The sequence below is a fragment of the Anopheles stephensi genome, unplaced genomic scaffold, assembly GCF_013141755.1.
Source record: "Anopheles stephensi strain Indian unplaced genomic scaffold, UCI_ANSTEP_V1.0 ucontig366, whole genome shotgun sequence".
In the NCBI taxonomy this organism is placed as follows: Eukaryota; Metazoa; Arthropoda; class Insecta; order Diptera; family Culicidae; genus Anopheles; species Anopheles stephensi.
In genome coordinates this window covers 87,510-158,574 of record NW_023405309.1, presented here as the reverse complement: position 1 = coordinate 158,574, position 71,065 = coordinate 87,510, and the positions used below count along the sequence as shown (strand labels likewise).

Here is a 71,065-nt window from a genome sequence, read left to right as displayed (position 1 = left end):
TTCTCGTGGCTGGAGCGGCCTTAGGGCGACCTGGTTTACGCCTTAAATTGGGCTCAATTTCCATTTCCGAGTCAGAATTATCTGACCCCATGCCAGGACCGAAGACAACGGGAGAGGTGGGACATGACAAAACTTACCGTCACACACGATAGACAGCACGCGCGCAAAGGTACACACACAAACTCACACACACTGGACTGATCACGATCGATGCGACGATGCAGCGTCGATACGCTTGCTTATCGCAACGATCAACAGATACACACACTCACAACACTGAGAACACACGTTGATCGGGGCTAGGCGCCACTCGATAGATAAACACAAACTCCGAGCGAAAGCCGGAGAAAGGCGGAGACACCGATTAGTGCGATACGGGTAATCACGTTAATTACGCAATCGCACACGAGGACAATGACCACTATCTGCCGTACGCAAATGATCCGTTTGACGCTCCACAGCGAAACACGTCTTATCGCCACGGAAGCTGGAGGCAGAATGGCAGGGGATTTTATTTTATTTATTTTTTTTTTTTAAGTACAATAATGGTTTATATTTGCTTACAAATACTATAGTTTTACATGCTTGGTTTATCGTATTAAACCTTTCTTGATTTCCTGCCTGGATAGGTGTTTAAGCAAGGTTTGTTATTTGCTAACGTTTTGGTAGAGGGAGTCGCTTGGTTCGACTACGTAAATATAGTTATTTTACTCTGTTAGGTTGAAGCGCTTTACTTCTGTAGGAGGATTTCCTGGCTTAACTTACATACTAGATAACGGCTTAAACTAACTTAAAACTACATAACAGACGTAAAACCCAAAAAACATACTCACTTGGACAAACAGACACGAACACTGAACACTTAGAAACATAAGACTGAAAAACACAGGATAAACATCACGAACAAATAATATAGCATCACAAACACAGAAGACACAGCACAAGGGATAGGAAACATAATTTGCATGGAACGTGAAGACAAGCTCAACACATTGGACGCACAATACACTGGACAAACATTGTACATGCAAAACTGGTATGGCGCTCATACGAATAGATTTCGTATGATCGTGTGGCTGGATGTTAGACACATTTCCTTAAGTCTGAGAGCAGTCAGCCTAACCCTTTCACCCATCATAGGGATACCTGTGGTATCGTGGATGCTCCTCGTAGGCGTACGCATGGGCACGTCCAGGATCATCTTAAGGAACCTATTTTGGATCCTCTGTACCGTCAGCATGTCACCCGCGGAGCAGCGTCCCCAAGCAACACAGCCGTACACCAGCGCAGGCAACACTACCATCCCGTACACAATCAGTTTATTCGCTAGGGATAAACTTGACCTCCTCTTTAACAGAGGGTATAGCTTGGACAAGTAACCACATACTTTAGTCTTCAGGTGTTGAATATGGGGTCTGAAGGTCAGCTTGCTATCAAACTCAACCCCCAAATACCTCACGTGGTCTGACCAAGGGATGGTGGTGTTGATCATCCTAACACCTCCGACCTTGCGCTCGATTGTGGTCGAACGCATGCCAGATTTGTTGGGAAAGACGATCGCCTTGGTCTTGGTGTTGTTCACCACAATCTTCCTCTCGGTGAGGTATTGCGAGTAAGCATCCAGCCCCCGCTGAAGACCCCCGCTGAGACTGGCCAAGGTGCGATTTGAGTACAGGATAGCAGTATCATCAGCGTATAGTGCTAGCTGTGTGTTGCAGGCCAGAGAAGGGACGTCTGCCGTGAAGCAGTTGTACAGGAGGGGTCCAAGTACACTCCCTTGTGGCACGTCGGCACTGTTCGAAAAAGGCTCAGATCGAACCGAACCCATCTAAACGACCGACGTGCGCTGATCAAGATAGCTCTGAATTATCTTAACCAGATAAACAGGGAGGCCTTGGACTCGGAGCTTATGCAGCAGCCCATCATGCCAGACATTGTCAAATGCCTTCTCGATGTCGAGGAGAGCCATGACGGTGGTTTTACCCAGCCGTTTGGCGGCATCAACAATGCCCAGGACACGTTGAAGTTGATGGGCTGCAGAATACTCCCTCCTGAAACCGAACTGCACCTCCGCAAGGCTGTTACTGACAGCACAGTGGGCCTCCACTCGTGTATGGATGATCCGCTCAAAGAGCTTGCTCAGCACGCTCAACAGAGAGATTGGACGGTAGCTCGTAGCCAAGCATGGATCCTTCCCTGGCTTCCTAATCGGCACAATATTCGCACACTTCCACTTTTGGGGAAAGTATCCCAACTCCAAGCATCTGTTGAATACGGCCGTCAACAGGGCAACCGTACGACGACCGACGTGTTTCAACATTACGTTGAACACATTGTCCAGACCAGGACTCTTGTACGAAACGCTGTACTTAATGAGCCTGCGGACTTCGTCTGCTGAAACCCGTGACACTTCAATCGGATCAACTGCTATTGAAGCCAGTTCCCTGATACTGTCCCCAACAGTGGACTCCCATGGACTAGCGATTGATTCACTAATCCTGTGAGAGTGGGCAAAATGTTGTGCCAATTTTTCGGCCTTCTCATCTGGAGCAAAAGCAATGTGATCACCACACTGGAGCGGAGGGATCGGCCTAGGCTTCTCCTTAAGCACCCTAGTCATGCGCCAAAACGGTCTGGAGCATTTGGGGAAAGTGCTGACATACTTTTCAAAACGTCGGTTGCGAAGTGCCATCAGTTTTGCATGTACCAGCTTGGCTACCTGCCTGAACAAGGAGCAAAATGCCCTATCTCCTGTACGTTGGAACTGGCGTCGTAAAGCGTTCTTTTGCCCTATTAAGCGCTTCGTTTCCGGGTCTAGTTGGACCACTGTATCCCTGATTTGGACCGTAGGAACCGAGCGCGTCTCGGCTTTCTTCATGGTACTTACCAATCTGGTGAGGGCTGAATCGATGTCGCCAGTGGTATCAAGAGGGATATTCTCATCGATAGCCTCTTCCAGATGATACCTGAAGCTAAGCCAATCGGCTTCACGGTAGTTCCTCCGCTGTCTCCTGACATGCGTCCCAGTCTCGCTGATGCTCATGACCACCGGGAGATGGTCAGATGACAGCTTGACGGTCGTGACCGGAACGTCCATACGGTCCGGAATGTTGGTCAGGAACAGGTCCAACGTTGAGCAGGAGCGACTCGTTTGGTACGTGGGGATGAATGGGTACAACACTGAGTAGGAACCCGCAAGCGAATCCCTCCACAGTGTGTCACCATTCCTGTTGGCACGATCATTTCCCCACTGCTGATGCCGTGCGTTCAGATCGCCAGCTACCACGAAGCGACTGGATGTTCGGGTGAGAGTTCGCAAGTCTCGTTTTAGCAGGTCGATTGAGCCATCGGTTTCCCGTGTTTGGATTGGGCAGTAGGCGGCATAGAAGTGGAAGTTACCCTGTACCGTGGGCACTTCGATTCCAACCGCTTCGATCAGCCGCAACTCAGGAAGGGGAAGAACTCGATGAGACAGCGTCCTTCGGATGGCAATGGCAACTCCACCTTTGGGCATCCCCTGTCGGTCCAGCCGGATGATGTTGTGTTCCGGAAGGCTGAACGATTTTTCAGGCTTGAGATGCGTCTCCGTCAGAGCAATGATGTCGATTTGCTCTGTGTGGAGAAAATCGATCAGCTCCAGCTTCTTCGGAAGAACGGAGCATGCGTTCCAGTTGGCGCACTTAGGCATCGCAGCTGATGATGAAATCGACCATTTTCGTGAGAATTTGGTCTTTTGGGCAATGCTTAACGATGCGCTTATACTCCAACCAAAGACGAACTATGGTGGAGAACAGTTCCTTTTCTTCCAGAACATCTTCCTGTGAGAGCCGGGAACGCAGTTCGTTCAGTTTGTCCTGCGCAGGCTGACGATGGACTCTCTTTGGCGATGCACCAGGGGAAGGAACATCCGAAGCAGCTTGTCCGGGTGCTCTTTTGTCCTGAAGGAGATTTTCCTGTTGCCCATCGATTGGTGTGCATGGTTCATGCTGCTGCTGGCGGTGTTGCTGCTGCTGTTGATGATGCTGCTGCTGCTGCTGCTGCTGCTGCTGGTACTGCTGATGTTGATGTTGCTGCTGCTTCTGCGGTTTTTGCAGCTGATGTTGTTGCAGCACGGTCGAAAGTTTCGGCAACTGCTTTTGGCTACTAGGGCAGCCATGGCACGTACAAACATGCGTCTGAGAAGGCGTTCTGGATTGGCCGACCCAGGGTAGTTCTTTTTCCCACGCTGAGGTCGACGGTAGCGGAGCGGGCACAAGAACCGGTTTTGGTGAAGTGATAGGCTTCGTTGTATTGCGCCGCTTCAGGAAGGCAATACGAGCGGGGCAGTGTTTGTTTTGAGGACTGTGGTTTTGCGAACAGTTCGCACAAATACGCTGGTCCTCTAGTTCGACAGCACACTGTCGTGTATGGTGTTTGCCGACATTGTTATTGTTTTACCGTTGCTGGATCCGGGGATCATGCAACCGGTTTTGAAGCGTCGCTATCACTTTCACCTCTAGTAATGTAACGGTCACACGCACAGGCACACGTGATACTGCTATATTGCTCTAAGAGAGATTTTCAGCACTGCTCAGATTTAGGCGTCTAGTCACTTTGAAGGATAGCTAGGCAATGATAAAATGGCAGGGGATTTTACTGGAGGATTTATTTAAAAATGGAAACTGCCTTAATGCAAATGCAACAGCAAATATACTAGGATAGGATATGATTACCTTTGTTATAATGACCCAGCGTATACATTGCAAAATATGCTATTTAGTCGTGCAATAAATGCGTTATAAATAAATGAATACATAAATCAACAAATTATTAAATAAATCAATCAAAATATAAAACAATGAATAAATAGATCAACAAATAAGTAAATAAATAAATAAATAAATGAATAAATAAATAAATAAATAAATAAAGTAATAAATAGGTAAATAAATAATTGAATAAATGAATAAATAACTAAAAAAAAATTATTCATGCTATAGAACAAAACAAATGTCAATACGGCTCCAAGCCGTCTAACTAGAAATAAAAAAAAAAGAACAAAACAAATTAAAATAGTTCAAATGTTAAAGCTGAAACTCAATAAAATCTAAAGGAATTGTTTAAACAGAATAAAACATACGTTTGAATACAAAAATCTTATAAAATGCCAAAAATTGCCGTATCAAGTTGTATTTTTTTCATTTTTTGTGTCCTTTTCGCATGAGGATCTGCATATTTCCGTTTTGGTTTCAATAAATTTTCGGTCACTCTCTTTAAATTAAGATAACGCATTCTAACTATCACACGTTGTTTGGCAAAAGAACGAATGATTTCTAACGGTAGATCCGGCATCTGTTTTTGAATATTCTTCGTAAGTTTCGCTACAATTCCTTTAGTTTTACAAAGTTTGCCATCCTGATTAATTTTAAATAAAAATTTTCCATTTTATTTCCTAGAGTTAAAAACTCATTGGATGGTTCAAATAACCCTCTTCTAACAAATGCCTAATAAAGGTCGAGGGTTGGCAGTAACTATAATCAGTAGTAACCTTAAATGTTTGCCCTCTTAAATGTAAATCTGGATATTTCCCGTCAAACTTATTGGCAATAAAACCCATCACGTATTGCAGTCCATCACTTTCTTGTTCAGGGTGACTTATGTAATTGCTACTGACTGTACTGACGATTTCAGAATCATCACTCTTCTCATCGATTCCTTGAAAAATTTTGTTCAAATTTTCCATTATTTTGGTTTCTGGAAGAGTTTGATTTAAATCAGCTTCAGCAAAAACCGCTGCTGATAAAAACTCTTCATTAGGCTCCTGGCTATTATTGCTTTTATCGCCATTTTGATCGGTATGATTTTGCAGAATGGTAGGTGACTTACCAATAATCATCATACGAATCCTATACAGACAGGGTAAGGCAGATGGATGGTCATATACGCCCCCAATTTGGCGTAGTTGCGAGAAAAAATTCTCTAAGACATCCTGATTGAGCTGTAATAACAAAAATAAAACACAACGTTGTAGAAAAATGTAAACTTATCTATTTATATATTGTACTTACCTTGTACGTTGAAATAAATTTGATGTTGTGCTTCGCTTTCATGTCATCGAATAATAGCTGAAGCGAAGTAATATGCATTAATAAAGATTTTTGAAAAACCTGCAAACCCAATTTTCTTATTGCCCTCATATTTGAAATCAACTCAAACATTTTATGCAATGCCTGTTTTTGATTTTCATTCCCATTGTACGTTTTTTTAAAATCAAGCTTAGCATTAGGAGACAGAGAATTCGCTACGCTATACCAAACATCTATTTTTTCTATAAAGGATGCCAAATCATTTGCCTCATTGTTATCAAGGAAATATCTCTTTAAACTTATAGCAGTGGTACTGGAAAGAAGTTCGGATGCTCTCCGAACGTTTTGGCGTTCTTGAGGGGTCATAACTAAGTGATTTTTTGTTAATTTGTATGAAGGTGTAAATTCGGCATCGTTTCTGTTTGCTACCAAGTTGAAGAGTAAATCTGATTTGATTTTTTGTTTGTTATATTCAAATCCAGTATCCAGCAACCAATTTCTGACCAACTTTAACAGATGAGGAATATCCGGGAAGGCATAAATATTGCATTTTGTAATGGGATGCTTAAAATAAGGATGGGAATAGTCATGTGCGCCTAAGTCCTTCCAACACCCAATATTGGATTGGCAATTGTCGCTTACGATTGTAACCATGTTAATATTAATATCAATTGGCGCTTTATTATTTCCAGTAAAATGTATTTTGTAATTTGCTGATCAAATCCTATGAATACAGGCTGTTTCCAATTTTTAAACAATTCTCGTGCCATAACCACTTGCATGTAATTGTACGGTCCAATTACTTCATCAGCAGCCGGATCGTATTCTAGGGTTCTGTTGATTTTCATTTCGTCCAAGGATATGACGCACTCACGATCACGAATTTGCAACTCACTGGTTATATTTTTCAACAAAGTTAAAACATCATCAAGTATACCCTGTTTAAGGTTAAGTTTTTGGGCATATCTTTGTAACGTTGATAATGAAGGTAATGGGTAATTTAAGTCAGATGCCATGTACTTATAAGATCTTTTGCCAAAGTAACGAAGTAAAAAAAAATACTTATCTCTTGTTTCGTCCACCTAACTCTACTCCTTTCTTTGGTGATTATATCAATTTGATTCGACGTTAGTGTGTTTTTTAATGTCGTTTTCATCTTTTCAGTGAATTGATGAGGAAGTTTTAAACTTTCTTTAAGATTGTCTAAACTTAATTTCAAAGTACGTATTTCCTCTTTGCAATTATTTTATTCTGCTGAAGTAGATGAAAGCTGTTGAGATAAAAAAGAATTTACTTCAAGCAACTGATTGCATTTATCATTCACCTTTTTTAATGCGATGGGTAACTGATCATGATCAATGTCTTTTTTGTACATGATATGCATGCAGTTTGTTGGACGCTTTCTTCGGCATTGAAGAAATTGTCTTTATTTTGTATGCATATAGGGTGGATGGTCGAATTTGAAATTTCTGTGGTCATCTCTATTTCATCTTTTACCGACGCCAAAGGAATTATATTTACAGTGTTACCTTGTTCTGGTTGTTCTATTATTTCTCCTTTTACCGACGCGAAAGGTATCATATTTACCGTGTTCCCTTGCTCTCGTTGTTCTATTGTTTCATCTTTTGAAACAACACAGATAGTGTTATCAAATTTCCACGTTCCTTAATTGTAGGATTATTTGCTTCACACACAATACGTGGCATATTAAATTGCTCCATCTCTGATAGGTTGATGGCCTGTTCTAAGTTTTTCCATCCGTTTCGGAGCAAGCGCTTCAAAAATTGAAGATGATTTTCAAAGGGATAAGTGGAAATCGTTGCAAGCGGACCAAATCGCATTACTTCTTCATACACATGGTGAAGAATATGCACGTTACTGCTGATATATCGTGCACCATAAATTCTATCAAAGTCCTTTACAAATGTATCAAGTAAATTCCTGGCTAAATCCCACTTCTCTCTGTACACACTTGACGAAAGAATTGTAACAGCACAAAACAAAATAATGAAATGTTGATACATCTCATCGCTCAAATGTTGCTTTAATACAACAATGCCAGCGTAACTCAAAAAGTAATGAAATTCAACGCCTTTCCAAAAGTGCAGATATTTGATTTGACGCAACTTTCGATGCATTTCTGAGTGAAGTTGTATCTTTGCTAAAGCCGTTGAGATTTTGTCTGATTGTGATTGAGACCATCCTTTTGTCCCAAGCTTGTCGACTCGCCAGCCTAAAAGAAGGCGCTTCTTTATGCCAAGATGGAACAAATGTAGAAGATCTGACACAATAACGTCCTCGATCATATCAAATTTCATCAAATCCAGCAGTGGTGTTGGTGTTTTGTGGTGTTTTGGATATGCATTATTTCGGAAACCCTGATCTGTTCGTTGGGGAGCATTTATGGTTGGTAATACTACAGTATGGCCAGCACTGTTGTATTCACCAACAACAGTGCATTTCGAACATCCTTCGTATCCTGTGTGTCCAGCTACGCCTAAAATGTAATGTAAATATATTTTTAGTGCAGTACATTTTTACATTCTACAATAATGGTTTGTATTATAAGTAGAGTTGTGTAATATTTAATACAGTTTTTTTTAGTTTTTTAATTATGTTTTATAAACGATCTTGCCGGAGTGTCAGCAACGATGGCACGCAGCTTAACATTTACTTGTTGCCCTTGTATCGCTATACCATGAGTGATGAGGATATTCAACTCATTTACCATTGGCCGAAGAAACTGCTCAATGCTGTCTGGCTTTTTCAGCCCGCAAAATATGGCTGCAGTCATAATTGGTGCTAAAGGTATTTCTTCTATTTTAAATAAAATCGGCCAAAACTGCATACTGCTACTGTTATGCAGAGGCAATCCGTCGATCGATAGTGTAAGCGACAATTCTTTCGTAGTATTCTTTATGGTACTGTAACACAAATAAAATAGAATATCTGTTGTCTCATCGACTATCAAGTTATCCTATTGACTCATCTGAAGTAATTCAAAATGCAGTGTTTGATTCCTCGATACCAGAATTGACCGCCGCCGATCTCTGATATCTCGGAGGAAGCATTCTTTTTCGTCCCAAGCAATGTTTTAGCGGTGGCAGGTACTTAAATATTTGCCTTTTTAAAAAGTTGGAAAATCAAATTAATTGATTGGTGCGTAGCGTTAGCAGAAAGCGCCCAAAACTTTATGCCATCTACGATCGACATATTTTCCAAGATGTTATTTGCTGTTGTATTGCTTTCCTCGCGGTCACTATCATCACTACAGTCATCTCCCGGGTTGAGATAGTCTGTCTCCAAATAATCGTTTTGCTGTTCTTCAGCAAGGAAAACTTCTTCTTCTTCTGCTGAAGTATAAAAGTGACATCAATTTTATAAACGTTTTTTGTCTAATACACAATACATACCATTTCGATTCGAACTTGCCACCTTTTGAACACTGATTGTTTCCAATTTTGCATATTTTTTTGCGCGACGATACAAATTTCCGGATTTCATTCCATGTTTGATATTCGACATGATAACCTTTTAGGTACACTCTTTTTGATTAAATAGTATCACTTTTTATAAAATATTTCGCAAAACAGAACAACCTTTTTGTCGCATCAACACAGAACATTCATTGGCAAACCGCACGCATGAAAAACTAAAATAAAGTAATCTTCCAGACTTAAAAGAGAGAGAGCAGGTAATTAAAACCCTTGTAAAAAGCGCGCGCTCGCGTCCCCCACACTAGAATATAGAACAAAATCGCGAGAGGGGGAAAGAGCGCGCACTCGTACCACCGTCGCTATGCATACGGTTGTAAGCGTACAACCATCTATACGCCAACAGAGAAATCTTAAGAGTGTGTTAGTTATCCGCCGAAAATTTCTGGTTGGGTCTTTACTCGCACGCTCTCGCACTGACCGATCGTTTCGGCCTTAACCGCTCCCACTCAGCGCGTTGACGTGTTCGTGGTCGCGATGACGGCTTCAACGTCGGCCGACATTAAACCGCGATGGCGATCTTGTCTCTCGTTGCGACGATTGCGTTCGCGTTCACGCCTGTTGGCCTGTCGTCGGGCTAACTTCTCCTCCGTCGGCGGTGCTCTACTTCGGCGAGTGCGGCCCAAACGCAATGGCGGCGCGTAATTGGGCGCGGTATTCCCGCTGCCGTTGGTTCCGCCTTAGCCGACGACGAAGTAACACTTCGGCCGATGGCGGAACTCGTTCGGGCCGAATCGGGCGTTGCTTTCCTGCTGCTGATTGGACGGGTGCTGTTGTGTCTCGGTGTCCATTTCCCCGATGGCGGATGTCTGCTGTTGCCGGCGTCTTCGCCGTTGGCCAGCGTTTCTGGCTTCACGGCGGACCTGTTGCCGAACGCGTTCCACCTGCTCATTGGTGGAAACAATCCCGCCAGCGATGGCCGCGTTTTCAGCAACCTGCTGTTCTAGCCACCTTTGCTGCAGGAAGCAGCAGATCCGCCGTGCTGCCGTGGCCGTTCGCTGCCAAGCCCTTCGGGCTCGACAGCAGAAAATGCTCCAGCTCATCCGGGGAAATAACGACGCCGTCCGCGTCCGTCAGGTATTGCACTCGTGTATCGGCGAACCTCGGGCAGTGGAACACCACGTGCTCTGCCGACTCTACGATGTTGTCGGCGCAGAAGGGGCAGGTCGGGAAGAGGTGAAACCCATAGCGTGTAGGTACTCCCGGAAGAAGCCATGTCCGGAGAGTACTTGGCTAAGGAAAAAATCCACCTCATGCTTCCTACCTACCCAGCCGGCAATATCCGGCAGCACGCGGTGAGCCCATCGTAGGAACCTGCTCGCGGTCGGATGGGCGGCATCCTGGTTCCACGATGTCTGCCACTGCCTTATGGTGGCCGAGTGCTCCAGCCGCTTGATGACGTCCTTATCGATCAGCAACCGCCTCTGCAACGCCCGTTGGTATCGGCTGTAGCACCGCGCGATTTCTTCCACCTGCAGGTGTAGCGGGACCAATCCTGCCAGTACCACCGCCGTGTCGTAACCGACGGTGCGGAAGGTTCTGGCGACACCTTTTGGCAGAGGTCGCTGCAGCTGCTCCAGTTTCCGCCTGCACCACTGGAGCTTCACCGCTTCCGCCCAGATGGGTGCCGCGTATCTCACCACCGAGTCCGCTACTGCTGCTAGCAGCCGACGTTTAACCATCCTCGGTCCGGCGTGGTTAGACATCACGCCGGTGGCTAGTTTCCTCCTCCGTGAAGTTGTCCACGTTTTTAAGGACCACCTCCGCCATCTCGGTCAGGACCTTGGCGGATCCCAGCTCTCCCAGCGTGGACTGGATGCGGCTAAACAACGCTGCGGAGTCCATGTCGCGCGCCAGCTCCATCCGAAGGTTCCCCTTCGGTGTTCGCTTCCCTATGCGGATGCATTGCTGAACATCCTGAAGGGCCGGGCTCGTCCGGATGGGTCTGTACATTTTCGCGAAGGAGACACCCGGTGCTGGGACGACCAAGATGGCGTCTGGTCGTCGTCGCCTGGCCCGCCGGTTCGCCTGTGCGGGTTGTTGACTTTTCGCTGCAGGTAGCGGCCGCTGCCGCTGCTGAGGTGTGGCTGGAGGCTGGGCCTTTTGCCGCTTACCAGCAACCTGCCATCCACCTACCAGGGCATCACGGTAGGTTTGTTGCTGCTGCCGCCTGGTTTCCGGTGCCGGAAAGTCGTACGGCTGCAGGGGCTGGGACCGCTGCCCATGCCCGCTCTTCGCCATCGCCTGCCCCTCTTCTTCCTCTATCTCCTTCTGCAGATGCTCCTGCAGTTCCAGCAGACGATGCTGGGCAGGACCCTGCGACTGGCGTGCCTCGGCTCTCTCGTATTGTTTGGGGCGCCTGAGTGTCCTGTTGCTGGGCCCGTACTTGGTAATGGCTTGGCTTCCCAAGCGCACGCCAGTCGCTGAATCCTCCAGCTGTACTACAGTTCGCACACCCGTTCAATAGATATCGAGCTCCGCTCGGAGCCTCGCGTTCTTCGTCTCGCTCTTCTCCAGCATTGAGGTTATCGCCTCCAGCTTCTTCAGCACCAGCTAGTACAGACGCGTCTGATGGTCTGGTGCTTCTGCTTGCGGGAAACTGGGAGTTCCGCTGGTACCCTCCGTCGGCTACGATGCGGCTGGTGCCAGCATCTCGGGAGACACGGATCTCCTTGGCGACGACGTCGGGGCGGGGGCGGTTCTCTTCCGCGCTGTCGTGTCCGGCTCTCCCGGTGTCTCCGACGATTTCCTCGGGGCTGGCTTGGGTGCCCCCGGCGAGCTCCGTAATGACGACAGCGTCCCTGGCGACAACTCCAGGGGTGTCATCACGACGCGCGGAGACAATCTCCGCTTTTTTGGTTTGATGATCTCGGGGACCACCTCCACCGACCCATCACTCTCCTCCTCCGACATGGCAATGCTGCCCGGTTCGTCGCTTTGCCCAGCGTTGAGCTCGCTAGACTCTTGCGTCTGGCCGATCTGCAGCCCGCATGATTTTTTATGGCACGCTATAAGCTCAGTGCGGCGCTTTTGGTTGGTGTCTGTGGAGAAACTTCCGCTAGTGCCCCGTAGGTGGCGCTGTTGGCACTAGGGGGGAATTCTCCCTAGACAATAACCGGGATGACCGGTGGTGTGACTACCCGGCTAGCACGATTGAGGGCCAGGGGTATGTAGAAATCGAGCGAAATGGGGGAAAAACCCCGAAGCAAAAATCCGTCATAAAAGCCATCACTTAGACGCATTTTATGACGATTTTCAAATTTCGACAGCTTTTCGCCCATTTCTTCCATTTCGCCCCGTGGCTGTTTCGCCGCGATTTCTTTCAGTGTGTGCGTGTCATCTAGCATGAATGTGACATTGTGCGTGTGATTGTTACCCTTTATTCAAAGTCACAGCTGAAAACATAAACATTCAGATTTCAAGGCGCAAAGCAGCATTCAAATTCAACTCAGCAGTTTCACCTGGAAAATAAATAAATAAAAGTAAGTAAGATTAAGTGCATGACAATGAATCAAATTATTATCATACTTACATAAAAAATAATAAAACGATTGATTATTTCAGCCAAAATATAATGTCGGAACCACCAAAGAAAGGGCGCCTTTTTGCACTGCAACAACTGCCTTCGGCTGTGTTATGCTCCACAGGAGCGATCGTCCGTGTTTTTGGACCGCGAACGTCATCAAGACCGACGCCGGAACCGTCTCTTGCCCCCGGTGCTGGTTCCATGGATATCGCTACGCGACCGGCAGGATCATCTGCGACGTCGGAATCTTCTACTGCTCTCACTGCTGGTTCCGTGGATATCGCTACGCGTCCGGCAGGATCGATGGAACAAAAGCGAGGAACGCAGCCCTCAACGAAAGCGATACGTGGGGTGATTCTTGTGCCTGCTAGTTCCGTGCGTGTTGTTCCACTAGCGACAATGTCGTTAAAGCGTTCGCATGGATCGCAGCTGACCACAAGTGCGACGCCGGTACCATCGGTCATTCCCGTTGCTGGATCCGTGGATAGCATTCCGTGATCGTTAGGATCGTTTGACGAACAAATGCAAGGATCGCAGCCGACTACAAGTGCGACGCCGAAATCGTCTGTTGCTTCAGCTGCTGGTTCATGCGCGCATGACGTTGCGCGACCGGCAAAAACGACTGTCGTGCATCAAGGATTCCGTCAGCCGTCACCAAGCATGACACCGGAACCGTGTGTTTCATCACCGGGATCAACATTTCACGAAGAGTAGTCGTCAGCAAGCAGCATTCATCCGTCCACCGTATCTATTCATGTAAATAAGAACACAGAGTTAATTCAAACAAAAAGAACTTGTCCTGGGCACGATTTTTGTTCACAATGTTCATTATTAAAACTGGATGCCCGAACTGCCCAAACGGCTGCGGTAGTGAATGAAATTTCGGCCACAATACACCCGATGAAAGGCGTGCGACGCAATGCTCAAACCATCCCGATGCAATATATAAGCAACGAAGAGTCACTGGACAGGTTTGAAGAGCATCTTACAGATGAAAATTTGTTTTACACCTTCATACAGCGTGCGGATGCTGTACAAAATTGGTTGCTTGAAGCTATGGGTGGAGGTAGGAAAAAAATAGGTTAAACAAGGTGTAATATTAGCGCAAATGAAATAACAGTAGGCGTTGCTATGAACACAGTAGTATGGAAAACAATACGTTACCTTCTTCTGCCCGGTAATGTGCAATCCGAATGAAATATGATGATCACAAAACAGTAATACTCTTGGCGTTGTTTACACACATGGAAAGATGCTAGAGTATCAGCCACACACACAGCTTTTTTGAAGCAATTTTTGTTATTCCACGGTACTGCACATATCGGTAATAAGTAAGATCTGTTCAAAATAAAGAATATTTAGATTATTTCACGAATTTTTGCACATAACCAAGCGGATTGCGCATGTTTACTTTTCTGAACTCCAACTGAGTTTGTTTACACATTTTTTGACACAGCGGCGTTTTGCTCGCTTTTGACGCACGCACACATTCAAAGACAGCACAGCACATGCGCTGCAACGAGCAAAACAGCTAGTTCGCCCGAGCGAGATTGCCCCCCACGAGTTTCACCCATTTTCGCACGATTTCTACATACCCTTCACCTACAAACTGACCCGAATTGTTTGCCGGGTACTGCCCAGTTGTCAAACAGAACACGTCAACCCTACGCACGCACTCACCGACACAGCCAAGCCCTTACTTGCTAAGTTCACGTGCCCTTAGCACGTGGTAACTGCTTGCCGGTCTAACGCACTTTTTCCACACTTTTACGCACTGAATGTTCTCCCGCTTTGGGGGTCATGTTTATAACACAATTTTACACTCCTGTTCGTAATAATCTTCACCACACTGCGGCTACGGGCTCCCCTTCAACCGCACCAAAAGGGAGCGCTATGCTCGCACGCACTCACAATACCACACAAGCACCCTTCGCGGCCACACGCACCGGGGCTCGAAGCAATGTTTGTGTGTTGTTTTACAATATATTTCCACTACTTTTACCAAAAACCTCACCACGTTGGCGTAAAATGTTTGTTCGCTAACGTGTTGATCACTTTTTGCACAAATACTTGGTTAGTTTTTCCGAAAAACACTGTTTTAACAAAGGAGCTCACGGAAATGCGTCCGCTCGCTACCTTTGACAGTTCGCCTCTCGCAAGCTCCACTTTTTTTTAATACAATGTGTTTGGTTTTATTAATATTAAACAAAGAATACATAAACATTAATAGACGCAAACACCGCTCCATTACCGACAGCATTCCCTGCACGGGTGTGGCTGCCGGTGTTCTTGCACGTTGGTCCTACCATAATGTTAGGAGCCCGTGCTCCTCCTATTCATACATGACTGTACAATCAAATAACATTTATTTCTCATCACGACTTTTAAACACATATGGCCTCTTTGCTGCAAAACCAATACTTGAAGAGACGCTTCACCAAGACACTAAGTACGCACCAAAGCGCACGCCTGCTCGAGCACGCTCTCGCTTTCGTCCACCAACGCACGCGACCAAAGGCGTATGCTCCACCAAGCTAGCGTGTGGCTGTTTCGGCCTCCGTTATGGCGGCTTCTTCGTCGGCCGACAACACTCCACGATGGCGGTCGGCAACCGCATTGCGGGCATGACGTCTTTGTCGCTCTCGTTCTCTCGCCGATTTGCACGTCGGCGCTCAAGCTCCTCCTCCGCTGGCGGCTGCCTTCTCTGACGCGGTTGGCCCGAACGCACTGGCGGGATTGTACCGGCCTGCAATTGCCGCCGGTACTCCTGCTGACGTTGGTTTCGCCTTAACCGTCGGCGAAGAATTAATTCAGCTGATGGCGGAGCCAAGTTGCGAGCGGGTCTAGCCGGGCGTTGATTGTTGGCTGCTGCTGGTTGGTTGTTGTCTCCTCCTTCGTCGTCATCCATCAGCTGGCGCCTCTCCCGCTGCTCCCAACGACGTCTCCGCTGACAAGCGTTGCGGCTGGCTCGGCGGTTAGCTCGCCTTCTCGCTTCCGCCTGTCACAGTGCTTCCGTGTTAACACCGGTGATGCCAGCATTCTCGGCCGACTGGTCTTCCAGCCAGTGCTGCTGTAGGAAGGTACAAACTCGTTTTGCAGCCTGTTCCGCCTGCTGCCAGTTAGCTGGGCTTGCCAGCATCCAGCCGACCAGCTCCTCCGGTGTTTCTACTGCTCCGTCGTCGTTCATGAGGAGCTGCACCCTAATGTCGGCGATCCTCGGGCAGTGGAACATCACGTGTTCTGCCGACTCGATCACGGCTGAGTCGGCGCAGAACGGGCAGGTCGGGGTTGAGATGAACCCCATGACGTGCAGAAACTCCCGGAAGAAGCCGTGTCCGGAGAGTGTCTGACTCAGGTGGAATCCAATCTCGCCATACTTCCGACCTACCCAACCGATGATGTCTGGCAATACGCGATGTGCCCAGCGCTTGGACCTACTCGCGGTCGGATGACCGCACTCCTGGTTCCAATCGTTCTGCCACTTCGCCATGGTTGCCGACCTTTCCTGCCTCTGGATGACGTCGCGGTCGATCAGCACCCCTTGCTGTAGCGCCTGTTGATGCCGCCTGCGACGCCGGGCAGCTTCCTCCACTTGCAAGCGCAGTGGTAACAGCCCAGCCAACACTACCGCAGTGCCGTAGCTGACTGTGCGAAAGGTACGCGCAACCCCTTTCGCAAGAGGCCGTTGTAGCTGCTCCAATCTACTTCTGCACCACTGCAGCTCCACCGCTTCCGCCCAGATAGGTGCCGCGTACTTCATCACCGAGTCCGCAACTGCTGCTAGCAAGCGACGCTTCGCTATCCTCGGTCCAGTGTGGTTTGGCATCACGCTGGTGGCCAACTTCATCACACGGAGAGCCTTCGCGATTGCTGCGCAGTCTTGAGAGCACTCATTTTTCCTGCAGCGCCTGTGAGATCGCCAGCTAGTCCGCGGAGTTGAACGCATTCCGGACGTCCAGCGCTACGACCAACAGACAGCGCTTGTCTCGCTGGTTTGTCCGTCCGAAGCTCATCGCGGATCTGGCGGCATCAATCACCAACTCCACCGCCTGAAGTGTGGATCGACCACATCGGAACCCGAACTGTTGCTCAGACAGTAGCGGTCCTGATGGCACCTCGATGTGGTCGTTCAGACGATCCAGCAGAACTCGCTCAAACAGCTTCCCCGGAGTGTTGATCATCATCACCGGCCTGACCGCTTGGCCGTCTTCCGCTGGCGAGGAAAGTGGCCAGTTGACAGGGGAGTGTTCCGGGAAGAGCACATCCACAATGTGCTGCAGGTTGGCCGGATCGCGTTCTGGTGCAACGCGACTCCCTCCGAGCCGTTGCAGCAACTCCCCCTGCCACCGACCTGTCTCGTCCTCCTGGAGATGCTGGATGTATTCCGCGTACCGATCCCGCTTGCTTGTACGTATCGCCGCTGTCAGGCGATGGCGTGCCTCCTGCAAATCCGCCGACAGTGCAGATCGAGCCTCAGCGTCAGCAACCGAGAGCGATTGTCGTCGTTCCCAGAGTTGGCGGCACTCTTTGCGCAGCTGACCGATTTCTGGCGTTCACCAATACGTTGGTTTACCGGTGTGGCCAACATACGGGGTGACCTCCGCCATTATTTCGCCACAAGCTCGGCTGAGAGCGCGTGTCAGGCTCTCCACATCGGTAACTCCAACCTCGAACTGCATCGGCTGCAGCGAAATAGCGAAAAGCTCGCCATCAAACAGTCGCGTTTGCCACCTTCGCCCTGCTGCACGCACTGTGGGAGTCTCTTCCCGTGTGCGATGACTCCTCGATGCCTGGTTCTCGCCAACTGTGAAGCGAATGTACCGGTGAGCGCTGTACGAGTAGGCATCCAGCATCCTTCATTGTTGCTCGGGGTCCCCTACCAGATCGGAGCGGCAGATGTTGGATCTATCGAAAGCAACATCGACGATGCTTGGGCGAGCAACGCCGTTTCCAAGAAAGGTGGCATCCCTCCCCAGATTCAGCACCTCAAGCCCGAGCTCTTCCACAAGCTGTGCCAACTCCTCTCCCTTGGTGTTGACGCGTTCACTACCCCATGCGCCGTGCCACGCGTTGAAGTCGCCGGCGAGCAACACACGAGAGTGTCCCGAGGCAAGCGGCTCGATACGCTCCAGCATGCCGACGAATTCGGGGACCCCGATGCTCGATGATGCATAGCAGGCGATGATGGTGATGCCTGCCACGTCTGCCGCTACGATGCCGGAGAAGCACGTACTGCGTACGCGCTGCACTGGATGGGTTTTATCGCTCACGATAATCGCCACCTTGTTGTCGCGGTCTACCACCCAGTTTGCGTTGTTCTCCGGGACCAAGCACAGCTCGCACATCACCAGCACATCTGCTCGTTCCGTCCTCATTGTGTTGAGTGCAAGGTCTTAGGCACTTCTACTCCGGTTGGCATTCAATTGGAGGACCTGCAGTCTTAGGGCCATCACCTCTGAGGCCGTCCTCCTCCCATGCAGTTGTAGGCGGCGATTCGATGAGGGCCGCCACACTTGATGCAACGCACCTCCTGCTTGCATGCAACCGCCGATGACCGGCCTCGCCACACCGTATACAGCAGTTGCTGCGGTCCACCCCTGTGCAGTAGGCCGCCAAATGGCCTCGTTCGAGATAGCGAAAGCAACGACGCATCGAAGCGTCCAGCCTCGGAACCCTCTCCACCCTGCATACGGAGTAGTCGATGAGCAGGGGGTCAGTACTGCTCATGATGGCCTCTGCTTCCGCCCGCGGAAGACGAAGGCGTGCCCGCTTGGTAGCGTCAGGCAGCTCCCACATCCGGATCGAGGCCACTGTCGGCTCTTTCTTCAGTGCCGACTTCAGGGCCTCTTTGATTGTGGCTTCCTCGGTCAGATGGTCCACATTGCGGACGATGACCTCAGCCATCTCCGTGACCACCTTGACCGTCCCTTTATCGCCAAGAACTGCCTGGATACGATCACGCAGCGCGAGCGAGTCGACCTCGCGCGTGAGGATGCCCTTCCGCAGGTTGCCCATCCGCAGATTGCCCTTTGGAGTCCTGTTTCCAATCCGGATGTACTTGTGCGCATCCTCCAGCGCAAAGGCGGTCCGGATCGGTCGATACATATCCGCAAAGCTCACGCCTGGTGCCGGTATCACCAGTATGGCGTCTGGTCGTCTCCTAATTGTCCGTTGGGCTGGTTGGGGGAGGCGTTGCGACACTTCGTTTCACCACGGAAAATTGCGCCTGATTTTTTCATTATTTTCCGTTCACTTTTCGAATTTTCCCTCCCAATTCCTTATTTTTCCCTAGTTGAGGGGTTTTTCCCCCTTCGGACGGAAAACGGGTGGGTGGAAAAAAATCAAAATGTCTCGAAAATTATTTTCAAATTTTCTGAATCACCTTCACTGGTTTGCACGATTTTATTTGACACTTTTTCTCATTTGAATTTTCTTTCAAAAATGTCAAAAATTTTTGTCCCTTGGGAATTTATTTTTGTTCTATGGGCCATGTCAAATTTTGTCACCACTTTTTATGCTCTTTTTTCGGTTATTTCAACCGTTTTCCTCGCGGTTTTTTGCACTTTTTCACTAGCGGGCACTTTTACGCTTCTTTTAACACCACATCCGGCCGGATCCGTTGCGTATTGGACGGAAAAAGGGAGATCCGGCACAGAACGCCACGTGGAAACACTACAATCTGGATTTTCCACTCACTTTTTTTCGGCCTAAATGGGCTTAGAGCCGCCAAAATAGTGAAAACCCCCACCCCCCATACAAAATGTATGGGGATTTGTTTACACTAAACTTTCACTGTTTTAACCCATTTTTTTGGTCTATATTTACTCTTGAACGTTAAATAACGCCTTCTTATCACTTCATAAGCACTCTCTGAAATATTTAAACACTTTATTATACCTTTTTTTGACAATTTTTGCGCAGCTCACGGAGACTGTACCGCCCAACTGACATTTTATAGCAGGCTTACAGCGTTTTTCGAGTTCTTTTCCCTAAATCTCGAATCTTACAGGGTTTCCGAGAAGAACTAACGATGTGCAAGCCATTTCTGGGCAATGGCTAGGATCCCAACTGACATCTGTTATACAAAAAAGATTAAAATTAAAAAAAATTGCCCGATCCTCGCCATAACTGCTCGCTTCATGCGCTAATGCTCGTTACGCTCTTACAGCCAACGTCCCACTCGTCATACAAGTGCTCGAATCCGCATGCAACGTCCTAATTTTGTGTCACAAGCCCGCCGGCCATACAAAATTGAGGACGTTTTTACATGGGCTGAGGACATTCTGAGGACGTTCGGATTCGGGCTTATGGGGTGGTGTGTGTGAGCGTTTGCGCTCCAGGGGTATACATGTGTGTGTGATCACGCTGTTTGTATGTATTGTGATATGTGTTTTCTTTCGTCTTGCCACTATTTGCTTCACAAACAAAACAGCTCTTTTTTAAATCATTTATTAAAAGAGGCTTTGGCCCTCAGAGACCTCATCCGCCTCTTTAAACACTCCGATAGTATCCGATGCCGGCTCCGAAACACATCCGGAAGCTGCCTACGCCGGCTCCGTAAGAGAGCCAAAGGCTTTCATTGCACTACGTTTTTCCCGCAAATTTTTAACACAATTGATTAATGCGACGGTCCCTCCGATACAGGAGCGATCTCGACGTGACGCGGATGTTTTGGCTGGCAAAGTTGCTTTGCCTAAACACAATTCTAATCGATAACAGCAACTGCGGCCAATGGTTTGTTTACGTGCCGGCACCGTACCTGTCAAGTCTACACCGACGCGACAATACATACCAATACCGCGCGTTTACACGGTCAAGCAGTGGCATACACACGTATACACATCGACTCAGGCAGTGGAAGAATTGACAGAGCAGCACAGACGATCATTGCCATACTGGCAAAGAGCGATAGCAATATGGAATGTTGCACACGAGCACAAAATTGGGTACAAAGCTGAGGACCTTGTGCGGAAACTGCTCGACAGGACCAGTGGGAAATCGGCCTGCTGCGATCTGGCGCGGTCCGACAAGTGTAGTTTGAATTTTTTATTGCGTTCAGTTCAATCGGCTTGCTTGAATTATTTCCTACTGGAAAAATTTTCTTGTGGACGGTTTGCTTGACAATTTTTCTAGTGGAATGATTTTTTGTTAACGACCCACTCGTCATACAAGTGCTCGAATCCGCATGCAACGTCCTAATTTTGTGTCACAAGCCCGCCGGCCATACAAAATTGAGGACGTTTTTATATGGGCTGAGGACATTATGAGGACGTTCGGATTCGGGCTTATGGGGTGGTGTGCGTGAGCGTTTGTGGCTCAAATGTATGAGTGTATTGGTGAGACCGTATAATGTGTATGTGTTAGTGAACACTCTCGATACGCGTTATGAATGTCGTTGTGATATTGTTTTGCTTTCGCATACATTTATTCTTCTGTCAAAATTCAAATTCGAAGAATGGTGAACATTTCATTTTGCTTTAGTTCTGGTTCAGGATAGTCTTGTGACGAGTGTTCCGATAATTTTCGCAAAAAGGCAAGAAAAAACTGTTTTAAATAACACAGTGGAAAGTTAAAATGTCCCTAACAACGCTCTTTTCAATTTTAGATGGATTCCAAGCAAAATTCCGACTGCAACAACAATGTGCCGGTATCATCATCCGCGACGGGTTCGGCGCAGGAATTTCAATCCATGCGCCGAATGCTTGCGAACGTCCAGGTCCGGCAGGACATAATTACACAGGAAATTCGGCAGCTCAGTGGCAGAGTAGAATATATAGCCGGATTGGTGGAAGAATTCATGGGCAAGAAGCAACCACTAGCTAACACTAGCCAGCCTAACAAACCGGGACGATTCCGCTCTGTGGATAGTGTAGAAGATCTTCTTTTCCTGGAAGCTAAGCTGGAAGATGTACAAGAAAGAGAAGAGTTCATAAAGTGGGTGAAAATGAATATAGCAACAGACACTAACGAAAAACAGCGTGCTAGTGATACATTAAATTTGATTTTAGACCCTAATCTTTTATTGAAGTTTTCTTGGACAGGAAGGGGGAAAACGAAAAAAAAACCGTTTTGCGAATTAAAAAATATTTTTTTTTTAGTTATTAAGGAATTAGGTGGTAATTGTACAGATACACAGGTAAAGGAATGGATAAAGTTAAAATTAAATCATAGTAATAATGTTAATAGAAATAAGTTTGTAAATAAGTCTAGTTGCCATGAGCGTAGGTCCCGTAGTAGTTAGGTAAGATAAGAATTAAGATTTAATTTTGTTGATGTTAATTTGATGTTTATTATTAGATTAAGTCATTTTTAAGTTTTTATTTAAATATTAAGCCTAGCACAATATCCGTTCATAATAAATTAAAAACAACAGAATTATTTCTAAATTACGTGTTTGTTGGTCCAACTAAATATCACCATCCCGTTAATAAATAAATAGATGTTACATACTCACTTCTAAGTTACAAATCCATCCATTTGCTTAAACATGCAAATAATTCTGGTTGCCTTAAGCGTCCATCCCGTCCATTCCGTATTCTGTAAATAATGTGAATTATATAGTTTAATTGATGTGGTAGGATTAGCTACAATTTACAATCTATTTTAATATTTCAATTCTTACTTTGTTGATGATAACTCAAATGTATATTCTCCTGAAAGATTATTCGAGTGTCCATAAAAACGAGCGATGTGTTAGGCGCATTCGTTCTCAAAGTTTCACAGCACTGCTCCTGTAAATGGTAAGGCAGAATTAGGTAGAATCTTGCTATAATTATGTAATATTTAATATAACTGATTTTTTTACTAGGAGGGATATCTTCATAATACAACCTGGATCAACCAACCATCCACGAGAAATGTGGGATTCATCGATCACAATCACTCGATACAAGAGTTACAATCGATGTCTTGCCCAGTAAACCCCTCCTCGAGTTGACTTAATCCTGGCTTGCCAGCACGCATTGCCATCGCAGTGAGCAGAAGAAAAAAAGGAAAAAGAAAGTATGTAGTGGGGTTTGAGATGGTAGTTATACTTGGTAGGATTTTTGGGTATACCTTTGTTTGCCGCTTGTGATGGTTTGTGTCCACATGTGCTCCAAACGCAAGAAACTCGATGGGTGCATGGAAGTATAGTTAAAAGAGAAAAGGACGTATTTAGTAAGTGATGTTAATGCTTTGCTCAAAAACTCCCGAAGAATGAGCCAACAAAACCCAGAAAACGCAAAATTCAAACGATAGCTTCCGCAACACGGTGCCGTTAGCTACGCTTATCACACAATAAGTTTTCAGTTAGCTGATGAATGATTAGGAACGTCTTAGCCCTAACCAAACAAAAACAGCAACGTTCTAATGTTTTGCATAGTCTAAAAAACCAATAATCAGATGCACAAGTAGCATGGAAGGGGAAAAAGACACTTAACTGAAACTCGATTTGTAGGAAACAGTACATTAATTTTCATCGCATCTAACCATTTCTTTGATTGTGAAAGAATGCTTAATAATCGTCTGTTACATAAAATGCAATTGCAATGTGGATAATTATTGAATCATGGCTAGAAGTTAAAATTTAAAATATTCCAGATTATTCTTTTTGCATCCTATTAGTATAGCTGGTTACGGTGGCGCTGGTCTTTAATACGATGACAGGAACGGTTACGAATTTTGTACAGATCGTTCCCCGTTCGTTGCCACAGCTAATGCGTGTGCAAGAAGGTGCAAATATAATAATGCGCAAATGTATCAGAAGACTATATTTTTTTCCTTGACACTACAACCTCGAGAGGCCATTTCTGGCATTCTGTGACTTGATTTTACCCTTAGTAAAGTAGTCAGCCTTACGCACGGGGAGGCCGTCTGGATGGGATTTGAACCCTTGTCCTGCCGTGTGAACACCGGCGCCGTTATCGCCTAGGCCACTGGACCGCCCCATTTACAAGACTATTTTACTTTCCAAGAAATTCAATCACATGGTTAGATACAATGATAATTAGTGCACTATTTTCTACAAAACGAGTTACAACTGAGTTTAAGTTTTCCGCTGTATGCAACATAGGCAACTGGTTGTTGATATTTTAAACTACAGGAGAAGGTTGCAGTTTTTGTTGGGTTAGGGTTAAAAAGTTTCTCATAATTCATCAGCCAACTGATGACTTATTCAGTGATTTGTGTAGCGTACGGTACTGGGTTGCATATTGCTGTCATTTGAATATTGTTGCTACCGGGTCATATTAGTCGTTATGGATTGAAATTCAAGAAAATCGTGCTATTAGTTGATAATGTGCTTACCTTTTTCCGTGATAGAAAAGCGTCCTGATTGAGCTCGTGTGTTTCCAGAGGATCGATGAAAGACGTGGTATACATGGAAACATAATTAAATTGGATACACAATACGTGGTTAGTTAGTTGCTACTGTACAACATTAAATCGATGGTATGCTTACCCTTTTGTTCGACATCGGTAAAATAACTTAAACAAATTTCGTTCCAGTTCCCCCATTTTCCGGTGTGGGCCCCCGGAAAAAAAGGTTATGGTTGTCGCGATCCATCATACAGGGAGAAAAAAAAATGAAACTAAAATTGTGGAAGCAGTTCGATTTCTGAGTTTTGCTTTTAAGTTACCTGTGCTGTTAAATTTGTATTTATTAAAACATTATGATGAAACTGATTCCCTCGACTTGCCGATCCGATGTCCGATGTTGAGTGAGACACAAACAATTTTCCGTCTGCCGGTGTTCGATACACATCTCCTCCTAGCAGTAGGAAAACGATGAGCAATGTGTAAAGCAGACTGGCTGAAAACGTATTCCTGGATTGCACCTGTTGAATTTGGATCAAAGTATATGGGTTAAATAAAACGTAATTACAAGCACATTATACAAGCTTCAGAACCGATGCCTTACTCATTTTTTACTTTTTTTCCTTTCTGAAAAGGATGTGTTCCCTGGCGATTCGTAAGGGCATTATTCCATGTCGTCAACGTCTGTTGCTAATTGAAAAATGGTGCTCATTTCAACTTAGTTGGATTGTTGATCCTCATGCATCTCTACTGTCTTCCAACTGTGTACTAGGTTTTAATGACTATAATAATTTTACTGCTACCAATTCGCCACCACCATTAATATGTTATCAATTATTATTAAAACTGTGTAACAAAGGAATAAATAATATAAGTGGGGGTGTATCGTCTACAAATTCATCTACGTTGAAATAAACTAGAGGACGAGGAGGCAAATTAACGGCTACTAATTTACATTTTATAGATTCAATGGTCAAGGTGACTTGTAATGATGGAAGAAAAGAATTTAGTTTGTAAATACCAATTTCACTAGATTTTAATTCAATACGCGAAACATCGTCTTCAATATTAACGTGAAAATAATCTACGTTATTTTCGTATTGAATGCCATGTATAATAAAAATATTTTGGGAGGAGTTTTCCACCCTTACAAATTTAACTATTGAGTTAGATGTTGTTAATAACCACTGATCTTTAAACACAGGTTTTAAAACAAAACTGGCAGTAATATGCAACCCACAGCCATCCGAAGTTACACATGGATACACGTTTTTGTTTGAACTAGAGATTACATTCATCGAGGCAAACAGTTTGGATCTACCAGCTACTTGTTCTAAGCATTTAGAACCTTTCCTCACACACCTTTTAAGAAACTGTAAAAAGTTCTCGAAAGGATATGCCGAGAAGTTGTCCAATTCACCATGCACTTCAACGTCTTCATGAACATGCAGAAGATTGTGTATGTTGCTGCTCATATGGGTGCGACCATAATGAATTGGGAAATCTAAAACAAATTTAAGAAGCATTCTACGTGCAAGAGAATGTAAGTGCGCATGGGTTGACGAAGAATAAATTGTAATAATACAAAAGTAGAGTAGATAATGATTATAGCCTACCTCATGCATGAAATCTTTATATATTACAGGGCTAACGTAGTGCAGAAAAGATCTAAACTCGGTTCCTTTCCAATACTGAATTGTTTCCAGCGATCGAAATGGTCGGTGTACTTCGGAAGGAAGCTTGGTTTTAACCAAAAAGTGAGAAATATTTTTTTTTTTGATCACTTGTCCACCGATCAAAGCTAACCATTTTATTATTCATAAATCCCTGCAGAAATTTACGACTACCACCCAAATCAAGAAGATGCAATCGATCAGCAACTGGAAAACTCTTGATCATATCAAAACCTTCAATGTCTTCTTAGGGGGTATGTATTGTCTTATGGTGTTCTTTATCCTCTCTTGCACGGAAACTAGTATCAGTACGCGGGGGTGCAGGTGAAGGATTAAAAATTACCTTACCTTCGGGTTGCACATGCACTCCAACGGTAGTGCACTTCGTGCAACCGTGTTTACCCGAAAATCCCATAACAGACTTAATAAAAGCCCGTGCTGGTGAATCAGCAATGAAGGCCTTAATACATACTGGAAGTACATGTTCACCAAACTGTATGCCTGTTGACCGTAAATTGTTAATTTCGTCAACTATTGGACGCAGGAATTGCTCGAGACTACCGGGTTTGGTTTGGCCGCTAAATACACCCGCTACCATTACCGGACAATCGGATATCTCTTCTACCTTGAATAGAATTGGCCAAAACTGAGTGACACTACTTTTGAAGAGTGGAAGTCCATCAATCGATACTTGAAGGCTTAAATTCGTCACTTGTGGAGGGCTATTTTAAAAAACATTTCTAAGGGCAACCTCAATACCCGGATACCAAAAACGTCCACTTGCAACGGTTTGAATCTCATTGCTTACTCTGGGTATTTTGAGAAGCGAACGAGCGTCTTTCGGTAGATCAGGGTGTCCAAACTTTCTTAAAATCGCCAACAGCAAGTTGAGAAAACTTCGAGAAAGATACCCTGCCACTGCCAAATATTTCAAAGCGTCTTTCAACGTTGAAAAATCGTTCAAGAAGCTATAAGCTTCCGTCCAAAAATCATCGCGAAGTTCAGCCGGTTCTTCTACTTCATCATAAATATCGTTAGTATTTACATCTATACTACTACCCACTATACCACCACCAACGCTATCTACTGATACAGTATTGGAATCATATAAAACATCTGTAAAGAAACATAAACGAAGCAAAATAAAAAATAAAATTAGACGTTTGAAGCTTGCTTACATCTGACTTGTTGCGAACGCGACCATTTGATACAAGTTATCAATAAATTAGGCGGTTTGAGTTTTAACCTTTTAAACATGAGTTAACGCACGGTGTCCGGGAGAAGTGTTTTAAAAAAAAACTTAACTTTATTTCCATCGACCGGCGGAGTTAATAACCGTTCGGATTAGCGTCTGAGTATCAACTGAACTGTTTGGATGGATGCTGGTGCGCTGGTCCGTGTTGAATTATGCTGCGTGCTGAATAATGCTGCGTTGCAAATTATGTTGTGCGCGCTGCTTTGTGGTTTGTTTGTTTATCGGTCGTGCGTGGTTTGTTTGTTTATCGGTGGCGCGTTTTGCTGCGTGGCGTTTCTCGTGTTGCGCTGTCGTCTTAACTCCTTACTGCGCTGTCGTCTTAACTCCTCCCCTCTTAAATGACTTTGCCCTCAAAGTCTCGTTGCTGCGTGGAATGAAGTTGGTCTGCTAACGAACGTTTCTGGTCGTTTTGCTTGAGTCATGTTTACTTTTATCGTCGTTCTCTTGAAGTGGAAGAATAAACAGATTATAAATGCGCATAGGCATATGAATGCAAAAGTTCCTCCGAATACATTAATTTTCCATCTTAGAGAATCATTCTGCAAGTTAATACTTTTTAGTTTTTCTCTATGTTCTATGGTGAGTTTTTGTACGAGTTGGAGAGGCGGTTTATGTTCGATTTCACCCTTATCGATGTTGATTCCTACTGTTAATTTGAATGGTTTACCAGGTATGGTGACTTCGTTGTTTGAATAAATTTTTCCATTAATGATAATGTTACAATTTTCGAATTGTATGACGTAGGAACCGTTCAGTACTTGGTTCATTTTGCTGCAGTTTGATGCGATTTCTGCTATTGCGTCGTTGATAAGTATTGTGTCTTCTTTGATTCTTTTTATGAAGCCTCGACTGTAAATCTTTTCGTAGTTACATTGTGAATCTTCTCTTCTCACAATTTGTTGAATGCATGTTGTGGGTTGTTGTATGCCGATTTGCGGACATATATAAACATCTTCTTGTTGTTGGCACTTCTCTGTCATGGAATATACGTGGGTTTGATTTTGTAATATAAAGTTTTGTGTGACGATTATACGTGCATCGTGTTGTATTATCGAGTCAATGTATTCGTACTCGTAGATTTTTGAAGATAGTTTGGGGAACTTTAGCATATATAGTATATGAGATTCATTTACTGCTACTTGGGCAGTTGATTGCCTTAGCAATTCTTCTGGTGTGTTGTATTTAATGTTATTCTTCTCAAGAAACTGTTCTATTGATGTCAGATACTGCTCGGAATACCGTGTTTAGCTAACAGTATAGCGTCTTCTATGACATCCACTTTTCTTGTAGCATATTTATGTTGGAAAGTAGAATAAGTTTCCGAATTTCCACTTGGTGTGACTCATAGCGTTCGTTCTCGATATTTACGACTTGGTTAGCGACATCAGTTATTTGTTTCAACTTGTTGTTGAAGCCTTGGTTGATTATTATTTGTTTGTTGCTTTCTGCTATCAGGGAGTTCATTGTGGAGTTTATGACATGTAGGTCGTCTGCATCTGGAGTTCCAGCGATCCATTTCCAAATTTTTCCTATGGTGTCCCATCGTTTTTGTCTTTTCACAAATGGTTTGATTTTCGCAAAAGTGTCCTTTAGCATGCTAGCTTTTATGCTGATCAAATTTTCGATAGATTCAGTAGAATTTCCATTTGGACTATCTTGTAATGTTTTCTCTATTGTTTCGTTTATATCAGTTAAATCTATTGGATGTATTGTTCTTACGTATCCAATTTGAATCTTAGCTTTACCTATCTGTATTATGGCTAATGGATTGTTATTTAAATCATATATGTTTATGTCTGCGAAAATTAGTTTGATCAACAGGATCGTAAGTATTCTGTAACGATAGTTAAAACAATTTTGAAAAAGTATTAATATTTTTTCATTACTTTCTTAAGTTTACTTTATGTATTTTTCGATTGTTTGAATCGATAATATATGTTGGATGATTCTCCTTTACTTTTACTGCATTAAAACGACTTTCGCGTTTGTTATTCGTCTTTTTCTTTTCGAATGCATATTCGTTTTCTACGTAATCCTTATATTTTTCATCTTTGATTTTTTCTTCATTCTTTTTGAATATCTGTAGTATTCTTTCATTTGTTTTTTCTCTTATTCTTGATCTCTCTAGCGGATCGTTTGATATTTCTCCTACATACACTTTTCGTGGTGTATCCTTTATGAATGAATGTATGCTGTGATTATACTTATAAACAGCTTGTTGTACTAATGTTATAATGCTCATCTCTGGATTGAGTTTTTTGTGCATCTAGTGATTTCTCTAATTGTTGAATGGCAACGTTCTATTTGTCCATTCGTTTCTGAACGATTAACTGGAGTTTTAAATATTTTTGTTCCTAGGTTTAGTATTGATTGTTCGATAACGTTTGAGACAAACGTACATTCGTTGTCTATTACAATTTGAGAGCTGGTAAGTCCCAGTCATATAGGAGTTGTAGTAAAACTTCCTTTATATCAGCGATTGATTTCGATTTTATCGGTCGTATTTTAACGTATTTTGAAAATTTATCTATAGATGAGATAAATAAAAAGTTTGCGTTATAAGCAAATATGTCAATATGGATAATTTCTCCAGGATATGTCGGTATTGGTGTTTTTACTGGTATAAATTCTTGGGGTTTTCTCTCGTATTTTTCTGTTTTACATATCTCACAATTTTTTACAATGTTTTGAATACTTTTTCTCATTCCGGGAAAGTAGAATTTTTTTATAAATTGCAATGAGTTTTCCTTAGCATTTCTGTGAGCAAAATTATGAATATTCTTGATTTCTTCAATTTGTGTTTCTTCATCGCATAGGTCTTGTACTTGTCTTTGGGAAAATCTAGCTTTGATTGTTTTTGGATTGTAGAGAGTTTTATAAACTTCTTGGATAATTCCCATTGTTTGTTCATCTGTGTGAATTCCATTAATTACATTTGGATTGATTAATTTTTTGAATTTATCCTTGATAAAATCAGAAGTAAATGTTGGTTCAATAAAAATATGTCTTCTGAATTTTGGGAAAGGGGTAATTAATTGGTATGAAGAATTAGTTCCAATTTTAAATACTAGTTGGTTGTGGAATACATTAATTGGTGCTTCTGTTGAAGGTATATAAGAATGATCGTCTTCGTCAGCTGAGTGCTGAGTTGGCGTTAATGAGTTTAGTTGTATACGGGAAAGTGCATCTGCTACAACGTTTGATCTTCCGGGTTTGTAGAATAATTGGTAATCGTGTTCCTCCATGAAAGATTTCCATCTTTTCAGTTTTGCGTTGTTGTTCTGCGGAGATAAAGCAAATGTTAATGGTTGATGATGATGAATGGTTGATTGTATGAATATTAATTTTAGCTCCGTATATGAAATTTCTCAATGTTTGTAGTGCCCAAACGATGGCAAGCATTTCCTTTTCGTTGGTTGCATAATTTTCCTCTGTTTTGGAAAGAGTACGAGAAATGAAGGTTATCGGTCTATCACCGTCGTGACATTTTTGTGAAAGCACAGCTCCTAGTGCTTTTTCCGATGCGTCTGTTGTTAGTTCGAATGGCTTCTGGAAATCTGGAAAAGCTAAAACATCATTAGAAGATATTATGTCTTTAAGGGTTTGAAATGCGTTTTTTGCGGTTTGATCAAATTTAATAGGGAAATTTTTTGATTCGTGTTTGGAAATTTGGCGATGGCCATCCTCCCCTCTTAGGAGTTTTGTGATGGGTTTTGCCAGTTGTGCATAGTTTTTAATAAACCTGCGGTAGTAACCTGACATTCCTAAGAATCTTCTTAGTTCTTTAAGGTTTTGTGGTTCTGGGAATTTTTTTATGGCTTCAATCTTTTTTATATTTGGTTTAAGTCCTTCACTTGAGACTATGAATCCGAGGAATTCAACTTCTGTCTTTAGAAATTCAGATTTATCCGGTTGTATTTTGAAATTAGCGGCTCTCAGAGTTTCTAAAACAATTCTTAAATTTTGCAGATGTTCTTCAACTGTTTTGCTAAAAATGACAAGTCATCGATGTATATGTGACAAATTTTTCCGATGTGTTCCCTTAAAGTGTCGTCCATGACGCGTTGGAATATTGAAGGGGCATTTTTTAAACCAAATGGCATGCGTACGAATTCATATTTTCCGTTGTTTATTGAAAATGCAGTTTTTTCGATATCATTTTCCGACATAGGTACTTGATGAAATCCTGACGCTAAGTCAAGAGTTGTGAAATATTTATTTGAACCTAGATTGGCTAAAACAGTAGATGGATCCGGAATAGGATATTTATCGCTTATTGTTTGAGTGTTTAATTTTCTGTAGTCTACGACAAGTCTATATTTTTTTTCATTGGCAGCATCCAGTTTTTTTGGAACAATCCACACTGGTGCATTGTATGGGGATTTCGAAGGTCTGATGATTCCATCATTTAGGAGTTTTTCAATTTGCTTGTTAACTTCACCTTTAAGTGCTTGGGGATAGGGATACGTTTTACTATAAACTGGTGATTCATCTTTTGTTCTTATTGTCGCTTTTACTCGCGATGTACAAGGTAGTTTCAAATCTGGTGGTTGGAAAAGATCTTGATATTCCTGTAATAGGTCATGTAGCTTTCTTTTTTCGTTTTGGTTCAGATGATTATCACGAATGTTTATTTTATTTACTTCCTGTAGTTGGTATTGTTGTAATGGAATGACATGTGTGCCATCAATGATTAATATTTCATTGGCTGTGTCAATTACTGCTTTAATTTCCTTTAGTGAATCGTGTCCAATTATGGCATCAAACGATTTTAAATTTTCTAAATGATAAAATTTTAGCATTTTATCTGAATATGGTTTGAATAATCGTGCTTGAGAATAAGCGTCGATTTTAATATCTCCTGCTACGGATGATACGAAAAATGGTTTATCAACCTTGTGTGAAATTTTTGCATATTTTGGATGTATTTAATTTTTATTAGATCCAGTATCAATTAACATTTTGAGTGGTTCTGAAGCGTTACCATAGAATAAGAAGTAAGGCAACGCTGAGTTTATTCTAAAAAATTCAGCTCTGCTTCTTCAAAAGTTTCTCTGAAGTTATTACCTTCTTGTTTTTCAATTGTTCTGAAATATCGTTCGAATGACTGTTGCACATTGTTATTCACGTTGTTGTTTACGTTTTCGAATGTTTGTGCAAGATTGGCATCTGCTATATGATTAATGTTGTTTATGTTTCTGGCGTTTGTTTGGATATTATTGACTCTAGGTCGTTTTGGTGGTCTCACATTGTTTGAATTTGGACGATTTCCGTAATTTACTTGGCGAGTTCTGATAGATTGATCAACGTCCATCGGTTCTGGTGGAGGTTGACGTTGAAATTGATTAGATTGCATTTTTTGAAAGGGCTGTTGGTGCCTTGGAATGAAATTGTTAAAATTTCGATTTCCATACATTGGAGGTTTTGGGTAATGAGGCCTAGGTGGTGGCTGGGCATGTGTGTACCTTATTGGTGTTGGTGGCGGTAAGGGAATCATATTCCTTGGTGCCGTTGGTGGAGTGTATGTTCTCGGTTTTGTTAACATTTTTCTGCATTCAATATTTTGGAAAGAGATACAATAGCTGTATGCTCCTGCAAGCGATGTTGGCTCATAATTCCTTATGAACTTGTAAACGTCTCCATCGAGTCCTCTCATGAAAGCATCAATTGCTTTTTTGTTGTACATTTCAATTAAAGCTCTGGAAGCTTCGGGGTGTGTAAACCTTTCATCGGTATTTATTTGATTTGCGATGAGGGACAGTAATCTGTTCACCTCGTCGTAATATACTTCAAGTGAGCGGTTCTTCTGTTGCACGCTCATGAGTTGGAAGTCCAATGTTTCCAAGTCACGTTTTTCGCCGTAATAGGTGATCAATGTTTTTTTGATCAGGTTCCAATTTATGCCTACGTTTGAAGCGACGAGTGAGTCATTCGCTTCACCGCGTATTTTTCTACGAATGAATTTGCAGATCATGTGGTATTTATTTTGACGTTCGATGGTATCTGTACCTTTAGTTTGATAGAGTTTCACTAAACTGTCTACATCATTTAACCAGCTATTCAGTTCGCTGGGATCCCCAGTGAATGTTGGTAGATCTTTTACCAAATCGGGAATTTTTTCAAAAGTTTCAGGATTTACACTTGTTCCATCTGGCTTTGTGAAATAAAGCGGTGGATCAGAAAAATCGATAAAAGTGGGGGCAATATTGCACGCTTCGAGTGCGGCAATGCGGTTGATAATTTGATCAAGTTCGGGTCTCGACATTTTCAATGTTAGAGATTGTAATGAATTAATTAGATCCTCCAGGATTTTTTCGTTAGTTTAAACACGTTTTTAACTTCACTTGATTGAGTTAGTAATATGTAATATTAATTTGCAATCGTTTTTAATACTCGTTTTTGATTTTTTTTCACTGTTTGAAATTTTCACTTACGATTTTTTATAATTCACTGTACTTACGGTACCATACGCATCCTGTTTCGGGCGTTGGATGTACGTCTTATGTTGTCTTTATCAGCTCCTCTAGCGGGCCTTATGTTGTTTTTCGCTCCTCTAACGGGCCTTATGTTGTTTTTCGCTCCTCTAACGGGCGATGTGTTGTTTTTTGCTGGGAAACCGGCTATGATATTCTTCCTTCTCAGTGTGATGGATGGTTCCTTTTTGTCCAGCGTGAGCTGCTAACTGCACAGGTGACTCGGGATCCTTTTCACACGGCTGCACTCGGCGATCAGGAAGTCTTTTTTAGTTTAGGATTTGGTGGTAACTTTCACTCTAACGTGGTTACTTTTCACTTGCACCTTAACTTTATTTTTCACATAGCGCGGTCCCTATTCGGGCGCCAGTTAACGCACGGTGTCCGGGAGAAGTGTTTTTAAAAAAACTTAACTTTATTTCCATCGACCGGCGGAGTTAATAACCGTTCGGATTAGCGTCTGAGTATCAACTGATCTGTTTGGATGGATGCTGGTGCGCTGGTCCGTGTTGAATTATGCTGCGTGCTGAATAATGCTGCGTTGCAAATTATGTTGTGCGCGCTGCTTTGTGGTTTGTTTGTTTATCGGTCGTGCGTGGTTTGTTTGTTTATCGGTGGCGCGTTCTGCTGCGTGGCGTTTCTCGTGTTGCGCTGTCGTCTTAACTCCTTACTGCGCTGTCGTCTTAACTCATGTATAGCAGAGCAATCACATTATTAACGATACTCAGTAGAAGCAGAGAAATATGTAAAATCATTTGAAACTTAATTCTAGAATGTGACCATTTACTTAAACTGTAACTTGCCGCATATGCACGCTGTAGGGTTAAATAAACCATTTCCAGAAAGGCTTGCCACATGAATCCACCCGAAAGCGTAACCAACGGACGCATAGTTATTAGAGACAATCAATACGTTTTTAACTATTTAACAATTACCACGTAATTGTGTTAGGTGTTTTTACGGATCTTCACGTATCGTCATAACAGTAATAACAACCCGAATGGCCATACGAATGACCTCGCATATCGACTTTGCGAAGCGAATGCTACAACATTGACGCTAAAAACACAACGCGACTAAACGGATTAGAACCCGGTGGGTTCGCGATTCCCGGATGGTGACGGAAAATAACTAATTTGCCTCTCGCCAGGGTTTATCTGAATTAATTGATTCTCTTGCAATGGCAGGATTAAAGAACGAGGAAACTCATTATTCTATCTTTCACTCTCGTAACACCAAACAAAAGCTTCTGTTTAGCACGGAAGAAAACTATACGAAACAGTGTAGAAACTAGCTAACATAAACGATAGTAGCTGAGAATAGTTTTTTCTACAAAAATAATTATCGTTTCCGAAATGGGGTTGAAAACGAGGCAACTTTCACTGCACTGCACTTTTTCCACCCACTACACTACACTTTGCTTCTGCTCAGCATCGACAAATTTCGGTCGAAAACGTAAACCAACGCATAAAAGAACAAACACAGTTTGTAACCATTTCACAAGCTTTAAAAATGTGCAAGCAAACCTAGAAAACCTGTGTAACTTACCTAAATTCATGGGCTCCGATGCCGGCTCCGTAGCAAAGCCGGAAGCCCCCGATGCCGGTACCGAAACAGAGCTGGAAGCCTCCATTGCATCACGTTCTTCCCGCATAATTCGTTCCTCTTCTTCAAGGATGAGACGGCGCTTTCGATACAGGGACGATTTCGACGTCATGATGTTTTTTTCGGCTGGTAAATTCGCTTTTCCAAAAAGAAACAAAATATATGTTAGTTCAGTTTGCCTCATAGATTGTTTTTGTACCGGAATCGTACCTGTCAAGTCTTCACCGTCGCACCAATACATACCAATATCGCACTTCACGTAGAATTGTCGTGTTTTTACACGGTCGAGCTGTAGCATACACAGGCATACACATCGACACAGGCTGTGGAAAAATTGACAGAGCAGCACAGACGATCATTGCCGTACCGGCAAAGAGGGATAGCAATATGGAATGTTGCACACGAGCACAAAATTGGGTACAAAGCTGAGGACCTTGTTCGGAAACTGCTCTACAGGACCAGTGGGGAGCTGCTAGATTTTGAAGTTTTGTAGAATTCACGAAAATACTCTTCCTATTTGTGTTTCTTTGGTGGTTCGATTGTTGCACAGCAATAATAAAAATTGCGGATACACAATTTTTTCATCAACGGCACGTAAGTTTTTAGAGACATTGGAAGATATCAAGGAATTAAATGATTTGTACAACATGCTTGTAGGAAAAATAATGGATTTGGAATTCATCAGTGAATCAACGTCGGCATTATCTTGTCTATATTTTTTGGTCCGCAGCCGTCGCCGTAGATGGTGGGTGCGGCCCATGCTATATAAAAGAAGTGAAGACGGAAAAAATTGCTAGCCGATATAGCTGAAGAAGCTGCGCATGAAACGATTATAACCTTCTTAAGAATGACGGAGGAAGATTTTGAATACGTACTAGCAAAAATATCCAAAAAAATATGTAAACAAGACACATACATGCGAAAAGCCGTAACAGCACGAGAAAGACTCATTATAACTCTACGTTTTCTAGCAACGGGTGAATCTTTTCAGAGTTTACAGTGTTTATTTCGCGTGAGTAAATTGTAATTTATAAACTTATGAATGCATTTTCTTATGCTTGAAAAATACTTCAGGTTTCTAGTTCAACCATTCGTAAGATAATACCAGAAGTTTGCAACGTTTTAATCGAGGAGTTAGCCGACTACGTCAAGGTAAGTAATTCAAATAATGAAACATCTCTTAATAGTAAATCTTCCCTAAAAAATTAAGCAGAGTTCAGATTGCATATGAAATTAGTTTATTATGAAATACCTGTGGTGTATTCTTTTAGTATGTATCATACTATTCTTGTTCGTTATTTATATGGAACGATCAATCACATTTTTCTTTAATTCGGGTCCTTGGTTTGGTGAACGTAACTAAAAGATGAAAGATGAAAAGAATTGCAAATTTATTATGAAATTCCTCAAACATAATTATATATAATATAACCATATTTTAGGCAATACGGCCTGGCCGTTACTACCGAACAAAAAAGAAAACATATTTAAATACCAATATTTGAAAGTAATTATTGTCATGATGACTAGTCAAAAAGCACAAAAGAAATTGTTAAGAAATCTAACTAGAGCTAAATTCATGAAATATTTAGAATGGTGTAGAGCCGAATTCATGAAACGATATATCTCAAGTAATTATTCACTAATTAAACTTTGATTGCATAACTTATGCATTAATGCATTTTAAAAGCATTTTTTTCTATATTTTTTTTTAATATCATTATAAAAAATATTTTCTTGATTTTCATATAAAAAATATTTAATTGTTTGGTAGTAATTCAATCAGTCTTTACTTTGCACTATGCAAGCCGTTCCACATTGAGTGCAAAAGTTACGAAACTGCAAATGAGAAATTTAGCTAATTATAACAGTTCGAACGCGTGGTTTCACGTAGTTTTTTCACCCATTTTCTTCGGATCCAAGCTGTCAAAGGCCAAAGGCGCAATGACAGCGCAAATCAAAACAAAATCAAACAATAACGCTCAAGCTTCCTTGTGATATTACGTCGGTGAATTTGGATTTATTATTTAAAATTAGTGTCCCATTGTTCCTCTGCCAGTGTGTGTGCGCCAGTGTTCCTTTAGAGAAAAAAACAATCGGAAGGTAAGTTGGAAAATGGTGCTGTACGTTGTAAATAAAGTGCTAAACCATACCTCATCTTTCGTAGAAAACATGTTTCGAGAAGCGGCAAACACGAATCGATCGTTAAAAAGTTGCACGTTGTCAGCTTTAAGGTCCAGATTGCCGCAGCTTACCATCAGGCCCAACAAAGTTGTGATACAGGCAGCTTCGATTACTCCAACCAGCAAAACATCACCCAGAATCAATGTTACTGCAGCACCGACTAAAGGTATACCTGAAAACAACAAAACATGATACAATTCAATTTTTTTAACAAAACTTTCAACTAACTCTTACCATTTATGTTTCAGCAACAACCAGTGCAATACCTTCACGATTGTTACCACCAAACAGTTTTAACGCAGCTCCAGCCAAAGGTATACCTGAGAACAACAAAACATGATACAATTCAATATTTTTAACCAAACTTTCAACTAACTCTTACCATTTATGTTTCAGCAACAACCAGTGCAATACCTTCATGATTGTTAACACCAAACAGTTTTAAAGCAGCTCCAGCCAAAGGTATACCTGAGAACAACAAAACATGATACAATTCAATTTTTTTAACAACACTATATCAACTAACTCTTACCATTTATGTTTCAGCAACAACCAGTGCATTAAATTCACGATTGTTACCACCTAACAGTTTTAACGCAGCTCCTGCCAAAGGTATACCTGAGAACAATAAAGCATGATACAATTCAATATTTTTTTAACAACACTATATCAACTAACTCTTACCATTTACTTACATTTACCGGATCCAGCAACAACCGCACAGTGCAATCCTATGCTCCTCAATACATGTAAAATATATCTACCAACACCCACCGTTAAAAAGCCGGCACCATCCATCATCGATGCAACTTCTGAGAAAGAAAAACGAAATGTGTTAAATTTGAAAACGGGAAAATTGTACCGACCAAAACTTCTTATAAATACATCTCCTGAGACAGTGTCTGTAGCATCACGCAGTACACAAACATCTATGCTGGATGCCGCGCAGACAAATCCAGCTACAAGCTCAGCATTTGAAAGTCAAACCAGCGAGCAACTAACTGTACTGAATAAGTCTGTTGCACTGATCTGGGCTGAGTTGAATTATTTGACTGATCACCGTAACAAAACAACTTATGGAGCAGGTACGATGCAGGGGCCGGGGCATCCAATAACAACATCGATTATGACACTACCGTTCCTTACATCGGAAGCAGAGCTAACTGCTTTCAACGAAAACTTAGGTAATGATGACTTTTTTGAAAGCGTCCTTCTTCTTATTAATGATAAAGTATCCGGAAAGCCGTATGCCGAAAATCGCATGCATGACACATTCATGATGCTGTTCGATAGAACATTTTTAGTGACATGCAGTTGGCATGGTAGAGGTGAAAACTGGCCCTTAAACAAGACTGGACGATAAAGCCAATATTTGGCGATTATTCAAAACTGAAGGAGAACAGTTCGAAATAGTTACAATTGAAGACGTAGAACGTTTGGCAAAAACTAAAATTAACAATGCGTCAAGCTTAAAAAAAATATAAAGGTTTGGTTAAAAGCTCCACCAAGTGCTCGCACAAACGAGACAAAAATAATAATCAATAAAATTATTAGACGAATAAATTACATTATTTTTGTTTTCTGTCAAACAACTTATATGAAATATAGCTATTCGGCCTGGTCGTTCATCGGTGATTATAATAAAACATTAGTAAAACCAAAGGTAATTATGTACGTCGTGTAATAATTAAACAAAGGGAGTTGGTCATCATTGCAAGCTACCTAAATTCTTTTCGACAACATCGACTGTCTGATGCTTGTGATTACGAAGAGAACTTCATATGAAATCCTACTTTATGCACATACATCTTATTCTAATCCCACGCGATTATATCAGGGTTTATATATGCTCGCTATTGCTTTTCAATTTCTTAAAGTTTATCTTCATTTATCCCTAACTTTCCATTCCCGTCATTGTCTATCACTGCCTAACGTATCTTGTTTTAATTCCCTCAGTTCCTTCTTATTTGCTTGGTTATTTGCTTATTTGCTTTCACCTAACCGTTGACGCAAACTACTATGAAATATATTTTAATTACCCTAGCTTAATCGGTCCGGCTACGCATGGAAACTCCGGGATGCTTGGCAGGCATACTGCAATAAGCTGACATGCTCCGCTAGCAATTTGGAGAATGAAGGAAGGAAGGAGCCAAGCCTCTCGTTATGTTTTCTGGCCGATCCGGTGCATACTGATAGAATTTAAAATTAATTGTAAGCATAATCGCATTGAGATACTTTTTCTCCGCGGCATACTTTACCACTTCTCCTCCATTAGATTCATGCTGGCAACGCTCCGTCATCGCAGTGTGTCCATTAAATGATATTTAAAAACATGTAAGAGAAGAAGAAAGAAGGGAAAAAACCATTTAGTGGGCTGTGACATGGTACTATTGTTCAACTGTAGATTTATCACAGAAGTCAGATTTAGTAAATGAACAATGACTCACTAAGAAATAGCTAATATAACCCAGAACCCGCAAACATCAAACGATACCTTCCGCAACACGGTACCGTATATTTCGCAAATCGCGACACAATGAGTAGTTAGTTGGATGATGGTTTATAAAAGAAATCCACCCGTACACCCAACAACAATTACAACTTTAACGCGTTTTTTTGCCACAGGTTTAAATACTAACTATCAGTTGTAAAATTGTTCCACATTTGGAAAACCAAACCCCAACTGAAAATGAATAAGGAGGAAATAGGGCACTGATTGTACTCTCATATAACCATATGCATGTAAAATATGGTAAAACTTTGTCCCACGTTTTATAATTTTTCCCAACGAATTGTCTCAAATATATTTTCAGCTCTCGATTAGCTCGCTCTACTATGTTTGCTTGTGGGTGGTATGCTGAAGTATTGATTTTTTTTATCTTTAATAATTTGCATGTGTCTTTCATGACTTGGCTCATGAAATTTGTGCCCTGATCTGTGACTAATTCGTGCGGTACGCCCACAAGACAGATAACTTTTTCTACAAAATTTTCTGCTACAGTTATAGCTTCTTGATTGGCCATTGGTGTCACAATCAAGTATCTCGTCAAATCATCTTGTATAACTAGCCCATATTTATTGCCAGTCTCCGACTCAGGTAAGACTACAATATCCATATACAACTTTTGGAAAGGATACGTGGATGTAGTCGTAATTTGCATAGGAATTTTGTTGTATTTCCCTATCTATACCTGTCCAAAAGAATAACTCCTTAATTTTTTTTTCATTCTCCTTACTCCCACATGACCACCTAACGGAGAGTCATGAAATTCTTTTTACACCGTATCCACTTCAGCTCTCTCAACCTCTATTCTCTCCCAATCCGTATTGACATTTTTAAACTTTGTTTTGATTTGCTTGATTTGTTCTAGTTTTTGTTTCCTTTGTGTTTCCCTTTCGTTTGGTTCTTTTTCTATATCAATCTTTAGTAAATCTTCCCAGTGATTTTCTTGTTCAGTGTGGCTTATGGTTTCTTCATCCAAATTCTGTTCTCTATTGTGTTTATATTTTTGCAAATTTTTGTTTTGTTGGCGTGTGACCACTGCTACCATAGTATTGAAATCCCCTCTTTGTTCCTCTTCCCGCTTTATCTCTGGAAGCCTTGATAAAAAATCGGCCACAACATTTTCCTTGCCCTTCTTGTATCTTATCTCGCATTCCAGACCTTGTAGTCTCAACCTCAACCGAGACAAAATCGGAGAATTTTCTCTGAGGCGCCATATCGATACTAATGGCCTATGATCAGAGTATACAATAAATTTCTGGCCATAAACGTAATGTTTAAAATGTTCTACTGCCCAAACAATTGCTAACAATTCCTTTTTAATTGGATGATATCTTTTTTCTGCCCCGATTAGAGATCTACTTGCATAAGCAATTGGAGATTCTATTGTTTTTTCGTTCGATAGCACTGCCCCTAGTGCATAATCACTTGCATCAGTTGTGATAACGAAAATATCATTATAATTAGGCCGTATTAGCAAAGGTTCAGAAATTAGGAAATTTTTTAATATTTTGATAGCTTCAGTGCATTTTTCATCCCAGATGAACTCTGTATTTTTCTTCAGCAGTTCGTGCAACGGTTGGCGAATTTGAGAAACATTTGGGATAAACTTCCCATAAAAATTAATTGTTCCCAAAAACGAACGTAGTTGCTTAAGACTATTTGGTATTGGCATATCTAATATAGCTTTTATATTTACTTTAGTTGGCTTAATATCGGCTTCATTTACAGTGTGGCCCAGATAGTTAATTTCTTTATGGAGGAGTTTGCATTTTGACGGTTCTATCTTCAGGTTGTGTTGTTTTAATCCATCCATAACTTTAATTAAGTTATTATTGTGTTCCTCTATTGATTCGCCAAACACGACAATATCATCCAAGTAAACAAACGCCTTGACCGGTTGAATTGTATAGAGTACCGTGTTCATAAGTTTTGGAAATGTGGATGGACTGTTTTTGAGACCCATTGGCATTCGCAAAAACTCGTAATGTCCTTTGGATGTAGAAAATGCTGTTTTTGCAGCGTCTTTAGGTGCTATCGGTATTTGGAAAAACCCCGATTTTAAATCAATCGTGGAAAAATATTTGCTGTTGCCAATATTGTCCATTATATCATCTATCCTAGGAATTGGATAGATAAATGGTTTTGTAATAAGGTTTAGGGCGCGGAAATCGACAACGATTCGATATTTTTTTTCTCTCTCAGATTTTTTTTGTATGCACATTACTGGCGCATTCCACGGACTTTTGCTTGGCCCTATTATATGTTGCTTCAACATTTCTTCTATGTGCTCATCCATAATATTATTGAGTGCTGCTGGAAATCTGTACTGCCTTTTGTAAATAGGAATGTTGGAACTAGTTTCGATTTCATGCATTGCCGCTTGGGTATAAGTTAGTTTACCTCCGACCAAGTAAAAAATATTATTGTATTCAATAATAATTTGTTTAATATCATTGGCGGTTTCATTATCTAAATGTGCCAACTGTATATTTTTAAACAATTCCCCATATCTTTCTGATCCGACTAATTCTCTTTCTTTGCTCGTATCGACTAAATCGCAATCTGTTTCTTGCTTCTCGATATATGTGAGCAATTCTGGAATACTACCTTTACTATAATTTTCTTTTATAACTGTGTCTTCCTTAACTTTTTCATGCGTTGGTTTCATCAGAGTTATGCTCTGGAAACATGTTCCAACACTTATCGTGTATCTTTTTAAAAAATCTGCCCCTATTATACCCGAAACGCTAAGTGTTTCAACAACATAAAATTTTTCACGGTATAAAGAGTTTCCTATAAGTAAATTTACTAACATCGAACCCACAGTGTCGGATTGAGTTCCATCGAAACTGGATAATTTTACTCTATCACTGTAATTTATAGGACCAAGTTCTTTTGCTGAGTCTAAACTCAGGGCATTAAAACAAGCGCCCGAATCAATGAGGTAATTTATTGTTTTTGTTTTCTGATTTTGTGATACAATTTCTACCATTAGTTTACCATCATTTGTAGGCACTATGATAAGAGACTCATATCCCTCTTTACAACTGTTAACTGTTGTCTCTTCTGTTTTATTCACCTTGCTTGGGCCGACGAAAAATATATTTCTAGGATCTGTAGGAACACTAGTGTTTTTAGTTTGATCAACCAGTGTTCCTTGAATTAGTTTTTTGTGTTTGTGTTGTGATGTGTGTTTTGATGTGCTTGTGGGTTATATGTGTTTTCAAATCGGTTGTATTGGAAAGGCCTTTGTGAATGACTATTCATATAATTGTTTCGTGGCAATGGTTGTTGTGTATAATTGTTTCTTTGTGGTGTGAAATATCTTCTGAACGTGGGGTAATTGTTATTATAATTAGTTGTGTTTGGATTATAAGTAGTACTGTTATGTTGTGGTTGACCCAAGTTACTAATGTGCGAAGTGTTAATAGGACTAATACTTTTATCGCAGCGTATTTCACTACTCAAACCCAAATCTACATGGTGCTGGTTTCTTTGTGTCATCGCATCTTGAACATTTTGGTTATCAACAGTGTTGTTGAAAGAACTGCCAAAACTGGTGTTGCAGCTGTTTGTTGTGGAAATTTGCGTGCGGTTCAATCGTTCTTCAATTTTCCGAATATGTTCTATCTGCACTACTTCTTCTTCAAGGTACTCCAATAACTCGTCGAAACTTAAGTGCTTGTTCGTTCTTGCAAGCGTTTGCAGTTCGGTGTTCCGAAGTCCCGCCAAAAAATTTATTTTAAGGTTTTTCATCGCATACGAATCCTCCGTGTTGTTATTATCGTTGATGATAATGTATTCTTTTATTTTCAACACCCTTTCCTTATATTCTGTGAACGGTTCATTTACACCTTGTTGCAGAGTTTCTACTTGTTGGAATATAGTTTCAATATTAAATTTTTCTCCAAAAAGTTTGATTAAATTATTTTTCACTTTTTCCCATGAAACGGCCAATATGCGACTAAAGAAACTAGCAGCATTTCCTTTTATTTTGAACATTACCGTTCTAATTAAATCTTCTTCCGATGCTCCTTCAGGGATTTGCCTCGCAAAGTATTCTACCTGAAACAGAAATCCCTCAAGATCTTTTTCTGTTCCGTGATACTCCGGAATGCATAGCATCGCTTTTTCTACAGGAAATTCGTACGCCATATTTGAATTAATGCCGTTCAACGCTCTATCGATTTCAATACTTTGGTTCAACAGTTCTGCTTTTAATAAATCAAGACGTTCTTTGAAACTATATTCCTTGTGGACGTGTGTTTCGCTGACCGTGGTTGAATTAAAATTCAGCTCAGTTGAAACGATATTACTCAAGCTACCGGTATTAATTTGAACAGCTCTGTTCCTAAGTGCTAACACTCTGTCGTTCATTACCCTCTAAGAAAATAAAAATAAAATGAAGGATTATAACTAAGAGAAAAAAGAAAAAAAAACCTAATAAAGTACCCTAACTAAAAAACCTTCACCCGATTATTATAATGTAATTTTAATAAAGAAATGATGATAATAAAATGAAAATATACTTAAATGCCTATATTATATTTTTCTTAAATTCACTACACCACTATGACGCTGCGATTTACTACACCTTTTACCCAGAAATCTACGTAATTCCTTCACCAAACCCAATTTTAGCACACCAGTCAGAAATGACACTATTTTGCGTCACTTAAGTAAACGCTTTACCGCTGTCACCAGATGAAACAACAATTCTACAAATTAAAAACTATTTATTATTTGATTTATAACGGTTAACTTTATTCCACACAATCTACACTTCTTTTCTCCTTGAGAGCCAACACCAGAATTCCTGCGTCGTTTTTCGCCATCCTCTTTTTTGTATCCTTTCGTCGATTCTCTTATTTTACTCTCTTTCTCTCTCAGCCGTCTGTTTAATGAGCCGCCTAACCTTTAGCCGCCCTAATTTAGCCGCCTCTATGGGCCTCTGTATCATATGCCTAGGAGCTAAATCGAAGCGGCCAAGGTCGCTACACATGTAACGTAAAAGATAATATTTTGCATTCTTCCACACTCAATGAAAACCATGCATATGGTTATATGAGAGTACAATCAGTGCCCTATTTCCTCCTTATTCATTTTCAGTTGGGGTGCAGTTCCCCAAATCAGGAACAATCATACAACTGATTGTTGGTATTTAAACCTGTGGCAAAAAACGCATTAAAGTTGTAATTGTTGTTGGGTGTACGGGTGGATTTCTTTTATAAACCATCATCCAACTAATTACTCATTGTGTCGCGATTTGCGAAATATACGGTAACGTGTTGCGGAAGGTATCGTTTGAATTTTGCTATTACCAGGTCATGTTGACTATGATGGTACAACATATAAGAAGCTCGAAGTATAAGTTGAAAATGTGCTTACCTTGTATCATGCGTGTGTTCCCTAAGGATGTGAATGCAAGCTCGATGTGGTTTACCTAAAAGTACAATACGTGTGTGGTTAGAGAATTGCATGTGGTGTGTGTTAAATTGTTTAAATTCTTATCAATTTGTACGGCCAAATGAGAGGAGCAAATTTTTAATTTTCCATCGAATTGTATGGTAGTGTACGGTTGAAATTCAATTTTCTTCAAGAGCATTAGAGATGGCCACGATCCGCATCTGTGTTGATAACAAATGGAAAAGAAAGAAAAAATAATTAAAGCAAATCAAAAATAGTCTAACAAATTCGGTTGCATGCTTGCTTTGTAAATAAATAACAATAGTTGTTACTGCTCTAGCAAAATAGAATCCAACATACGTACGTGAAGATGAAGTTAGAGTGTGATAACATAAAGTGTGAAGTTTGTTAACATAAACTTGGTTTCATACGTAGGAAATCAAAATTAACATAATTAGAGTGTTCACAACTGTTAATTGAATTACTATATACATGTATTAGTTACATGTGCTATATCTATGTATGTATTAATACAACTACAAGAAACCAATTAAAACATATTTCTAATAATAGAAATATTATTCGAATACTTATTACTTTGGGTGGGGATACTGTTGTTACGATCGGAAGCTCATAAAACTGTAATCTTTGTTTGAGCTTTGTTTGAAAACCGAGTATCTTTCTGTTAGAAGTGAGAATGCGACCACTCACGCACTCTCTCTGCAGTAAGTCGCTCTTGCTGCAGTTGACGAGAAGTGAGTGGAAACGATCTTGGTCGCAAAGATCGTGTCCTCGGCTAGGGGACTTGACATCGGGACGGCATGGCGAACACATGCGAATAAACGGAATAAGAGCAGTGCCCCATAGCATTTAATAATTTGTGTTCGTGTAGATTTTATTCTCGGCCCGTTTTCTTATATCACACGGACATAAAACTTTCTTTTTCACATTAAACATGAGCAACAGTTTATAAGATGCTCAGAGAGATAAACTCACTCAATCGGATCGAAGGGTGTGCAAAAGAGATAGAAATACCATTATTCCGGGTCTAGATGCTGGTTTAATGGCCACAAGTTTGCATCGAATACAGTCCAAATCCACTTCTACGGTTTGTGTCGGAACATCTTCGGTATCGTAAATGAGAATGTCCGATGATGAAAATTCTGATTCAGGATCATCCTCGTTGAAAAGAAACGAAAATAAATTAAAGTTATATTCATATTGTGTCCCTGCAATACAAAATGTATCATCATTTTGTGTAACATTTAAAAAATTTACTATCCCATTACCCTTTGTAAGAAACCATTCGTCTCTGGGTAATGGGAGCAAAACAAAATCAGAGGATAAAAAAATTCCTTTGCCGTTTGTAGTCAAGCGAGGGTAACGACGATTTGAGCTTGTACTTGCCACATCAATAGCAGATCGTTCTTCTGCGCGTGCCGCCACTTGCACACCGCACCGAAAGCCTGATCGAACTGATCGTTTAATGAGTTGCAGGTGATTTTCAAAGCAGTACGTTGAAAATTCATCTAGAGGCCCGTACTGATAAACATCCTGTGCAATGTGTTGTAGATTATGGACGTTACTGGAAAGATGCTCCCGACCATAAATCTCCCCAAATTTTTTAACAAAAGAATTTAAAAAACCAGCTGCAAGTTCCCAATGACGTCGATGAAACGAAGAAGAAAATATTGTCAGGGCGCAAAAGTACAGCAAAAAATGACAATATGCTTCCCCGCTTAAAATCTCCTCCATCAGCACTGGACTGACGTAGTGCAAGTACGTGCGAAATTCTGTACACTTCCAAAAACGGATTGCATTCACCCTTTGAGTTTACTATGAATCTCAGAGGGAAGCTGCACTTTGGTTAGGAATTTTGTTATCCACTGTTTGGCTGGGAAAGATAATCTAATTATACGAAACTTATTTTCAATTAAATTCAACAAATGTTGGCGAGTACCCCTAGATCACATGTATGAAGGCGGTCACTCGTGGGTACGTTTTCAACCAAGTCGAAATCCGGTAATTCTTCTAACGGAGTCCGCCATGCTTGATGATGGCCAGGACACAGGTACATCTCATACAGCCATGGTTTCCTTTATTAAAGTAGGTTGTTGCTGCAAAAAATGCATCATTAGATTGATTTCTACACATTTCCAATTGTTCCTTTATGAAAAGGAACAATTAGGTTCCTTTCTACACATTTCCAATTGTTACCTTTTATGAAAGACCGCGCAGGTGAATCTGCAATTATAGCGCGAATTTTTAATTGACGTACTTCCTCGCCAATCTGCAATCCTCTTTCATGGATTTGTTTGCCCTCTTCTACCAACGGCCTCAGGAAAACTTCCAAACTTTCAGGTTTCGCCGGCCCACAGAACATTCCGATCACCATAATCGGAGCATTGGGCATCTGTTCAACTTTCATTAAGATGGGCCAAACTTGCATTGGTCCCCCTCTATGAAGAGGAAGCCCATCTATGGAAAGCTGAATTGAAATAACATAACAATAATTCCTTTGTACCAAAACTCTCCTCCTGGTACGGTTCGTATCTCCTAGCCGATGGTTGTTGATGTTTTCAACAACGTACGCGAGTCCTTGGGGAGCGGTGGAGTGGTCCATTTTCTGAAAATATCTAAAATTTCATTATCTGATGAACGTGGTTGATTATGCACGATTGCCCAATTTCTTAAGCAATCACCAATATTTGAATGGTTTTTGCAGATATGGGCAGCCGTGGATTCGTTAACCCGTTCGTCAACTTCACTGTCAACGCTATTATCACTTTCGTGAACATCGTCGTTATCAACTTCTAAACTACCTTATACACTATTATCCCACCACCTTGCTCTACCGTACTACTGTCATCTAATTCTTCTACAACTAAATCCCCTTCTGAACCACCACCAAAAATATTAGAACTATTTTCGCCGAATGCTGCGTCGGTGAAATTAGCCAGCTGCGAAGAATCTTCCATCTCCTGGGGTTGATTTTCACCCTGGATAGTTGAATCTGCAAAAACGAAAAGAATCTATTAGTAGCTATACAATGCACCATATAATAATCTGTTTGGAAAGCAACTTTTCTTTTAAAAAAATATTCACAATTTCGACTGTTATGTACTCACTGGCACGTTTATTAATTCCAAAACTAACCTACTCTACTGCCTTGCTGGTTGGCTGTGCCTTTAAATTGCTGATTTAGTAGCTCTCCTGGTGATCGAAATCGATCGATTCGGTTGGGTGTGATTTGGGGTTGTCCTGGTTCGTTCCGCAGAGGGTGGATGTGAATAACCCGCTGTTCTGATTCGGCTGTTCTGCTGTCGCGTAGTCCTGGAGGCTATGTGCTATTGGCTGGTTCGGGAGGTTCGGATGTAGGTCAGTGCATAACTATATATTAATACATAACAACACTAAGAGCAACTAATTTCCGGTCACTTGAATCCTTTGTACCTCCCACGATTGTTGTAACGTTGTTCCTAATGTTATCACTTTTTCCTGTACAATAAAGGCCATAACGATTTGAAGGGCTGTAAATCTGCTGGGATTATATAGTTACCGGTGGCACCAAGCTTGCACTGCAATCAATCAACAAACTAGATGTTTGTTTTGCTGTGACTCTCTATTTCTTCACTATTACTTTGCCCTATAACCTTCACTGGCCAACCATTTATGGCTGTTTGTGGCTTAATTCTATACGTTGCTGAATACAAATCCCGGTGAACGGTACGGCACGCAGACGGTCCGGATTCAATACACGGTGCTACCGTAGGAAGACCCGGCCTGCTACCGCATCGGCCACAGGACCGCCAAACATTCACGGAGCGGAGTGTCACTTATTTTTCACTTAAGATTAATCCCACAAATTCACAATACGGCATCAGTCCGTAATAATAAATAAATAAATAAAAATAAAATAATCCCACAAATTTATTCACAGAAAGTACTATCGTTTGGCCCAACACGAGGGGAACACAACGCTGATCCGGTCTTAGCACGATTCTGCACCGGAACATTTTACGGCACACACAAACGTAAACAAAAGAAAAACATTACGCGCACAGGATAACACTTTTTTTTCCTTATCACGATTTTTGTTCACAACTTCACAAACCTATATCTAGTATTCGTAAGCAATTATTGAAAAACTTACCAATGAGTCGAGGCACAATCCGGCTCGGTCCCGGCACTTCCTCATCCCGGTTTTGCTGGCGGACCTCCGAATGTAAGACCGCTAGCATCTTATTCGCCCGATTCATCACTTTTCGGCTTCTCTTTACCGGTGGCGTAGACATTGCGAACTTTTTACTTTCTTACCTTTTTACGTTCAATACTTTTCTGCTTTTTTACCCAAACACTTGAGCCAAGCTGGACGCTAGAGTGAATTGACGCCAAAGTACAAAATGTCTAAATCAACAAATAAAAACATGGCAGGCCGAATTGAATGCTTCATAAATCCGTTGCTCACGCACACATACACATTTTTTATTGATTCGAGTATGACGCGAGCAGTTATCGCGAAGATTATTCAATTTTTTTTTAATTTTAAGCGTTTTTGTATAACAGATGTCAGTTGGGGGTAGAGTTCAGTAATTCAATTCTTAGCATTTTGCGTATACCTGTAAAAAGCCTTGACATGAATTCTTTCGCCCTGTCTGTACAAATTGTTTCCGATATTGCGTAACGCAATGTTACATTTTCCGTAAATGCCTTAGCTACTGTTTCTATTTTCTTATTTCGTATCGGTGTTTTCGTAATAAATTAAGTAAAGTGTGGTGGTCAATCTACAGTGTCGGACAAAGGAATAGGACCACCTTTTAGTTTTTTATTAAATCATCATTATAGGCATCTTATTGCCTGTTATTCATAACATTTAGTTATAATGATGGTAACACTAGATTAAGATCTAGTGTTAAGCATTAATTTAGGAATAGTAGACGTGCTGCTAGATGAGAGCTCACCTGCGTTAGGACGATAACGTAGCAGATAGAGCGAACCGCTCTCTTTGCTTCCAGCAGTGACAGCGGACGGATCGTTAATTTGATAAAGTGAGGACTAACGTCTCATAATTATTTATTTTATGAGAACATCTGCAATATATCATCTTATATTGCTTGGTATTTTTTTATTTTATTTATTTTCGATTATGACGGCTCAGCATGTGCTGACGAAGTACAAAATTCAAAGACACAAAAAATTACCAAGGCATTTCCTCCCTGATATCGCCTTATCCCGGGCGTGCTCGGTTGTAGATGTGTGGAGGTTGTGGTGAGTTAGTCCAGTTCTATTGTTGGTCCGGGTCTATTGCTGTGTTGAGTGTGTTGGTGGTTAAAATGTGTAAACACGGGACTCCATCCTTCCGTGTAGCGGATCTGGACTGAAACAAAACAGAAAGAAAAAACAATTGGAACAGCACAAACATTTGCCTGTGAACAGTGGACCTCAAACTGCCCAGCAGTGATAGCCCGAGCTCGATCAAGCCAGCACCGAACACAGAAGCTATCGGCGAGTTCCATCCCGTAACAGCAGGGTCCCTGCTAATTACGGGGTTGAACCCGCCGACCACCTCCGAACCCAACGCCAGCAAGGCCGCACTCGCCTCATCAAGGCTAGACAGAGATGAAGGACACTGTTACAGAAAATTCTGCCTCTCTTCTTACGACAGTGTCGACTTTGACCCCGGATGCTGTTGCTTCGTCAACTGATCACCCGTGGCACTACAAAAAAAAAAACACTTAACACTTACGACAAAGACAACACAACAAATATCAAAACAGGAATGGCGGATATGGTTTGGTAGGATAATGGGGATGCGGAATCAAAGGATAAGACCATTGTCTCTGGCGAATTGGTAGATGAGCCTCATGTATGCGAGGTCTCTGGTCGCCAACACTTCCCTGATTTCTATGCCCGGTCGTCTGCCGATGCTCTCGACTGCTCCCAACAAGGAGGGTCTTGCGGTTTCAAACTCCACGCAGGACCACAGAAGGTGATCCACATGACATGTTGTGTGTTGATTTCATGCTCCCTAGTGCGAGTTTAAGGCAACGATACTGTAGCCTCTCTAATTTGAGGATATGCGTGTTGGATGCCCAATCGAAACATATGCTGCCATATTCCAACACGGATAGAACCGTTGTCTTATATAGTCGCAGGACGTCTGATGGATGTGCGCCCCACCAGAATCCTGTGACTGCCCTTCGAAAGTTGATTCTTTTACTGCATTTTTGCACCAGATGGGTGATGTGTGTACTCCAGTTTAGCCTTGAGTTGCACCAAACACCAAGGTATCAAAAATTGTCGGTAGTTGATATCTTTTCACCGTACAAAAAGACATCAATTTTCGGGTCAAATAGTCTATTCTCCCTGTTTTTTGTCGTGTCGCTAAAAGGAGAAAAGACTACCATCTCAGTTTTCTTTGCAGAGAACTTGATACCAAGGTTTTCAGACCACTCGGCAAGGTTGTCCAAAGTGGTTTGTAAAGCCAGTTGTATTTCGGCGGCGTCCCTGCTTGCAAAAGATATGACGCCGTCGTCTGCCAATTGTCTAATGCTGCAGTTTGGTTCTAGACAAGAATCTATTTCGCTAACATAAAAGTTGTATAACAGGGGGCTCAAGCAGGACCCTTGGGCTAGTCCATGGAAACTGGTCCGCTTTAGTTGCACATGACCATTGTTGAAACTCATAGCTTTCTCCGACAAAAGGTTGAACAAAAAGTTATTCAACTTTGGACCCAGCCCCACATTTTCTAATTTTTGACTCAGCTTGTATGGTGAAACTGAGTCAAATGCCCCCTGTATATCCAGGAAAATAGATCCCATGTTCTGCTTGCGCGCACGAGCAAGCTCTATTTTAGTTACCAGAAGGGCTAAGCAGTCATTAGTACCCCTGGCTTTACGAAAACCAAACTGGGTATTCGAGAGAAGGTTGTTTGATTCCAACCATTCTTCTAACCGGAAAAGAATCATCCTTTCAAGGAGTTTCCTCAGACACGACAGTAACGATATCGGCCGATACGAGTCGTTTCTTGATGGCGGTTTGCCAGGCTTCAAGATAGTGACAACTTTCACTTCTCTCGACTCTTGCGGGACGCTGTTGACCTCCAACATATTGTTGAAGATGCTTAACAGACGTTTCCTCCCTATGTCGGGCAGATTTTGAAGCAATTTGCTACTAATCTGATCAAGGCCTGGGGAGGAATTTTTGCTTGATAGGAGAGCAAGTGACAGCTCTACCATTGTGAACGGTGAATCCATCCTAGGGTCACTACCACGCGCATGTTGTGTAAAACTTTACGCAGAAACGAAATCGGGACAAAGCTTGTGGGCAAATTCATACAGCCACTCGCCAGAAAAGCTTTCGCTCTCATTGATGTTGTTGCTGTTTCGCATCCTTCTAGCCATTCTCCAAAGCGAATTAAGTGAAGTGGCGGGGTCTAGATTATTGACGTATCTACGCCAATAACCCTTTTTCTTCGCCTTCAACAGGTTTTTGCACGTTTTCACTAGTCCTTTATATTTTGTCCCGGAAGGCTTTAAATGCCTCACGCTTCTTGGTAAAAGCCGGTTGGCAATCCTTGTCCCACCAAGGAGTGGGAGGTTTTTTAAATGTCCTTGCTTGGTGGGAGCGCCTTGTTTGGGCCTCAAGGGCGCACTTGTTTATTAGTGAAACAAGTTTTTCGTACTCCTTGACAGGAGACAAATCTTGCAAGTCAAGTGAAAGCGAAGCGGCTATTAATTCGCCGTATCTCGTCCAGTCGATGTTCCTCGTTAAGTCACATTTAACGGGGATTCCTTCTACTGGACATCCTCCCTTGATGTAGGAAATTTCTATGGGCAAGTGGTCACTGCCGATAGGGTCCTGGATCACCTTCCAACTAAAATCCAGGGCCATTGCTGATGGACATAGAGACAGGTCCAGTGCACTCGCCCTACTTAGAGGTGTCTGCATCCTAGTTTTCTATCCTGAGTTGAGAATCGAAAACCCAAATCTGTCGCAGAAATCTCGGATGATAGGTGTGTGAATGTCATCCTTATCGCACCCCCAGTCGATTCCATGAGAGTTAAAGTCTCCCAGGATCAAAAGCGGTCCAGGCAAGACCACTGCTAAATTTCCAAGATCCTCTTTGAACTTTTCAATTTTTTCTTTTTCATTATCTCGCTATCGGGGGTATATAGATGGATGCAATTGTCACGTGAAGAACGCCCAGTTTTGCCTTAATTGCGACAGTTTCAACAATTTCTTGTCTAGGGGTAGGTATTCTGGTGAAAGTGTGACTCTTTCGAACACCAATCAGTACCCCCCCCTCCCCCCCACCCCTAGTAACGCGATCTTCACGGATTATATGATATCCCGGGAAGGTTAATTTAATGTCATCCGATAGCCAAGTTTCACAGAGGGCAAGCACATCGCAATTGTGTTCGCCCACTAATGCTTTAAAGGAGTTTAGCTTGCCAAGCAAACTCCTACAGTTCCACTGTATGATAGTAGCCGTAGGAGCCATTAATCATCCAAACGGACCATCATACTTAAGCATGGCCATTGAGCCAGCCACTGTTTGATCATCCTCTTCAGGAAAGGAAGGGCCCAAGTAGCGATCATGTGCAGATGCTGCGGGAGGTTAAGGGTCATTTGGAGGGACTCAAGGATCTCGGAAAGAGGCGGGGTGGGAGTTCTCGGAAAGCTCGTGGGCTCCCTCGGAAAAGCCAGGCTTTCCACCGGAGCTTCGGCCCGAGAAGATCGCTTTTTCTTGGGCTGCTTCCTGGCAATTTGGGGGGCGGGAGTTTTGGGATCAGCGTCACGTTTTGGACCGGGGGAAGAAACTTTAGCGTGGCGCTGTGGTGCCAAAGGTTTGGTTTTTGACTTGAGTACCTTCCACTGTACCTTTTTGTAAGGCACTCTCATGATCTTTACCGATCTCAGTGGCACCTGTTCGAGTGCCGTCGGATTGGCCTCGCCATTTGCAGCTGTGTTATCCAGCACTGCAAAAGGGTTCGATGCGTTTGATCATTTGAGAGCATCGCTGTATGAGCCGCGTGCCCGATCGGCTATCGTTTTGGTCTGCTCCCTTTTCAGCTTCCGGTACACAGGACACAATGCAACCTCGTGCCACTCCTCCTGACAATGCGAACATTTCTGGGATGGGGCTGTGCACTCCTCGGTAGCGTGAGCTCCTCTGCATTTTCCGCAGCAAATCTTGCGAGTGCAAAACGGATCGGCATTCCCAATCCGGCTGCACTTCGAACAGGTGGCCACCCTTGGCACATATGGCCGGTTGATGGATATCCGGAGGCCTTCTAGGATGAGGGCCTGCGGAAGTACCGTTCCCTCAAACGTGATCCGGAGGGAGGAGGTCGGAACATATTTTTTTCATCCTTTGTTGAGGGGTCAAGCTTGAAGAGCTTCTTCACCTTAAGAACTTTAACCCTTGGGGTACCTGGTGCTTGAAATGCACCCACCCCAAAGTTCAAAATTTCCTCCTCCGGATAATCGAAGTCCTCGATTACGCCAGTCACTTCAACCAGACTACCTGGAATATAAACCCGGTAGTGCTCCGTATAATCTGGATCAGCCGCAATGACATTGGCTTGAGCCCGGTCCTTTGCGGTGACCCTGATCTTGTTCGGGCGCATCCGATACACATCTGCAACGCCCGGGTATTTGTTGAACAATGATGCCGCGATCGTCCTCACATCGAGTTGTTTAGATAGTGGCATGAAAAAAACAAACGGCTTTCCCTCCCATGAGGGTGGGTAGGCCCTTGCTCGATGTACCGATGGAGGTTCATTATTTTTTGCCTGAGGGGCACTGTTTGTCAGCGGGGCCCTACTCGTAAGCGGAGCAGTAAAAAGGGCACTACACGATGCCTTCGAGGTTCAAGGCCTCTCTTCTATTGCCAATTTTCTCGTGGCTGGAGCGGCCTTAGGGCGACCTGGTTTACCCCTTAAATTGGGCTCAATTTCCCTTTCCGAGTCAGAATTATCTGACCACATACCAGGACCGAAGACAACGGGAGAGGTGGGACATGACAAAACTTACCGTCACACACGATAGACAGCACGCGCGAGTTACCGTATTCAACATCGGCAACATACAACATCATCAGCGGTACTCGACGACGATGTAATCCAACACCGCCTCGACCATGGGACGATCAACATTTCGACGCCTCAGCATTCCGGCCGGCCAACGCTGCTCCGACCGTGAGACCAGCAACCCGACGCCGGAACATTCCTAACGTCACGTGGCCGAACCAACTCCTTGGTGTGACCGTGACCTCCTCCCCTTCCATACCACTCCTATATCCATAACTGTAAACTTCTAAACATAAAAATAATTATTAAGTTAGTCTTAATCGGACCCTCCAGCAAACAAGAGGCGAATAAAGCGGATCATCCCCAACATAAAAACATTTTTGAGTTTTAACTGTCGCCCGAATAGGGACCCCCCTGACAAAGTGGTTAAACGTGTTGTAACACCGTAGCAGCGATCGCGGACAAGTCTCCCCGAAGGAAGAGAGAACCCCTAGTAGATCCCGTGAGGAACAAAACGGACAGCCCCAATCTTCGCGCCGCAGCCACGTACAGGATCAACCCGAAAAGATGAGTCACGCTGTCGCCTTGATGTTGCTGTGAGTTATTTTTAAGTTATATTTTTATATAATTGTTGTTTACAATACCTATGAATTGTGATAGGACAAGTATCGAAAAAAATTAGTGCTACGAACAGGTTTTGACAAAATATTATAAGTGGAATAATTTCTTACTCTCTCAACAAACAAGTGACAAGAAAGTTTTGTGCCAAAGTGTAAAGTGTAGGGACGTGTAATTTGAGTGAATTGCGTTTTTTTTTCATTGCGGTCTGTGAAAAATTTAGCACTGTGTGTATGATTGTGATTTTTTTTCTCAGTATTGACCTTAGTGTGTAATTTTTTTTTGTTTAAATTTGATTATTCAAAATTTTTCGTAAATTCAAAAGAACTGCAGTATTTGATAGAAACAGAATGTTTCCAAATACAACCAACAATGAACCAGCCCATGCTGCTCAGATGTCGGAACAGCATCTAGCACCAAATGAATTTTTGGACATAGGCCGTGTTCCGGATTATGTTAGGGATTTACCGGTGTTTAATGGAAAAGCCAGTGACCTAACGCGTTGGATAATAGAAGTTGAGGAAATGTTTCAAATGTACGAACGTGTGCCTAAGAACACAATACAGTACCATATTCTTCAAGGTACTGTTAGACGTAAAATTCAAGGAGAAGCTGCTGATGTGCTTAACTCAAATTGCATAGATGGTTCTTGGGAAACCATAAAGCAAACTCTATTGCTGTACTACAAAGACAAAAGAGATCTAAAGACATTAGATCATGAGTTGACGCTGATTTATAAGAGACAAAATGAGTCTCTTAGCAGTTATTTCAGCAGGGTAAACGAATTGCAAACTGCAATTATTACGCAGGTACATGCAGATAGCAAGTATAATAGGAATGCTCATGTACACATAAACTACTTTAGAGAAAAAACTCTAGATAGTTTTATTAGAGGGCTTGAGAAGCCTCTTTGCTTTTTATTAAAAAACTACAACCCACCAAATTTGAATGCAGCCTACAATTATTGTCTGGAGTATGGCAATGCTAATATAAGGTCAGCACCTTTTAGGAACGAAAGAGCTCCCAATACAGTTCCTGTGCCGAGAGGTTTGTACGTACCTCCTCCTGTTCAGCCACAAATGAACAACAGTTTTCAATATCAACTCAGGAATAATAATAGTAACGGGTACAAATATAATCCGAGACAAAATGCTCCTATTCCAATGGAAGTAGACCCATCGATGAATTCAAGGGCCACAAAGAGTGGTTACAAACAAACGCTAAGCAAAAGACCCCGACCAGGTTCGTCCCAGCAAAGGCATCCCAGTCAAGCGTACCCTATAGATGGTACACTTGAACAAGTGGAAATACATAAGTCATTAGAAAAAGAAGCTGGAAAAACTAATTTTTTAGGATGGACCGCAAAATGGTAGCTCCATTTCTCCCCTACATCCTTTTGCGTACTACATCAGGGGAATACCCATTTTTAATTGACACTGGTGCAAATATTAATTTGATATCACCGAAGTTAGCATATGCTTATAATTCTTCCAAACCGTACAAGCATGTCACGAACAAAATCAATAGTGCAGCTGGTTGTTTTAATGCTGATTTAGCTATTGATATTGCATGTTTTGAGCCGAAGTCAATGAGGAAATTTCAATTCCTTATTCACGAATTCCACCCATTTTTCGCTGGAATTATAGGAACAGGTATAATGAAGGGATTAAATGGAGATATAAGCATGAAATATAAATGTATTTCAATTTTAACTGGTACTAAAGATTGTTTCGTCGTACCATTAAAAGAATATGTCAAGGACAAACAAAATTTCCTTATAGATTGTCGATTGAATCATCTCGACAAGGAAACGAAGGATAAACTTTCAAATGTTTTAGAAGATGTAAAGGAAGTATTTTATGAACCAAACAAAAAATTAACATGCGTCACAAACGTGACATGTTCGATAAATACAACGGACGAAAGACCAGTACATCAAAAAGTATATCAATATCCTGCAGCATATACGGAAGAAGTAAATCTACAAATTAAAAAAACTTCTTCAAGATGGAATTATAAGACCATCTAGATCTGCATGGACATCACCAGTATGGATAGTCCCGAAAAAAAGTGGACCAACCGGTGAAAAGAAATTTAGAATGGTAACGGATTATAGAAAAATAAACGAAAAGACAATTAGCGAACGTTATCCGATGCCGGAAATAACGTACATTTTAGACCAACTCAGAGGTCAGAAATATTTCTCAACGCTGGACCTCGCTTCAGGATTTCATCAGATACCAATGAATCCTAAAGATATGGAGAAAACAGCATTTGCCGTAAACAATGGCAAATACGAATACACAAGGATGCCGTTTGGACTGAAAAATGCACCGGCCATTTTTCAACGAGCATTAGATGATATACTTCGTGAACATATAGGACGAATATGTTATATAGTTATAGAAACGACACGGTGGGAGTACTTTTTACAAAAAGCTTACTTTATTCCCTGATCTCTGAATCGTAACTAACTAACATCGGCTGGAATATGTTTCAAATGACCCGCTTTGGCGTTAAGCTGACCTGGCTGGTTCGCTGGTAGCGGCTGTCGTGGAGCGGAAGCGCGTGTCCACGTGTCGGGTCCGGTTGCCAGCTCGCTGTTGACATGCGCGTCGGAAAGTGCGCGCGTGGCGACTTGACGGTGTCTTATTATGCGTAACTCCTCCGGGGGGTGAAAAAGCGTGCCCTCACGCGTTCGAACTTCCCACGGTATCATCTGCACTACGATGGCTACGGGACTCATTCCGAATGCGGTGTTTCCTTTTTCCGACTTGGGATAAAATAGCAGAGACGAGGTGACTGAAATAGACATAGGCAATAATGATCATGGTTACAGATACGGCAGTGGAAATTCCAATTCCACTTAACAGGCTCCAATTCCAAGTAACGTTTTTGTACTGTCCCAAGTAGATGTGTTCGATGTGTTTGCGATTTGTCAATGTTCTATTGTCTAGGGACGCCAAAGGTGTTTCTACAACTTTCCGATGGATTGCGATGTTGAACGTTGTTCCAGATACTGAAGGATTTTTTACATGAATTTCCTTTGATGTAAATTTCTTATCTTGGAATTGTATTGTACAATTTGAAAACGTGAGTAAGAAATTTCCTGTCAGTATCCTATCATTAGGGCCGCAATCGGATTTGATGAGCTGTCTGTCTGCGTTCTCAATCAACAGGAGATTATCTGCTATTAGCATGGACGTGTTTGCGTATTGCGGAGTTACTATACAATTACTTTCTCTCCCCATTACCATAGGATAAATGCATTCGTCTTTAAATTCCAAAGCATAGGCGTATTTTTGCACGTATTCTTCTGGTTTTGTTGTTGTGTATAGTTTCTGTTTGTATTGCAGAAGGTTCCTCGGATATCGTTTAATTGTGGAATTATTGTGATTGAGCGCAAAGATTTCAATTATTTTTGATTCATCCTTTTGTAACTCAGGGACCTTAAGGATGAACAACAGCTTCTCACGATTAACTGCGATTTTAGGTGTAACGTAAGTAATGGCTTCGTCGGGAACATCTGTCTTAACTCCTTGATTTGCTAAAAGTTGTATTACTATGGCGATTTCCTGAGGAGACAATAGTTTGATCCTTGTTATTGACATTTTAGACAACGATATCGCTTCTAGTATATTGTCTAGTATATTGTTGATCGTATCTATATTGATCAATGCCATCAACATGTCAAATTCATTCAGAACGATGTCGTTTTTCCGTACTATGAGTTGCTCCATCTCGCTTGTAAGTGCTTTAATTTTGTTTCCGAGTTGTTCGTTGACGAGAAATTGCATGTTGTTGCTTTCAATGAGTTCGTTCATTGTACTATTAATAATCTGCAGGTCATGAGCATCTGGGCTTCCTCCGATCCATTTCCAAGCCGACCCTATAGCTTCTATGCTCCTAGTTAAACGTTTCCTTGGTTTTATGTGAATTAAACTTGAATGCAAATTACTGATTTTATGTTTCGCGATTATGGATAGGGAACTATTGGTTGGTCTGTAAACAACTTGAGTTAACTGATTTATAGTATTTTCGATGTCTGTTAAGTTGATTTCATGAACTACGTTAATGTTACCTATTTGCATTTTACATGGATGTTTTTCTAGTATGAGAATTGGTTGATCTATTAAATTTGTTATTTTTAGTTCTTGTGCATTTGTATTACATAGCATCAAAATGAAAATCAACCCTAATAATTTCATTTTCTCTACCTTTTTTTTTTACGTTGTAATGGTTATGTTTCACGATATTAAACTGATTTGTTTTCATAAAAATAAGACTCCTTATCGTCCGGACTATTGCCTTCTTCGGAAAAATGCTGTAGAATATTATCACTGGTTGGGAGTGATTTTTGTGATATCAGACGGACGTTAAAGAGTTGTAGTGTTGCGCGCTCGACTTACAATTTCATACTGTTTATTCACTGGTCCGGTTACAAGTTCATCCTATTCGATTACATAGTTCATCCATTGGTCAAGTCACTTTCCCCTTAATTCACTTCTAAGTTCGTTCGTGTGCGTCAATTTATACTATCTGCTTATAGTGTTGTTCCTTTACCATATTTCGTGTAATAATTAATATTTCATGCATTTTCTACATTCCGGCCACCAAAAGAGAATTCTTTTCAATTTCTGCAAATTCGTTGTTTTTCTTCATGTAACATGCTAACCAGTATCCTATTCGCTAATATATACGTAATTGACGTTTCGCTTGGGTCGGTATCAGTGTTTGTTTACATTATTAGTGCACCATGTGGTTACACAAATCCCTCGTTTGTATCGATTGGTCGTGGTAACAAAGCTAAACGATTAGCTGCTCTAACAATTTGTTTCCCCCCTGCCGTACGTAGCGTAACTACACGCACGACACCATCCTTGCCCGGGTGCAGCGCCGTAATGCGCCCCATTGGCCAAACAGTCGGGTGAAGATTATCTTCCTGGATTATAACCAGCTGATTGATCTCCAGCTTAACCGGTGCGTTGTTAATGTGTTTGGCTCGGGCTTGGAGTTGTTGGATGTATTCCGGATACCATCGGGACCAGATCGTTTGCACGTGCCTCTGCACGAGTTGGTACTCCTTGAGTCGGTTGGTCGGAAGGTGTCGTATGTCAACATCCGGAATTGCTTGCATGTTGCTGCCGATTAGAAAATGACTTGGGGTTAATGGTTCTAAATCGCAAGGATCATCGGATAAAGGGGTCAAAGGACGGGAATTTAAACATTGCTCCACCTGAGCAATAAGTGTAAGCATACTTTCTTGGGCGATACTTGTTATACTTATCGTGCGTAAAATGTGTTTTTTAGCCGACTTGACTGCCGCTTCCCATAATCCGCCGAAGTGAGGGGCCCTTGGGGGAATGAACTTCCATTCCATTTCGTTGGACGAACACCAATTGATGATAGACCGGCGATCGTCATCGTTCTTCTTCAGCATTTCGTACACGCGATGCAGCTCGTGGGCAGCTCCCTTAAACGTTGTCGCGTTGTCGGAGTGTAACTCGCACACCTTGCCTCGGCGTGCCACAAAACGACGTAGTGCTGCCAGAAATGCCGTAGTAGTTAAATCACTCACTAGCTCGATGTGTACGGCTCTAGTCGCGAAGCAAACAAAGATTGCGATGTACGCCTTCGTCGGACTCCGATTGCGGACGGGTGATTTCAGCATAAACGGCCCGCAGTAGTCCACTCCACTGATCGAGAAAGGTCTGGTCGGTGATACTCTCGACGTTGGTAGGTCAGCAACACTTTGTTTCACGAGAGTCGGCTTGTTTTTGAAACAAACGTGACACCGGTGGTAAACAGCCTTAACGAGATTCCTCCCACCAATCAACCAGAATCTTTGACGAAGTGTTGCTAATAACAGTTGCGGTCCAGCATGCAACAGTTGAAGATGATACGCCACTGCCAATAACACCGATAGTGGGTGCTTCGCCGAGAGAATCGCCGGATGTCGTCCTTCTTCTGGAAGATCAGCATTTCCGAGCCGGCCACTGACGCGTAACACACCAGTATGGTCGATGTACGGTGACAACCACTTCAGCTTCGATTTGTCGGAAACATGCTTCTCTTGAGCTAAAACCTTTAGCTCCTCCGCGAACGAATCCCTTTGGGCTAACTGGCATAACTTCAGTTCGGCCCGACGTAGTTCCGTGGCTGTAAGCGGTGGAACACTCTTCTCCTCGATGTGTGGCGCATCCTTGCAGCTTACTCTCGATGATTTGTTGGCTCCCTTGATGCACTCCATGAAGCGTAAACAATAAGCTACAACTCGTCTCAGCCTGTAGTATGATGAGTATCGCTCGAACAGTTTGTCACGGAACTCACACCTCGTAGAAACTGTGACAATCCGTGACGCCGTCGCCCGTTCTTCGATGACACCGTCATTCTCCTTCACTGCTGGTGGATGATTTGGCCATGCATCATGGCTGTAAGCCAACCAACGAGGCCCATGCCACCAACGTTCACAATTACGCAGCTCCTCCGGCTTCAGACCCCGTGATATGTCGTCTGCTGGATTATCACAACCAGGAACGTGACGCCACTCAGCTATCCGCGTTTCTTCCTGTATCTGCGCCACTCGGTTGGCGACAAATGGTTTCCATCGACGTGGTGGAGAATCCAGCCAATACATTACCGTCATTGAATCGGTCCAACAAAAGGCCATCGTAGATGCCGGTAACGTTCGACTCACCTTCTGGAACAGTTGGGTTGCTAATCGTGCGGCGCACAATTCCAACCTGGCGATCGAGTGCGTATTCGCCAATGAAACCACTTTCGACTTCGCTGCTAACAATTGCACCGTCACAATGTTGTCCGTCGATTCTGCGCGTACATAACAGCAAGCACCATATGCACTTTGTGACGCATCAGCGAAGACGTGCAATTGCAAGCTGACCGTTGTAGGTTGGGAGATAAAACGTGGCACTCTTAATTCGCGTAGCGAATATAACGTTGAATGAAAGCTTCTCCACTCTTGTTGAAGCTCACCGGGCAGTGCACGTTCCCAATCCCAAGCCTTTCCATTCTCCTTCAAACTCCACAAACGTTGTAGAAAGACTTTCGCGATGATGATTGTCGGACCCAACAAACCAAGTGGGTCGAATATGCTTGCCGTGTACGACAAGATCAAGCTTCTCGTTAATACTTCAGCTGGTTGTGGAAGGCCAACCTTGAAGGAAAACGAATCGTTGACGGGTTCCCAAACCAGCCCCAGCGTCGAAACAGCTTGACCATCCTTCCACTCGTGCATTGATTGAATCGCAAGATCTTCACGTGGGACATCTAGAAGCGATTCTGGAACGTTAGATGCCCACTTTTTCAATGCGAAACCAGCTGAATCGAGCATTGCGGTGATTTGCTTTCGCACTTCTACTGCTTCGTTAAGGTCAGTCGCTCCTGTTAGTAGATCGTCGACGTAAAAATCACGTAACACGGGATCAACTGCCTTCGGGAATTGATCTTTGTGGTCATGCGCAACCTGCTGGAGCGTTCTAGTGGCGAGGAATGGAGCTGACGCCGTGCCGTAAGTAACGGTATTCAGCTCGTAGGTCGATATCGGATCCAGGGGGCTCTTTCGGTACCTGATACGTAGCAGATTCCGATCGATGATGTTGTGGAGAATTTGCCGGTACATTTTTTCCACATCGGCCACTAATGCGATTGCGTAGGACCTGAATCGCAATATAATCGTTAGTAGATCTTCCTGGACAATTGGGCCAACTAGTAACGTATCGTTTAAGGAGTATCCCGAGCTCGTTTTACAGGACGCGTCAAACACGACCCGTACTTTTGTGGATGTACTCGATTCCTTCACCACCGCATGGTGAGGAATATAACAATGCGGAACACTATCATCCACTGGTTCGGTAAGTTTTCGCATGTGACCAAGTTCCTCGTACTCTTGCATGAAACGCTTATATTCCATCTCCATTTCAGGGTTGATCTTCAATCGCCGCTCCACAGCCATCAGTCGTCGATCCGCAATCTCCTTTGATGAACCCAATACTATATCTGCTCTGGGATTACGAGGCAGACAAACGATGTAACGACCATGGTGATCACGCGTTGTAGTGGCAGCATAATGCTTCTCACAAGCATCTTCCTCAAGCGAGAGAGCGGGTCCCTCTAGATTGGTCTCGTTCTCCCAAAACCGTTGCAGCAATGTATCGAGAGACTCATGGCTCCTAATTGAGTGGTACGAAACAGGACTAGCGACTGAAATGTGGGAAGTATTCCCAGCAACTGTCCACCCAAACGGAGTCTCAACCAACCAAGGACCGCCTTTGACCAGTAACTGCTTCTTTCCGGTATGCCATTCCCAATATGCGTCACTCCCAATGATCACATCAACTCTTGAAGGAAGGTTAAAGGCAGGATCAGCCAACGGAACGTCAGGGAATTTCCAACCAGCAACATCGATTGGGGCAGTCGGTATCTCAGCACAAGGGGAGTTCACTATCAGGAACTCAAGTGGCGACGAAAATGGCGCTGACTTTGACTGCACCGTTGCGATGATCGAACCCTTGGCTTGCTGAACACCCTCACCGATACCTGTCAATGCAACGTTGATCTTTGTACGACGTGTCAGCAGCTTCCGCGCTAGGGATTCGGACACGATATTGCACATGGATCCTGAATCCAACAACGCTCGTGCTTCATGCCGAATGCCATGGTCATCGACTAACCAGAGAACCACCGTTTCGAGAACCACAATTTCATTGCTCGAACCTACGTTCATGGTTACCTGTGGCGGTGAATCGTCGTGCAACATGCTGTGATGACGTGCGTTGCACTTGTTGCAACGGAAGACGGAATTGCACGACCGTACCTGATGATTCGGGTTCAAACAGTTGAAGCATAGTTTATGCTTCGCAATCACTTCACGCCGGAACTTTACGTCTCCTTTGCAGAACTTCGGGCAGCTTCGTAGATGGTGTGGCTCTGCACACTCTAATGGACAGGATGCGTAGGATGTGCTGCTAGCTGGCTTCCGCGTTGACACTGAATTGCTCACGTATCTAACCTTTCCTCCCATTCTTCTTTCTCCACAGGCCACCGGCGTTTGTTTCGATTCAGATATCTTCGCTAACGTTTGGCACGAACGAAGGATTCGGATTCTATCCTGCAGGAAATCGATTAGATCTGAATACTTATCCTTGGGGCTGGCCGATGAATGCTTTTCCCAAGCTAGGATGGTTGATGAATCCAATTTGAAGAACAGCAATGTGGTGAGGGGAGTGTCCCAGTTGTCAACCGGTTCCTTCAGCTTTCTTAAACCGTTCACGTGCCGCGTGAACTCGTCCACAAGCTGCGCCAATTCATCCACAGATCCTTCATGCATCGCGGGAAGGTGATGCAATGTTCGATAATAATCACGGACTAACATGCGCGGGTTATCATACCGTTTCAGCAACGCGGCCCAGGTGGTCGCATAGTTGTCCGCGGTCAATGTGGTATGCTCGAACAGCAGCGCCGCCTCACTCTTCAATGATGACAACAGATACTGAAGTTTCAGTATCGGAGGTATATCTGCTGACGAATCGATCATTGCCACGAAGCGATCACGAAACGTGAGCCACTTCGTCGTATCACCGTCGAACGTGGGGAGATCGATTTTCGGTAACCGCACATTAATTGATCCGAAATTACCCGTTGAGTTCAGGCTAGAATTGGCTTGCAAAATCGACGCGTTGAGAGGATTGGCTTCACACGGTTGCTTTTGCAACAAAAATCCTTTCACCTTTCGGTACACACTGTCCATTTCACATCGCTCTTGCAGCAAAGCTTCTAACGCTTCGGGAGATTCTTCCAATTCCTCCAGTTTTGCTACCGCGTTCAAATAATCTTGAACATGCCGTTCTAGCTGATCCAAGCACACTGGTATTTCACCCACATCACTTTCACTATAATCGTTTTTAAATTGTTCAATGTTCTTCACAAGCATTTGCGCTTGGCGCTTTTTTAATTGCGCGGCTTTGATTTTCTTCTCCATTTTCTACGTTGCTTCACTAACACACACGTAAAATGAACAAAGTTCAATGTTCTGCACTTCACTAACACTTAATACAGACGATGTAACGTTCACTTTGAATTTGATTCGAAATTGTTCACAACCTGCTGCGTTGCATGCAAGTTTCGTTAGAATACGATAGGAGTGATGGCCGTTAAAATGGAACCACGCTTCGCAATGGCGTAGATTTCCGATGAAGCTAAGCTACGCGGGACGCTAAGCTTTGCCTGTTGCCTTAAGTTGATGCGTAACAACAACTTTCACTCCAGTAAGTCGATTTGAATAAATCGCAACACAACTCACGAGAAAACAAACGAACATACAAGGGTTCACGTGCACGTAATGACCTTTCACAGCAATTCGCGCCAATATGCGGAGCAAGACAGCGAACTGTTCGTTTCCTCACAAACACAGAGATGATTCACGTCACTGTGTACGGTAATTAACGTAGTGAATTTTTTCCGAAATCACTAAACCGACTTCACCAGATCCGGTTCGAAGGACCAAAAATGTAGAATATTATCACTGGTTGGGAGTGATTTTTGTGATATCAGACGGACGTTAAAGAGTTGTAGTGTTGCGCGCTCGACTTACAATTTCATACTGTTTATTCACTGGTCCGGTTACAAGTTCATCCTATTCGATTACATAGTTCATCCATTGGTCAAGTCACTTTCCCCTTAATTCACTTCTAAGTTCGTTCGTGTGCGTCAATTTATACTATCTGCTTATAGTGTTGTTCCTTTACCATATTTCGTGTAATAATTAATATTTCATGCATTTTCTACAAATGCTGAAAGAGAAAAAAGATAGTTATGGTACTGGTATGCCTTCAGTGTTAGGTCCCAATCCTTATTTTGTTCCTGTAAAGATAAAGTAATATTAGTTTCATGTATAATTAATGTCTTATGCGTCGAATTTTATTTTTGCTACGTTTTACTTTTCTCGGTGCAATTTTGATAGTTTTGTCTTGATTTTGCAAACATTTTGCTTTTGAAAAGCGTGGGTCTAGTTTTTTTCTTGTATTTTTCTTAATATACACATCCTCTCCTTCATTTACAACAGGAGGATTTTCTTTTGTTTCGTTATTTTTTTCCATTCTTTTAGCAGCTTCTTGAAGCCTTTTTGTGACTTCTTGAAAAATTTTGTTCGCATTTTCAGTCATTTCTGCAGGATTCGTCGTATAACCTGGGTTGAAAATGATTTCGTTTGGAGTGAAAGTAGTGACTGTATGCACTGTATCATTGTATAAAGAGTTCACTATTTGCACTATCTCTGACGATGGACTGTCGTTAAATTTATGTTTGTTTGTATTAAAAAGTTCTATTATAGTACTGTGAGTTTTTTCTATTTGACCATTCGACTCTGACGACGAGGCGAATTCGATGACGGTACCAAAGTTAGATAGAAATTCTTGAAATTGAATGCTAGTGAAAGCGGCTTCATGGTCGCAAATAATTTTTCTGGGTGGTCTGAAAGTTCTGCAATACTGTGAAAGGGCATTGCGAATATCCGTCATGTTTCTGGATTTGATTTCTATAAGCTGAAGGTGCTTTGAGAATGCACAAATTAAAGAAAGATAATAATGTTTATCCATTCCAAAAATATCCATGTGGACTCTATGAAACGGACCGTTTTCTACTGGGCGTGAGGAAATTTTTATATTATATGGTTTTCGCTCGTATTTATGTTGAGTACAAATTGTACATGAATTAATTAGCTGTTTGATTCTTTTAATCATGTTTGGGAAAAAGTAAGAGCGTTTAAGTTGTCTTTCAACTTCTGTCATACCTCTATGTGCTCTTTCGTGCTCTTTTCGTATAATAATGTCTTGCCTTGTCTCTGATGTCAAGTCTTCAACCATATTTTGCGTAATAACGAAATGGCAGTTCGAATTGCAGAAGCTTTTTCTGTATGAATGTTGGATTACATTTAGTAAACATTCAGGGGCTAGCAAAGCATTCTGTTTTCCATTTGAATGCTCTTTCAAAAAATTTGTAATTTTGCTAGTATTAAACGATGTTGAACAAATAGTGGTCCTCGTGTAACCTGGGAAAATTTGCTCTTTGACAACGGATTCTGAATTTGTAATTTTGAAAATAATTTGATTTCTGTAAGTATTGATGGCTCTTTCTGTTAAATGTAAATAATAATCATCGGATGTTCTGGCTGAATGTATAGTGTCAGCAGAACTGGAATTATTTTCCAGCGATACTTCATCTATCGTAACGCTATTTTCTATTTCTTTAGCGTTTATTTTGACTTTTCTACTGAGCGCATCAGCCACTACGTTGGTCTTTCCTGTTTTATATACAACGTCGTAATCATAATTTTCCAAATCTAAACGCCATCGAAGCAATTTAGCATTCTTGTTTGAATTTTTTATGAAAACTAGGGGTTTATGGTCAGTAACTAAAGTGAATTTGTTACCATAAAGGTAGGGTTTGAATTTGTTTACTGCCCACATGATGGCTAAAGCCTCTTTTTCTGTTGTGGAATAGTTCAACTCGGTCTTGTTCAGTACGGCTAGCAAAAGCAATGGGTTTCTCGATTTTATCAATTTCTTGTGATAAAACGGCACCAAGAGCGTAATTGCTTGCATCCGTTGTTAATATAAAAGGATGTTGAAAGTCAGGGTAAGATAGGATTTGATCCGAGACTAAAATATTTTTCAATCCTTCGAATGCCTCTTCATATTCTTTGTCACTTACATTTATTTCTTTATCTTTTTGTAAGTATTTGGTAAGAGGTTTTGTAATTCTTGAGTAGTCTTTGATAAATCGTCGGTAATAACCAACGAGTCCTAGAAATTGTTTTATTTCTTTTTGACTTCGTGGAAGCTTCCAATCTTTAATCTTTCTAATCTTGTCTGGATCGGGTTTAATGCCGTCTGAAGTGATGACATGCCCTAAGAATTCTGTTTCTCGGCGAAGAAATTCACAATTATCTAATTGAATTTTTAGGTTAAAATCACTTAATCTTTTAAGTATTTTTGAAACATTGTCTAGATGATCTTCTAGGTTCTTCCCAATTATGATAATATCATCCAAATACACATAGCAAATCGATCCGATAAAATTTGTTAAAATATTATTCATAACCCTTTGGAATGTTGCCGGAGCGTTTTTCAGGCCAAAAGGCATTCTTGTGAATTCGAAATGTCCTAGAGCCGTTGAAAAAGCTGTCTTTTTTTGGTGATCAGGATCCATTTCGATTTGGTGAAATCCTGATTTCAAATCAAGGGTGGTAAAATAAACCGATTTTCCAAGGTTATCTAGAATTTCCTCTATTTGAGGTATGGGGAATTTATCATCTATCGTTTTGTCATTGATCTTACGATAGTCAATAACAACGCGTACCTTACGTTTTCCGGACGCATCTAGTTTTTTTGGAACAACCCAAACTGGTGATGAGTAAGGGCTAATTGAATGTTGAATGATTCCGTTATCGAGTAATTCCTTGATTTGCTCTTCTACATCATATTTATAAGCGTGTGGATATCGATATGACTTTGTGTAGACTGGATTATCATCAGTGGTTAAAATTTTATGTTTTACCACCGATGTTGCTGTAAGTTTCTCTTCAGCTCTTAATAAAACTTTTTGATTAGCCATAATTGTTTCAAACAATTTATCTTTTTCTAATAATGATAAATGGTCGGTACGTATTATTTCATTCAGATTTTTTTTTTTTTGTAATTCCACTTTCTCTTTGCAATGGAATGGGAGAAACCGTTTCGAAATTGTTTACTGTTAAGTTCGATTTTCCTTTAATAATAGGTAGAACGTTTTGTGTGCTTAAAATTTTGGTGATTGTTTTGTTATTATCGGCTCTATATAAGCCAGGCTCAATCACAACTCCGTTACAAAGTTTTTGAAATGTTGGTACTAACCAGTCACCATTAACTGTCGTTTCCATTTCTATATGGTGCGAATATAATTTTTGTGTAGGAAAATATTTTTCGTATTTCAATTTTATGTTTCCGATTTCAAATGTTTCGTCTTCGAAGTTTATTTTGGCTTTGTTCTTAGCCATGCATTCTGATCCAATCAGTGCGTCAAAAAAATCGTGAAACTGCATTTCATAAAATATTTGGTTTGGAAGCTTATCGCCAAGTAAGTTGATACTTCCTTTCTTATTAACGTATTGGCATCCAGCAATGTTGTTTATTTTAGTGCCAGTTATTGTTTTAACATTTGATAGTATTCCTGGTCGTATTATATTTTTATTTGCACCGGAATCAATCAAAATTTTCAAACTTTTGTTTGATTGATTACTTGATATAATGTAAGGTAAGTAATTTATGTATTTTCGAGTTCTGGGAGAGTTAAGCAAAAATTTATGTCCAATCCTTCCTCAGTCTCGGAATCGTCATTATCAGAAGGCTGTGTTATTTCTGCATTAAAAATTTGCTTCTTGTTTAAAGTTAATCTGCTCTTAGATGACCCTATTTCCATGGGTTCGGTAGGCGGATCTGTGTTAGTTGATTTTTGAAGTTTGTAATCCTGTCGCAGGGGTTGTACATTTTTTGCATTATAGATTTTTTTTTCGGGTAGACCTTTGTTGTTTTCAGACACTGCAGTTCGAAGGCTACTCGAAGCTCGAGAGTATTGTTTGTTATCTTCAGTGAGATTCTTACTTAACTCATTTGAGGAAAACTTGCATATGAATGCATACGCATTTTCTATTGTTTTGGGTTCTGCAGCTTGTACGTACCCAAAATATGGTTTTTGCAGCCCGCTAACGTATGCTGCTAGGGTGTATTCGTCTATAAAATCATTTATGGCATCCCAGTGTTGATCATACTTTGGATTTTGCTTTGCTAATGATTTTATGTTGTGAACAATTTCTTTTGTTTTCTGGTAATGCTTATGCGCATTGCCATTATCCATTTTGTTATGCCATAGTTGGCAATT

General features: G+C 42.0%; 5 protein-coding genes and 1 long non-coding RNA gene across 7 annotated transcripts; 1 reads left to right on the top strand and 5 right to left on the bottom strand.

Moving 5' to 3' along the window:
* Positions 1–26,147: 26,147 nt before the first annotated feature.
* On the bottom strand, positions 26,148–35,706 carry LOC118516623. Its single transcript, XM_036062600.1, has 2 exons — positions 35,330–35,706; positions 26,148–27,169 (listed from the first exon to the last, which is right to left on the bottom strand). The coding sequence occupies exons 1-2, from the start codon at positions 35,682–35,684 to the stop codon at positions 26,781–26,783; spliced, it is 744 nt and encodes a 247-aa protein (XP_035918493.1). The 5' UTR covers positions 35,685–35,706; the 3' UTR covers positions 26,148–26,780.
* Positions 35,707–37,378: 1,672 nt separating this feature from the next.
* LOC118516624 lies at positions 37,379–38,127 on the bottom strand. Its single transcript, XR_004907981.1, has 4 exons — positions 38,103–38,127; positions 37,805–37,890; positions 37,540–37,742; positions 37,379–37,464 (listed from the first exon to the last, which is right to left on the bottom strand). It is a non-coding gene; the product is annotated as an uncharacterized LOC118516624 (long non-coding RNA).
* LOC118516622 lies at positions 37,450–39,083 on the top strand. Of its 2 annotated transcripts, XR_004907980.1 has the most exons (6): positions 37,450–37,489; positions 37,554–37,736; positions 37,819–37,884; positions 37,967–38,032; positions 38,117–38,182; positions 38,281–38,373. XR_004907980.1 is itself a non-coding variant. In XM_036062599.1 (4 exons), the coding sequence occupies exons 1-4, from the start codon at positions 37,502–37,504 to the stop codon at positions 38,931–38,933; spliced, it is 1,020 nt and encodes a 339-aa protein (XP_035918492.1). In that variant the 5' UTR covers positions 37,496–37,501; the 3' UTR covers positions 38,934–39,083. The 2 variants fall into 2 exon arrangements, 1 of the variants encoding a protein (XP_035918492.1); XM_036062599.1 differs by lacking the exons at positions 37,450–37,489; positions 37,967–38,032 and having other exon boundaries at positions 37,496–37,736; positions 38,281–39,083.
* A 9,212-nt stretch (positions 39,084–48,295) lies between these two features.
* Positions 48,296–49,866, bottom strand: LOC118516627. Its single transcript, XM_036062602.1, has 2 exons — positions 49,636–49,866; positions 48,296–48,495 (listed from the first exon to the last, which is right to left on the bottom strand). Exons 1-2 carry the CDS (start codon positions 49,775–49,777, stop codon positions 48,296–48,298), a joined length of 342 nt encoding a protein of 113 aa, XP_035918495.1. The 5' UTR covers positions 49,778–49,866.
* Positions 49,867–58,557: 8,691 nt separating this feature from the next.
* On the bottom strand, positions 58,558–60,448 carry LOC118516628. Its single transcript, XM_036062603.1, has 2 exons — positions 60,352–60,448; positions 58,558–58,936 (listed from the first exon to the last, which is right to left on the bottom strand). Exons 1-2 carry the CDS (start codon positions 60,407–60,409, stop codon positions 58,605–58,607), a joined length of 390 nt encoding a protein of 129 aa, XP_035918496.1. The 5' UTR covers positions 60,410–60,448; the 3' UTR covers positions 58,558–58,604.
* A 1,496-nt stretch (positions 60,449–61,944) lies between these two features.
* On the bottom strand, positions 61,945–65,687 carry LOC118516625. The gene is made up of 5 exons (XM_036062601.1): positions 65,520–65,687; positions 64,411–64,967; positions 63,371–64,323; positions 62,038–62,962; positions 61,945–61,993 (listed from the first exon to the last, which is right to left on the bottom strand). The coding sequence occupies exons 1-5, from the start codon at positions 65,685–65,687 to the stop codon at positions 61,945–61,947; spliced, it is 2,652 nt and encodes an 883-aa protein (XP_035918494.1).
* Positions 65,688–71,065: the final 5,378 nt, after the last annotated feature.

Excerpts from the sequence above, each read along its gene's own strand:
- LOC118516628 (XM_036062603.1), bottom strand. The coding sequence starts at position 60,409 with ATGAAAACAAATCAGTTTAATATCGTGAAACATAACCATTACAACGTA. Across the intron at positions 58,937-60,351 it reads TTACAACGTAAAAAAAAAAG|TCACCTCGTCTCTGCTATTT; the intron begins GTAGAGAAAATG and ends TGTCTATTTCAG.
- LOC118516625 (XM_036062601.1), bottom strand. The coding sequence starts at position 65,687 with ATGATCGATTCGTCAGCAGATATACCTCCGATACTGAAACTTCAGTAT. Across the intron at positions 64,968-65,519 it reads ATGATAACCCGCGCATGTTA|GTACGGTCGTGCAATTCCGT; the intron begins GTCCGTGATTAT and ends CCGAATCATCAG. Across the intron at positions 64,324-64,410 it reads CTGGTCAAAGGCGGTCCTTG|GAGCCATGAGTCTCTCGATA; the intron begins GTTGGTTGAGAC and ends CCACTCAATTAG.
- LOC118516627 (XM_036062602.1), bottom strand. The coding sequence starts at position 49,777 with ATGTCTACGCCACCGGTAAAGAGAAGCCGAAAAGTGATGAATCGGGCG. Across the intron at positions 48,496-49,635 it reads GATTGTGCCTCGACTCATTG|ATTCAACTATCCAGGGTGAA; the intron begins GTAAGTTTTTCA and ends TCGTTTTTGCAG.
- LOC118516622 (XM_036062599.1), top strand. The coding sequence starts at position 37,502 with ATGGTGCTGTACGTTGTAAATAAAGTGCTAAACCATACCTCATCTTTC. Across the intron at positions 37,737-37,818 it reads TACTGCAGCACCGACTAAAG|CAACAACCAGTGCAATACCT; the intron begins GTATACCTGAAA and ends TTTATGTTTCAG. Across the intron at positions 37,885-38,116 it reads TAACGCAGCTCCAGCCAAAG|CAACAACCAGTGCATTAAAT; the intron begins GTATACCTGAGA and ends TTTATGTTTCAG.
- LOC118516623 (XM_036062600.1), bottom strand. The coding sequence starts at position 35,684 with ATGCTACAGCTCGACCGTGTAAAAACACGACAATTCTACGTGAAGTGC. Across the intron at positions 27,170-35,329 it reads ATCGGAGCCCATGAATTTAG|ATGTTTTATATGATTCCAAT; the intron begins GTAAGTTACACA and ends GTTTCTTTACAG.